This window comes from Callionymus lyra, chromosome 5 (assembly GCF_982586985.1).
Source record: "Callionymus lyra chromosome 5, fCalLyr1.hap1.1, whole genome shotgun sequence".
In the NCBI taxonomy this organism is placed as follows: Eukaryota; Metazoa; Chordata; class Actinopteri; order Syngnathiformes; family Callionymidae; genus Callionymus; species Callionymus lyra.
Window position 1 is genome coordinate 23,505,945 of NC_141822.1, and position 60,948 is coordinate 23,566,892.

At 38.7% G+C, this 60,948-nt stretch overlaps 5 protein-coding genes across 6 annotated transcripts; 3 read left to right on the forward strand and 2 right to left on the reverse strand.

Moving 5' to 3' along the window:
* Window positions 1-7,217: 7,217 nt before the first annotated feature.
* On the reverse strand, window positions 7,218-19,028 carry LOC148079819 (insulin receptor substrate 2-like). Its single transcript, XM_087791501.1, has 3 exons — window positions 16,186-19,028; window positions 15,605-16,098; window positions 7,218-9,595 (listed from the first exon to the last, which is right to left on the reverse strand). Exons 1-3 carry the CDS (start codon window positions 18,834-18,836, stop codon window positions 9,591-9,593), a joined length of 3,150 nt encoding a protein of 1,049 aa, XP_087647627.1. The 5' UTR covers window positions 18,837-19,028; the 3' UTR covers window positions 7,218-9,590.
* A 2,814-nt stretch (window positions 19,029-21,842) lies between these two features.
* Window positions 21,843-31,774, forward strand: acp2 (acid phosphatase 2, lysosomal). Its single transcript, XM_087791502.1, has 13 exons — window positions 21,843-22,014; window positions 23,331-23,426; window positions 23,702-23,788; window positions 23,895-23,955; window positions 24,045-24,136; window positions 25,418-25,516; window positions 26,448-26,537; window positions 28,791-28,874; window positions 28,952-29,000; window positions 30,277-30,365; window positions 30,451-30,557; window positions 30,625-30,800; window positions 30,937-31,774. The coding sequence occupies exons 1-13, from the start codon at window positions 21,934-21,936 to the stop codon at window positions 31,080-31,082; spliced, it is 1,257 nt and encodes a 418-aa protein (XP_087647628.1). The 5' UTR covers window positions 21,843-21,933; the 3' UTR covers window positions 31,083-31,774.
* Window positions 31,775-32,837: 1,063 nt separating this feature from the next.
* Window positions 32,838-42,471, reverse strand: gpr137c (G protein-coupled receptor 137c). Its single transcript, XM_087791503.1, has 8 exons — window positions 41,739-42,471; window positions 38,605-38,654; window positions 38,411-38,518; window positions 38,191-38,329; window positions 37,151-37,300; window positions 35,820-35,945; window positions 35,093-35,217; window positions 32,838-35,026 (listed from the first exon to the last, which is right to left on the reverse strand). Exons 1-8 carry the CDS (start codon window positions 42,111-42,113, stop codon window positions 34,750-34,752), a joined length of 1,350 nt encoding a protein of 449 aa, XP_087647629.1. The 5' UTR covers window positions 42,114-42,471; the 3' UTR covers window positions 32,838-34,749.
* Window positions 42,472-44,014: 1,543 nt separating this feature from the next.
* Window positions 44,015-51,525, forward strand: txndc16 (thioredoxin domain containing 16). Its single transcript, XM_087791504.1, has 20 exons — window positions 44,015-44,305; window positions 44,394-44,572; window positions 44,980-45,062; window positions 45,141-45,214; window positions 45,465-45,539; window positions 46,206-46,327; window positions 46,531-46,621; window positions 46,697-46,856; window positions 47,841-47,995; window positions 48,077-48,137; window positions 48,206-48,323; window positions 48,401-48,547; window positions 48,627-48,686; window positions 48,775-48,967; window positions 49,829-49,965; window positions 50,102-50,186; window positions 50,284-50,425; window positions 50,495-50,682; window positions 50,745-50,935; window positions 51,085-51,525. The coding sequence occupies exons 2-20, from the start codon at window positions 44,419-44,421 to the stop codon at window positions 51,261-51,263; spliced, it is 2,415 nt and encodes an 804-aa protein (XP_087647630.1). The 5' UTR covers window positions 44,015-44,305; window positions 44,394-44,418; the 3' UTR covers window positions 51,264-51,525.
* A 96-nt stretch (window positions 51,526-51,621) lies between these two features.
* On the forward strand, window positions 51,622-55,318 carry bcl2l16 (BCL2 like 16). 2 transcript variants are annotated; one of them, XM_087791506.1, is made up of 3 exons: window positions 51,622-51,780; window positions 51,849-52,358; window positions 53,262-55,318. In XM_087791506.1, the coding sequence occupies exons 2-3, from the start codon at window positions 51,876-51,878 to the stop codon at window positions 53,394-53,396; spliced, it is 618 nt and encodes a 205-aa protein (XP_087647632.1). In that variant the 5' UTR covers window positions 51,622-51,780; window positions 51,849-51,875; the 3' UTR covers window positions 53,397-55,318. The 2 variants fall into 2 exon arrangements, with proteins under 2 accessions (XP_087647632.1, XP_087647631.1); XM_087791505.1 differs by having other exon boundaries at window positions 51,622-52,358.
* Window positions 55,319-60,948: the final 5,630 nt, after the last annotated feature.

The window sequence follows — 60,948 nt, forward strand, 5'->3', positions numbered from 1 at the left end:
AGCTCCACTCATCCTTGAGACGCTGGTCAGAAGCTTTCTTATAGATTCTCTGACACATGTATAACCGACGTCATCATGATGGCCTGGAAAGTCAAGAATGATTCACACAAAATAGGAACATCATGCAGATGAAGAAAAAAAAACAAACATCTGTTTTGAATTGAGAATCATCATTTAAAGATGTGTTGTCCAGATGTAAAAAAAAAGAGAAGATAATGAATACATATTGTTGTGTTGATACATCAATGGAACTTGAATTAAATGTTGGTTAAATTCCCAATCATTGATATTAAGCATGAGCTCATCAGAGCCACGAGTCTTGTCAGGTCTTCAGAGCGTTTACAACATTGTTTTCCTGCAGAATTTCCTTTTTTTGAAAAACATGTTTACGAGCTGCCTGAGAGTGGGCTGATAAGACGGCATGCGGACCAGCAGGCTGGAGTCTTCCACTCCACTGGCAGCGTGGTAAACAGCAGCAGGAGCGAGTGAACGGTGGGCGGAGGCGAGATGACCCACATGCTCCGCAGACACGTGGAGCAGCAGCGAGCCAGCGCTTTCCATTCAAACACACACATGCACGTACACGCTTCCTCGCGCAGGAAAAATGTGTTTACTCGCTGCTGTTTTATTGCCAGAGATTCCTATTTGCTGCTTCTGTTTCGCCTTGTTTACCCAAGAATCCAAACTTAAAGAGAATCAAACTGAAAACATTGTTATCTTTCTGATGTATCATAAGAAAAATACAAAATAATTGCATGTCTAATATATATTTTACAAATATTTATAGTTTTAAGCAGATTCATATTATATAGGCTGTATGTAAGTAAGTAAGTAAGTATTTTTTATTTATATAGCGCTTTTCCAGACCAGGGTCACAAAGCGCTTAAACAATCAAAACAATATTCAATAAAGTATATACTTTAAAGATCAAGATAAAACTGATAACACAACAGGAGTTCCAGAAAATCAAGGAAAAGCCTGAACAAATAAAAACGTCTTAAGATGTTTCTTAAAAGAGTCAGTAGACTCCATCAAGTGCAGAGCGAGAAGAAGATTGTTCCAAAGCTTAGGAGCAACAGTCTGGAAGGATTTCTCTCCTCTGGTCCTGAACCGTGTTCAGGAACCATCAGTAGATTCTGATCCACAGACCTCAGAGCCCGAGCTGGGGTGTAAGGCTGGATCAGATCACTGATGTAAGGAGGAGCCTGACCATGAATAGATCTGAAAGTAAGAACCATAATTTTAAAGTTGATCCTGAAAGAAACTGGAAGCCAGTGAAGAGTTTTAAGGATCGGAGAAATGTGAGTTCTTCTACTTGAGCGGGTCAGAATTCTCGCTGCAGAGTTCTGAATCAACTGCAGGCGAGACAGATCCTTCTTGTTAAGACATGAAAACAAACTGTTGCATATGTATGTAGTTGAATTAGGAATTAAATATAATGTATATATTCAGTATAATATTTTATTATAAATATATATATTTTTAATAACTGGTATTTATTATTTAAATGAGAAATTATCAAAAAAGTATTCTCACTTTTATTATAATTTTTTGGTCATATCTAATACAAATACGTGTATTTCCTACTGATGAATTTTCATTTATTTAAGGTAATATTTAATACAAATGCATGTTCATTTATTAATAACGCTAAAGCTGATTCACTTAATAAGTCCCTTAGGAACATTGTGATGTGACTCAAGCCTATCCCAGCTACTTAGGGTAAGTGACGGAGGACACCAGTTCGCCATTGTGTCACAGGATACACAGAGACACACACCATTCATACAAACACTATCTTTTAGAACACTAAATTAACTTCTGTATGTTTTTTTCATTTTTAAAGTAAGTTTTAAAATACTATAATGGAAATATATATATATTTATAATAAAATATATATCAGGTTTTTTCATTTTTCAACATAATCACAATTTTCTAAAGCCTTATTTAAAGTGTTTTATGCGGTATGATGTAATTTATTATGTTAGCTTAGCATTAGCAAATGTTCTGGCAAGCTATATATTGGAGTTTACTTCATAACATTATATTATAAATTATTATATCAAAAACCTTTATAAAAAGGTACATTGGAAATAGTTTTCTTGGATTTTCTTTTCTTTTTTTCACATGTATGTTTGCCTCGAGACGTTTCTTCAAAAGAACCTTTTGACTGCACTTCCTTCAAAAGAGGATTATCTGATATAAATAATAATGATCATGTTGTTCTCTTTTTTATTTTATCTTCTCTCAGATGTTTGGCGGTGAGACTGATCTGAAGGAGATCCGCTGAATCTCTCCTCACGTGGCGCCACGTCATTTATTCGCCTCGATCCTCGCACCGTCCAGGATCTCACCTGTGAGACGCGAGGAGTCGTGTTGACTCTGCATGAGCAAGTACTGATTCAGCAGCGATCTAATGGCGGTGGCAGCCCAGCGCTCGCAGCCCATTGGCTGCCTGAGCGATGAGCTGTCGTTTACATTTACTCACAGGGCTCTTCAAACACCAGGCGAGCGTTGTTTGCAGAATCCAACTGGAGATTTCATTCAAGAAAGGCATGTTTTATGGGGGTTTGTTTCATGGAGAAATGATGAGTCACATCACAAGTGAAGGTGGGACTTGATGTTTGAAGCTGCAGATGTTTCTCTGTGGTCCAGCCCAGAGCACGTGTCAGCTGGATCGCTCCAGCAGAGGAGAACCTCTCACAACAGCATTCTTCCGACGGCCTCAGAATCAAAGGGCCAGGGTTGGGGATCCGTTCCTAGAAGGAATGTCGTGAGCAGGAATAACAAGCATGTCCAAAGTCTGGCTGCTGAGGCCATCTGAGGCCCTTGAGCGTTCCCTCTGACTGCGTGTTTGTGTTATCAGTCTGAACGTCGCTCTCTCAGCAAAAGAACTCGGAGTTCTGAGCGTTTTCGACATTCCTGTTTCGTTGAGGTCAAACGGAAATACTCACTCAAGTAATGTGTTTTACACTCTGACGTCTTCAAGGTGATGCTCAGCACTTTCATTAACTTCTGTAGGAAATGAATGAGTCCACATTATATTATTATATTATATTATTATATTATATTAAATTATAGGTATCATTCACTCCAATCACAACCCAGCACAGATACACACACACAGCACCCCAACACAAATACATACACACACACACCAACCCAACACAGATACACACACACACCATCCAACACAAATACATACACACACACACCACCCAACACAAATACATACACACACAGACATGTGCACCAACCCAACACAAATACATACACACACAGACATGTGCACCAACCCAACACAAATACATACACACACAGACATGTGCACCAACCCAACACAAATACATACACACACAGACATGTGCACCAACCCAACACAAATACATACACACACAGACATGTGCACCAACCCAACACAAATACATACACAAACACACACAGAGCACCCCAACCCGAATAAATACACACACACCAACACAGATACATACACACACAGACACACGCACCAACCCAATACAAATACATACACAAACACACACACAGCACCCCAACACAGGTACGCACACGCACAAACCCAACACACACACATACACACACACACACAAAAACACCCTAACATACATACACACACATAAATACATACAGACACCACCAAAACACAGATAAACACACATCACCCCAACACAGAATACACAAAGAAAAGCAGAAACATACACCCCAACACAGATAGACACACCGACCACCCCAACAAAGAAAAAAACACACCAACCCAACAAAGATACATTACACACACAAACATACATGCAAATATCAACCAAACAAAGGTACATCCAACAAACAGCACCCCAACACAGATAGACGCGATTTACAAACACACACCACCCCAACACAGATACATACACACACACACCAAAGAAACAGTGTGTATGTGTGTGTCTGCGTGTGCATGAATGTGTGAGGGTTTTTTTTATCTGTGTGTGTGATCTATTTTCTAAGAAGCAAATATGTATTTGGCATAATTAGAAAGAAATATCTGATCTTATCGGCTGGATGTGCTGAGATCCTGGAGCGATTTCTTCGAAACACGACAAGTCACCACGTTCATGGAAACATCTAGTGAAGAACACAGCTGCCAGGCTCTTTGATTCATCTTCACCAGCATGTGATCCGTACTGTGACTCTAATTCTCACTATAATTGGAGACATTCAAAACAAGCTCCAGGAATAAAAACATGAATGGAAAAATCACATCTGCTGTGTGTTTAGCACGGCGGACGTGAGAGACGACAATGTGGCGATGCCACGGAGGGACGGTGCGATGAAAAATGCATTGTTTTTCCAGCCATCACAGAGGAGAGGTGGAACACTGTGTCCCTACTGGTGACTGCTGCTGGGCTCTTATGTAAGGCTGTGCAGATCTCCCCCCCGACAAAGTCACACTGATCATTAATACACAGCAGCCAGAGGTGCAGCCTCCGCTGAGTCCCTGGAACTCTGGTCCGAACGTCTCTTGTCGATGGATAGTTTGTGACATTCATTTGAATTCTTATTTTCTTCCCGGCGAGCAAGGGTCATGTGTAAATAAAAAAAAGTCATGTTGGCATTCAATCATTTGAGTAACCTTTAATTAAAACCTCATATTGTTATTTAGCATCTTTGACATATTCCCAACAAGTTCATCATGTTTTAATGTTTCATTTATTTTATTTATTCTGGCATATCTATAATCTATATATATATATATATATATATATATATATTACTGACATCAGACTATTGAATGGTTGGTTTTATTTTGTATTATTGAAATGTTCTTTTTAAGCATTGCAATTTCTTTTGGACAGCTGAATTCAATATTTTTTATGTTGAAGATTACATTTGGATTTATTTCATTATTAAACTCAATAATATATATGTATAATAAAGGTTGATAAATATACATAAATATATATATATATATATATATATCTATATATATATATATATATAAAAGGTCTTAGTGTTTTTAAAATAATTTATTTAAAAAAAAATTACTAAAAAAATATGTTTTCATTAAAATAATTTAAAAAAACATTTGTGAAACACAATATTCTTAAATTTGTTAATTTAAGATAATTGATAAAGCTTTAAGCCTATCATGCGACACACAGATGGTCATGTGACAAAGTGGTATTTCCTGGTTGAACAATTATACCTTATGTTTATATTGAAATGTTTATATTTAAAAGGCCATCAATGGAAAAATATTGGATTTAGACAATTTATTTTTAAATTATTGGAATAAGAAAATAAAAAAAAATGAGTGAAAAAAAATCTATTTTATTATTCAATAAAATAGAGTTTATTTTTTCAATATAGAAATGATTCAATTTTAATTATTACAATAATAATTCAATGCTTGATAAAACACCAACATATCAACAAAGTTTCAACATAAAACGTTCAACGAAACCATTCAATATTCTGATGGCACTGATCTACTTCCATATATTACAATCCAAGTTTCAAGTACTACTGAACCTACCTCATGAATCCAGATGCTCTGAACTCAATGGCCTGAATGAATGAGGAGCGACACAAAAGCAATTCCCTCTTCCTTCTCTTCCTTGTTCAGACAAACCACCAGAACATTAAATATGAATGTCTCTGCACATGTTGCGTCTTAGAAAACAACATTAAAGTTTAATGAATGTGTAAAAGAATGTCCACATTATACAGCGGGTTAGTTTTATCGATTTACTTTTTAATATTTAAAATGTTTTTCATGTATCCATTTCTGCAAAAATCAAATGTAAATGTTTGGTATTTGTGAATAAAAGCGTTTGTAATGGTGCTTCCATGAGCGGAACGGATAGCATGCAAAGGTCGAAAAACATTTCTCTATCTATATCAAATCTGGCGTAATAAGATATCGGCGACTCAGATAGCGGCCCAGGTGAAGGAAGTTGTTTACTCGGAGTTCTGAACGCGCTGACCTTCAGCCTGCAACTGTGCGTTCCACAGCAACGTGTCTTGGCAGGAAGTCATTGGCTTAGTATGAGTTTCCTGTTCCAACCTCTGTGATATAAAAACACTGGCGGAGGAAGAAAGTGGAGCCGCGACCAGCACGTTTTTCACTCGTACGCTCTAACTTGAGGAGTGAAGCAGAGGAGGTCAGATTATTCCAAAGTCATGTGGGCGACTGAATAAAATCATCCGTGACTCCGGAAAATGTACTTTAATCCCGGGGAAAATCCTTCAAGATAGTGTCACACTAGTGGCAGTAAAATGGAAGTAGAGATCAGAGCCATAAAATGATTCAATAGTCGAATTTCAAATGTATAAACCTTTCATTTTCTTAATAAAATATATATTTTTCCCCGAGCATTAGCTGATTGAATTCAAGTATTTCTATACTGACTGGTCCCTTTTTTTTATAATATAAATATATAAAACAATATAAAAATGTTAGTATAATTAATAATGAATTTAAAAGGCTACGAATGCATTTCTTCTTCGTTTAATATCTTCTTAATTCAATATTTTATAAATGTATAATATATATATATAATATTATTATAAAATAAAATGTAATCCAAAAATGTGGTGACAAACAACTATTTCATTTAGAAAATAATAATAAGTTTTAACATTAGAAATGTTAAATTCAACCATTCAATATTCTGATAGCACTGATATACTTCCTTACAGTAACATATATATATTTTTAAACTATGTAAAATGTAGGTTTTAGCGCAGTAAGAGAACAATATATTAGTGACTCATTCTGCTTTTAACCCCTTTAAAATCTACAAGTTATTGGTACAGTTGAGATTGAGCCGTTTCATGTTGTAGGTGATTTATTTTTTTAAATATTAAGTAAAGAAAGAAAAATGTCTATTTTGGCTCTGCAACAACATGGTACACATACCTGGCTTCTTACCTATTTTTGAAAGATTGCAGATTTATTTTTTGAGTAAACTTGACTCTTCTCGACGTGTTAAGAGTCACAGGCTCTTGCTTCAAAGAAAACTAAGGTTTTTTTCAAAATAAAACACCTTTGCGAAAGTAATAATCTATTTAACAGAAAATATAATCGTATTTTTGTTCTCACTTAGGGTCCAATTAAATTCCCTTCCCTGGACCGGTACCAGGCCCTGGACAGGTGGTTGGGGTCCGCCATCTTAAAAGGGACTAATGAGTCATCGGGTCAATAAAGAGCAGCAAGACATGATTGACATGTTTAAATAAATTCATTTATTTCTGAAGGTTGCTATCCATAATCAATACAGACAAAAGCAATACTTTTACTACAATAAATCATTACAAATCATTAGAATCATTTTCGTGAGCATCACAATGAACAGTATATTGAACTATGTACAATGGAAGACGATGACACATTCGATCCGAGATCAGTCTGCAGAACAAAAAGAAAAACAAGGGGAGCGAGTAAAGAAGCTTTGAGACGTGTGAACAACAGTTGTCAGCGATGATGGACAAGAACACTTGGCAGGAAATGGGATCGAACAGGAGCTAAAAAGAATATTACGATGCAGTGTTACATTTGGTTCCGCAGTTGTAAACTAGATTGTTTCATGTCACTTTTGCATATGCCGTCAGGTAAAGTGTGTCAACAAGGCAAAGAGAGCTTTATAATAAAATAGACTTATATTTTTTTCATCATATTCAATGTGAGAAGGGGGAAGAATACAATACACTATACAACCCCGAAGCAAATAAAAATAAAAAGTTCTGAAAAAAGAACAGTAGCCAAAGTCTTTACACGGGAATATCATCGCAACAAGAATCTAAGAACGCTATACTCTCAATAGATCTATGTTTAGTTAAACTCTTTATGTACAGAATATACACTTTCAAGAAGATAAATAGATACTACAAGGTAGCATGGTGCAGCTCCGGTATCATTCACCGTCAACCGTGGTTCTGCTAGCCCAGTGATACATTCTGACCGGTTGAACGGCGAACAGAACTCTGCAGGAGCCGGTTACAGTGGGAACAGTTGATACACAAAGACACACTCGCACACGCAGTTGAGCCGGCCAAGTACATGCCACTGGTGACAACTTTATTTTTGGATAGTTCGGGCACTAGTAGGCTTTTCATTTAAGAAGTGAACGTGAAAAAACTTTTTTTGTGAATTTATTAAGCAGCATTTGATAACATTTTAATGAAGTGTGTGTCTAACTGTTGTACAGTACAATATAAATTGTAACCATAGTAAAACTGTACTTTTATTCATGTTTAACCCTTGGGTAATCTTAGGGTCAAGTTGACCCAAAAGGCCCAGAAAACAAATGTGTTTGTAATATCCTTTGTGTTTCTTCTGGGTCACCTTGACCCATGGATAACACGAGGGTTAAGATGGTATCTTTCCATGTTTTAATGTTAAACATTTGTACCGATGAACCTTTCAATAAGTATTTCCAACCATCCAAAATACATTTTTCAGATAAAAAGCTTGAGAATCATTTTATTTTATGAATATTAAATATTCAAGTTGATTTTCTCAAGAAAAATACAAAGTATATTGTAGGATTGTCTTATTTTTTAACTCTTATTTCTATCTTATGTTTGAATAAAAAAAATCCCTGGCTTGATGTTTTGCAGCAAAACAATTTTGTTGGTTCTCAGCCTCCATGTTGCCCGATTTTTTAACTTGCCACCAGAAACACTGACCGTCTCAACTTGTCCCTTCAGTGGTACCATCGACGTGGAGCTAAAGAGCAGGACTAAAGGTAGGAGTGTGTGAGGTTCTTCGGCTCAAGTGACTGAGGAACGGTGGGAGGTACAGTGCAATCCGAACGGCCGCCTGGGAGCTGATAAACACATGCTTTTTTTAACTCTTTATAGACATCTACAAATATATCTCTTTAAGTCTTTCGTAATGGACAGAAAACTAGAATAAATAACATCTGAATAATTAAGAAAATACTTTAATATCAATACCATAAATCAGTTTCTGGAGCGACCTACCGTGCTGTACATTTCTGAAATAATAATATCATAGAACGGTAAACTATTTTTTTTTTCACTTTCCACAAAAGAATAACAATATAATATTAGGTCCAAATATACCGAGAAAGAATCTCTCATTTCATAGAAAACTTAACAACAATATATAGACATTAAGGCATTTGGGTTGGATCTGAATCACACATTCATCTTTCAAAAATAAATAACATCTTAACACAGGAAATGACTCGGTGTACCATCTCTGCGCTCTCATTGGTCAGCCGGACGTACCACCTGGTCTCGCAAACATGCACTCACACATACTAAACCTCAAGTAAACAAATAGAATCTTGGTACCGTTAAAAGTTCTGACTATCTTTGCGTCTGTGCTTGCGCTCGAATATTTGGGTCACAGGAATAAATGGCCTCTGAATGTGCTGATACACACACGCGCACACACACATTTCCTGTCATGCATAGATGATGACCTGCTTCCAAAGAGTGTGTTAAAGGTGTAGAGGATGCAGAGAGTCTCTTAAGAGTCCATAGAAAGGGAAAACCTTTTTTCTTTCCTTTCTCTCTTTTCCATAATGCAGCTCAGCGGAGACGCCAAAATCTGACGATGAGCAGATCAGTCTGAAACACACAATGAAAGAACAAATGTTAACAATTGTTTAATTTTAATCACTTCATTCAATAGTTAGACATAAACACACTTGAGTTTCATGAGCAAGAAGACAAGTCAAATAATAAAAATACAAATAAAATAATTCTTATTATCATTATTACTATCGTTATCATTATATATATTTATTATATATATGTATTCAAAAGTTTTGAACAGTGATTAGTGTATCTTTAATCATCACAATTATTTAAAAGAAAAAAAATCTAAATATACTATAATAAGGCTTTTTAAAAGGTCAATCTGCAACAATGTGTTGATAACAGGAGTGTAAGAAAATATCAATACACTTAAATTTTAAAACAATTCTCCTGCATTCACATGATAAAATGAACAGCAATATAACAGAGGACATCAAAGCCTTATGAAGCATCTGCTGGTTGAATAACTATTTGATTTCTGGGCCAAAATGTCTGTTCTAGGAGTAGTTGAGGGGTGAAGAAGTAGGCCTCCAACGTCCCTCTTGAATAACAGCAGACAAAGCCGACCATTCAGACGGGCTCTTTAAACTGTACAGTGTGAACTCATTCACAGACTGCGATTAGACTTTTTATGCCACAACAAAAAAAAAAAAGAAAACCTCGGTCAACATCTTGAATAACTAGTACAGCTTGTGCAAACAAACATGGAAGGCTAGAAGGAGGGCAGGGGTCACCTGGACTCATTGTTTGAACTGCCACACTTTCTCATCTGAGAGGCAGCTTTTGATTGGCTGAGCTGGATTTTTTATTTTTTTTATCATTTGTAACACACCACTTGCAGTTTCCCCCTTGAAGCATATATTAAAAGAGAGTGCTGCGCACGTGAAGCAAGATGGTCGTAATTACATAATCAGAGTAGTGGGGTGCACTTTGATGGGGGATTCTTGTCGCTAGGCTGTGTTGCTATGGGCAGCATCTCTGAGGCGACGTCCGCCGAGAGGAAGCGGCTCTTAACGCGGTGACAGAATGGTGTTTTGAGGCCGAGCTTGACTGTCTGAGCGTGTAATGGCTGCATGCAAGTGTGCGTGATGGTTGAGGGGAGTGGAGTCCAGCTGTGAGGCGGGGAAACTGGATGGGACCGGTGAAATCTGGACGTGGAATCTTGCACCATCATAGGAATGGAAGTATATCAGCGCCATCAGAATATCTGGATATAACATTTTAAACGATGAAACTTTGAATATCGTTTTTGAAAAGGTGGTTGCTTTTTTAAAAAAAAAATGGAATTAATTCGATAATTACTATCACATTTTCATTTAGATTTCATTCAGTTACAATAATACTAAATCCACTATTTCTTTATTCTATAAAATTATAAATAAAATTGTAACATATTCCCCATTGACATCAAAAGAAAATAAATAAATAAATAAATAAAAGTTTTCTAATATACTTAGAATACTAAAAATCATTGATTAGAAAACCACAACATTTAAATAAGAATAGGTTATATTCAATTATCCACTATTCAGATGGCACCGATATACAGAAGGGATTTCTGAATATTGGGGTTGTTTAAAGTAATTTTCTTTAAATTAAAACAAACTAATGACACTCATAACTGGTTGTATCTGGTCTTATCATGTCAGACTTTACCTGTGGAAAAAGGGATGCGACCACTAAAACGGAATTACATTTTGAATCCAATTCGTGACCTTAAGTGAACCCTAAACGAATGAAGTTCTCGTCTCTGTTCTTGTTCTTAAAAAGAGGAAGAATATTAGCGTGAGCCGGGGGCATCCCAGGACCAACAGCATCCGCCGGTCGCTGATCCACCCCTGGACGTCTAATCTCACGTACGGTGACTGTAATCTGATGTGGAGCCGCGACTAAATAAATGTTGGGAACGCTGGCAATGCAGTTATCTAGCAGCTAACGCTGTCTGGAACATCCCGGCCTACTTTGGCCCCCTCCTCCCTGTGCCACACACACACACACACACACACACACACACACACACAGCCTGGAAACTCTGACACTACAGCCGGCGGTCTAACGTGTGCACGTTTGTTCTCCGTATATCAAGTAACGTGGCATTTGTGGAAATCCTGCCTTAGTCGTTTTTACCCTGCATTGTGTTGTTGCAAGATGGCTGCTACAGTGGACCAGTATAAACATGAAGAGAGGCTACACGCCAGTGAGCAAGGCATCGAGCATCAAACAGCTGAGAGACAAGAGAAAAAGGTCTCGAGGTGTCCGTTCGGCGTTTTCAAACCATACACACCTTGTCAAAACGGCCTCATTTGTGGAGCGCATTAAGAGCTGCTCAGCGTGAGTTAGCGATGCATGGCTGTGCAAGGAGACCTCTTTCGCTTGACGTCCCTCAACAACACACACACATGTACGCACTTTTAAAAAATGGTTGCATGTAATAGGCGCTGGCAGTTGCTGGCTGCATCATCGTCCAATGCGATGACATCACCGGGGCGATACTCGGGCGAGTGACGTTATAGATAAAGCGGGGATTTGAAGGCGGATGGAGTCGAACGCCTCTAATCTGTCTGATGAATTACGCGCTTCGACGTCGCCGCCGCCGATGGTCATGTTGCTCTTGTGTGGCGCCCGCGGGTGCAGCAGATGGTGCGGATGTCATTAGCAGGAGAGTAAAGAGTAGGTGCAGATGCAAGGGAAGCACAGAGGGATGACGTGTAGACTTTTACGTGTCACTGATGCATGGAAATCGGCGTCACGGGAGCCGCGTTGAACAGGGTTTTATCCCCCATCAAGTCTGCTCTTAAAATCAACTATCTCACAGGGGTGTAAGGAAATATAAATACACTTAAATATATATTTTTCATAATGGTTATGGTTTATATATCAATAAAATGTTGGTAAAATTGACAACTGCAATTTACATGCAAATATGAGCAGTGTTTGTTCATTTTTGTGTCGCAATTCAGCTCCCGGCCGCTAGATGGCAGCAGTCATTACACCCTCTGCAGCTGAAGTAAGTAAGTAATTTTTATTTATATAGCGCTTAAACAATCGAAACAATATTCAATAAAGTATATACTTTAAAGATCAAGATAAAACTGATAATACAACAGGAGTTCCAAAAAATCAAGGAAAAGACTGAACAAATGAAAACGTCTTAAGATTCTTAAAGGAGTCAGTAGACTCCATCAAGCGCAAAGGAACAATACAATCACCGAACACCTGACTGTGGACAAGAGGATACAGACGACTCAAGCAGCTTTTAAAGCTGATGTTTTGACATATTTTGGTATGGAAAACAAATGAAAGCAGCTTTTCAAGAGTCATCTAGTATCTATATATATATCGTATCTCTGGCCCTGTATCGTGATAGGCGTCGCCAGATTCTTGCAAATACACACCCTTATTTCTCACTGTTGTAAAGACCCTCCACGGCCATCTATACCCGACACGTTTAAATTTTGACCATCTCACATTGCAGTCATCATCCAAGGGGATTTGACTTTTCGAGGAATGTTGGTCACCATCAGATAGTGTTGTTAGACGCCGAGGTGAAAACAGAGACGGCTGACTTGGCTAATCTGGGTCTAGTACAGTACATCCATCTGGCTGAGCTCTGGCTAGCCACATCGCTGGAGGACACACAGAACATCTTGTTCACAAAACAGACACATTCTCATGGCTGTGCTTGGACGTCCATAGGCCTCTCGGTTGGACCCCCCGAAAAAAGATTCAGCTGCCCGTTTTTTCCAACGTCACATGGTTTTAAAGGAGGCTTATTCTTCAGCGGGGCCACCGATATACAAATTCCTTCAAGCAGAAGTGAGCCTGAACCAAGTGTCAAAAAAAATAAATCCTTCACTCCCAGCCAAACTACAAGATTAAACTTATCTTTCAGAGTCAATGAGGTGCTTTGGCAAGACCGAACAACCTCATACTCCGGGGGTCAGGGTGGCAACACGGTCCAAGGCCCTCAGCATGACGCCTTGATAAACACGGACTCAAAAGCCTGCCGCCAACAGAGCCCGGCGCCAAAAACCCCTGTAGCACACTCTGACCTCCTTCACCCCTGCGTTTCCTGCACAGCGGAGAGCGGGTAAACAAGTGATCAGGTCTGCGTGCCCCGGCTTCCCAGAATGCACCTCAGTGGAAAAGGGCCTCATCAATGAGTTTGTTTATCGCTGAAAAAAGCCGAAGCGCCTCCCTTTCGTCTTTGGAGTGTGACGCAGAGCCTCCTCTTTGCTCGTCTTGCTGCTAAACGAACAGCCTAATGAGGCAGAAGAGGCGAGAGCGTGCACGTGCCATCTCGTCCTATTATGCAGTCGTAGTCAGGCGAGCGGCGATGGAAAACAAAATGAGTGAATGTTTTGCTCCGTCCACGTAGCTGCCAAGTGTGGACGCACTACTGGAAAAAACCCCCAAAAAAACAGGGAAGAAAAACACTTGCAGTGCATGTGTACGTGCGCTTCAGTCCTCACATTGTTAGCGGCTTACAATCATTTCTTACTCTGTAGGGGTTTGTACTGGCCAGATTCTGTCGATACAGGGTCAACAATACTATATACTGTGATATATATTGAGATACTGTAGGAACAAGGTTATGTATGTGTAGTAGGATTTAACTGCTTTCATTAGTTTTTAGTTTTCTGAAAAGCTTTAAAAGCAGCTGGAGTCAACTGTATCCTCTGGTCCTCAGTCATCGCTAGGATATCAGGAGTTCCATTAGTTGTGGAGGTCATAATGCCATGAATATTTGCATGTTAATTGTAAATTTAAAAAGACCTTAATATTTTATTTTATACACATTTTAAATAACTATGATTTTTTTTAAATCATGAAATAACACTGGTCCGTACTTAACTAAACATTGGACAGGTTTTTCCATTTGTATTTACTGCCCGTCAAAGGGTAAACATGTGCATACGACGTTCAGTGTGCAAGACTCTAAAACACATCAAGAGACTAATCTGCTTGTTTGTTAAGCGAACTCGAGGACCGTGTTGTGAAATAAAAGCTACTTTCTATTGAAATGGCCCAAAGCCGAGACAAAAACAGGCCCCTCTCACAGCAACTTTTCAAACGCGCTGTGCCAGGAATGCGGAGCGTGACAGCTACCTATGATGGCCGCATAGCAACTCGCCCACTTTGTTGTTTTTTTTTTTTCCTCTGACTAGATGCCGACAAGGACGCGCAAAACACATATCTACTTGTTGTGCCGGGCCTCACATGTCAGCATTTAACCAACCCTCCAGCACACCCACCGCCACCGTCGCCCTCCTCTGTGAGTGAGCTCACAAACACATGTGAGCTCACATTATGGGGTTTGATGTCCCTCTGTGACTTGTTTACGCCGATTTACGAGCCGCGGTGAGGCTTCCCCCTTTTGCTAGCTGGGACCCTATGGTATTGATCATGACGGGATGGTGGATATCGGAGGTCCATAGAGGTCACGTTGATGTGCAACACATCCTGATGCCTACCCGGCTGGAAAAAAACAACGGAAATGCCCGCGGGTCCTTCAGACATTAGACTGATGAGATTGTGACGAATACCTTTAGAATTTAGTCTAAACATATAGATTTTGATTAACATTGAAATTGTGTTTAGACTGTAAACGTCAGAAAAGTCCTCTATGATCACAAACATTTTTATATCTATTTTTGTCCATGCAAAGAGTTTTGTTCAAAAGACATTTAAATGGTTTGAGGTTTTACATGAACTCCACGTTGCTGTATAACCGAGCGGAGAGATCCTGCTCAGTCATGGTGCTTGTTTACTTCAAAGCTTGCAGCACGGTCACGTTTCAGAGCAGCCTCGTGCTGCTTTCACATGCAGTCGGAAACTAGGGAATCCATGAATACAAATGATTTTAAACGAAAAGTAAAAAATACAAAATAAAAATGAAAAATCAGGGTCTGACTTGATTTTATAGGAATCATCTATCTAGTGTATTAAAGAAATGGAAAAAATACTACAAACAATTCACATTTTCTTAACCTCTGATACATTTACAATCCGTCTGGAATAGATATTAATCGAGCTCACCTTTGGCAGTGGTTGCGGCCTCCTTGAATCCCAAACAGACATATGGCGTGCTGTGTAATCCATTGATAACCCCTTTGCAGCTGCTTGCGGGTTTGAAGCCAACCAGGTCCTCGCATTTCTCTACTCCTCGGTTGTCCAGCAGGTTTAAGGCAATGTAGCTGATTCCGTTGGGGTAGCCGGCGGAGCTCTGCTGGGTCACGGGGCTGCCGTACTCTTCGTCGGAGCCCTCGCTGCTCCGGGATGAGATGTTCTCCACCGAGCTGTGCCTCTTCACGGCGTCGTCGCGGGGGTAGGAGGACAGGATGGGGGTCACAGTGGCTGTGGAGGAGAATGTTTCGGAACTGTGGCGCCGGCGTCCCTGCGGATTGGCCCGGATCACCTTAGCCGAGCAATCGGGGTCCACCGGCAGAGAGGTCGCCTCAAGCAGGAACACTCCGATGCCATCTGGGACTCCCTCATCCTCCAAAGAAGATCTTCTCTGGTGGCTGCTCTGGCTGAGGGAAAACCACATCAAATAAGTTAAACATTTAGAAAGCATAAAAAAATGTGTCACTGTATTAAGATGAACACAATGAAAGTACCTTGATGTGCTTTGAGGAAAATGAGGTCTAGTGGATCCAGTCCTTCCAAAGGTCATCTCTGTGTAGTCATTCGTCACCTGATCATCCAAAGTGACTCCCTTCTCGTGGACATCGTAGGCGCCATCTTCTTCCTCGGAGCTAGGGCACATGGCCAGCTCCGGGAGCGTACCGAGGCGCTTCACGGGGGTGTCATCATCTTTGGGGGAGTGCAGGCTCAGCTCTAGGTTGATGTAGTCCGTCAGACAGGATCGCCGGGGGTTACTCCCGGCGGAACCGAGGGATGAACTCTGGCTTCCTGTGGAAGGCGGGGAGAATCTAGAGCCACTGAAATCAATATTGATGTACTCCCCTGGGCTACGGGGCTCTCCGGGCTGAGGATGTTCATTCATGCTTGGCAGGGTTCGGAGGGTATCCAGAGACAGCCTGTTGGGTCGACCGTGTCTCCCCCTATAGGGCAAACTTTCAGACCGGCCATGTCTGACGGGAGAAGGTACAGTGGGGCATGTTGGAAAGTTCTGGGCGGACGCCGGCTGCATCACTGAGTAATAGTCGGACTCGGCTCTCTGTCGTAGAGTCTGAGGACTCATCAACACGTACTGGTTGTTGTCGTCTGTCTTTGAGGCCTGAAGTTTGGCCGGGAGAGTACGTGAGTTCGCTTGGTACGTTGGCCTCACAGAGTCGCCCGACGTGGCGCCCGAGTAATAATCAGGTGGCGTTTGCAGTTGAGGTGGATTTCCGGGCGACATATTCATGTACTCGCCGTGCCGGTCTGGACTCTCCACGGAGGACTTGGAGCCACACCACATCCGCATATAACCGTTGTCCTCCGATGAGTTACTGCAGGGGGAGTTGTTCTTGTAGCTTCTGTTGGCGGGGGTCTGTTGGTGAACCCTTGGGTTGACTATCTGCTTCGGTGCGGACACGCACATGGGGCTCATCGGGACGTAGTTGTCCACCTTTGCGGATTGTGTCGCGATGCCAGGGGTCATGGGCATGTATCCATCGTCCCCGAGGTTACTGATGGAGCTCCTGGAGGAACCGATTTCTATGTCCCCGTAATCTTCGGGGTAGGAGACTTTAGGGGAGGCCGAGTACGAGTTGTGTCCGTCCGCTAGCCTCATGAGCGTGTATTCATCCAGGGAGGCCGAGGAAAGAGGGGTGACCACCTTCTGGTGACGCGGCGTCGTGAGCGAGTGCGTGCGTTTTCTGAACGCCTTCTCGAACGCGTCGCTGCTGGCCCTCGACCTGCAGCCGTTCGCCGCTTCCATCATCATATAGCCGGAGATGTCGCTCGCTTCTCGTAACGGTGGCGTGCTGGATAATGAGTCGGGGGTGTCACTCCGGGTCAGGAGGAGGAACCTGGGCTCCCCTGGACTGGAGCCGTACTCGTCGCACAAGATGAATCCGGTGTCACTCAAAGACCCGGAGATGGAGGCGCTGCAGCTGAAAGGTCGCCTGGCTTTATCTGGAGTTGAAATGCCGACTCTGGGGGACATGCTGATGGGGCTGGAGGCAGCAGGGGGGGAGTTGGACACTGGCATGGAAAGGCTATGTTGCAGGCTCGAAGAGGACTCCAGTATACGACAGGTCCGACCACTGCTCAGCGTGTGGCACCTGCTGATGTTATGAGCAGAATTGGGACTGGTCGGACTCCCAGTTACAGAGAGAGACATGGACAGGGGCCGCGTCACGCTCCCGTCGCCCTCGCTCGCCGTTCTCACCCGACAGGACGTGAACTTCCTCCCCGGGGAAGTGGCCGCCATACTGTCGGTTCTGGATCTCCTCACGAGACCCGTTTGACTCGGGGGCAAGTTGTTGAGATTGCGCCTGGTGGGCACGGAGATGGGGTTGGTGCTGGCCGACTGGCTCTTGCTCCTGGGCCTGAACTCGGACAGCTCCTTCATGGCCTTCATGGCCTCCAGGATGGTCTCGTGGATGTTCTGCGCCACCACGGAGTCCTCGGCCTGCATCCAGAACTCGCCCGGCCCGGTCACCGCCGACCGCCCGACCTCGATGAAGAAGAAGCTGTCGGAGTGGCCACATCTGCGGATGTTCATGAGCTGCAGACTGACAGCGGGGCTGTCACAGTTCAGCTTCACGAAGCTGATGGTGCGGCTGGACAAGCACAGCCTGTAGACCCCGGTCAGGTTCTTGGTCTGACCCAGACCTTTGGATTTCAGGTTGACCTGCCAGATCTCTTTGTAAGCGGCGGTGGCGGGGGCGATGAGTCCGTAGCTGGTCTCCTCGAAGCCCACCAGGGAGGACGTGGACGCCGGGCTGTCGAAGACCTTGCCCTCGGCGATGAGATCCGTGAGGACCTCGAACCAGCTCTCCTGCTCCTGGTCGGTGTCGGCGGCCACCGCGAAGTACTCGTCCTTGGTGTAGAGGGCGATGAGGTGCTTGTGCTTGGCGTCGGCCCGTTTGTTGACGCAGAGACAGGAGTCCAGAGTGATGACCCGTTTCGCCGCGGACTTGTTCCTCCATTTCTTCTCGCTCTCGTAGTACTCCAGGCGGGCCGGGCAGCGCTCGGTGGGCTCCCGGAGCACGAAGAACCGCCGGTGCCCGTGTTTCTGCTTCCTCAGGTACCCGCACTTCTTCACGCCGCTGTTGGATAACAGGTGTCCCCCCGTCGCTGGAGGAGGACTCGCCATTTCTCAACGGTTCTCTTTTCTAGTTTTAAAAAATTACACAATGTTCCTTTTTTTCTGTTTAAAAACGATCCGGTTTAACTTGAATTAATCCATCGCGCACGATATAAAAATAAAAATAAACGGTCGCCGCGTTTGCAAGCGCGGTGCGGATCCTCGGTGCAGCAGATCTGATCTGACCCAGGAGAAAAACAACATGTGACGCGCTAAAAACGGACCGAAACACAGAGTCATGGGGGCGGGAGGACGAAGAAGGGGGCCGTGCCTGTCAGTCACGCAGCTGCGGCGCGTCCTATTGGTGGATTTCTTAATTCAAAGCGACTCAAGCCACGCCCCCTCGCGGCTGCTGCGAGTACAAACAGAATCACAACAAATGGCAGTACGTGGAATTTAAACTTCAAAACGCCCCGAGTTTTAATTAAAATCCTTGTATCTAAGAAAATGACATTTTCAAGTAAATATATATATATATATATAAATATCTGAGATTTTTAAAAATCAAATAATTTGCAAAATAAATATTTTAATGGCCACGTTGTACACTGTTTCTTCCACTCTACAATAGCAGTAATTCAATCGGTGTAAACAAACTTGAAATCGCATTACAAGTGGCTCTCCTCGTTTTAAAATAGAATTTTCATTTCAAAATATTTAACAGTTATGCTTAGATAAATGATGCGTTCACGTAAAAAGTAATATAATGACGGTCCTACTAAAACCCTGCCTCTATATTGCTATAATCGTTGGATAACACCACTGTGACGCAGATACTGTAGTTAGGAGGCTTTCAGGGAAATCACATATAGGGAAATGCTGCCACCACATGGCTACTCCACAACATAGCCTTCAACAATGTAATACGTCTTAGTATACAAAGTGTGTATCTTCAACAGAATTGATAACCAATGCTGCCACTTCAAGTTATGGGAGATATGTCAGATGTCAGGGTCAAGCCAACCAACATCTGTTCCTCGGATCATCTTGTTAATTATGACAGTGATTATCTGTGAAATCTTCCTCATGATCGGCCATGGCAATGCTGGGGCTGAGCAGGAATGGAACCCCTCCCTCCATCACTGTCAAACACTTGTTTTTCTTAATCTTTTCTCAAGCAGATTACATCTTACTTACCGAGGTGACACTGAAATTAGGTTTTGTCGATCACAGCAGACTGTGTTTCTCTTTACCATAAGCATATCTGATCCCACAAACAACAGGATACCCCCAGATTATGGCTAATCCTCCACTAATCACTATTGTTACTATCAGTGTTATTGTTGGTGCCGGTGTGACATTTGGCTGTTTGCTTATTTTGGTGTTTTCACAGGAGCTAAGCTCGGATCCAACATGTGTTCTCAGCAATTAAGTCAGATGAGCAAAAACATCAACACCTTCACTGGGCTTTGGTGAGGTAGTGTCTCTGACAGCTGAAAGCCTGAGGCCAAACAAAGGAAAAAAGAGTTCATTATTGACATTAAACTAGACGGCATAATAACACAGAGGGAATTTTTAAGCTTTTTGTTTTGAAGCTTTCATATATTTTCCCACAGAGTGCACGTGACAACAAGAACCCGTGACTTTTTCCAACCTGTCCTAAGATGTTTTTCCACAAGTCTGTTTCCCCCCGTGTGACATTTACATGTTGACTTGTTCTTCTACTACTTGTCGTCTTCCAGATATCTAGATTTTTGTTGAGCAAATTTGGATCTCAAACGTTTAAACAGTTAAATTTACTGTTGTTTGGATAGGTTGTTTTTTTTGTGATAATCTAAAAAGTAAAGTAAATAAGTTGAAGAGAGTAAATTAATAACAATATTATGAGTGATTGTGTTAAATCTGACTTCATTAAATTAGACTCAGGGACTCATTCATTCCTCGTGCTATTAGTCTAACAAGAAACAAAATCATCACTGACAATTGATTGACACACAAGTTACTTTAATGACTTGATGTGTCTAGTAGGTCAGCAAAGATGGGTACAATATATAGAATTAGACTTGCTTACTTACTTACTTACAATGTTGCACACATGCACTTGTCACACAATAGGACATACATTTTGTTTTGTACTCCTCAAATGTTTACCTTATTTAGCGTATTTACGATTGTGTTTATTGCTGTTAAAATATATATAAATTAACTAAAATCATGGTAATTGTGTCTGCTATTGTTTCTTTTTTCCGAATAATATTTGAAATATCTTACTCTAAGACATTTAAAAAAAAAGGCAATTAGCATGAATTTCTATTTACTTAACTTAAATGACGTTTCAAATTAATTATAGGGATTGAAGTTCATTCCATTTCATAGTAACTGTGTTGCCCAGTGAGAAATATAACACATAAAACACAGGCAAACAACATAAGCAACAGTAATTATAATGATCCTAAAAACGATAACACAAATACTACTACTACCACAACTGCGACTACTACAACTATGACGTAGACTTCGACCAATAATAATCATATGAGAAAAAAGAAGAAAATAGTTACAATAACCATATAATTGAAAAATAATAGAATAAAAATAATTCGCCTTATAGTAGAAATTCCTTTTTATTGATAGTATAAATATTATTTCTATTTCGTTGTTTAAGTTAAAGTAGTTTGTGTTTTTGCTTAAATAATACTGACATCTAGTGGCTAAAAAGAGAAACAGTTACATTCCGACCCAACAAATGTCAGAGGGTTTTGTCGTTATTTTATTTTAAACATTCTTTTTTACGTTTAAACTAACTTATATAGAAAACATAAAAAGTCTATTTTATTGTGAGTTTTGAAAAGTTAAGTAAAATGTAGGGAAATACATGTTGTGTCGTAACTTCCTTATTACCGAGTGGATCCTGTAGAAAACCCTTTCAAAATAAAATGATTAAAGCGGCAGTCACCGAGATAAAATGTAATAAATAGCTACAAAATAGAGACTTTGAATTGCATCACTCCTTTTTTACGTTGTGAGAAGTATAATAAACATCCATCTTATCTAGCATTGGAGTTGGTAATGCTCGTGTGCAGGAGCGATAACGCTGACTTATCTTTCACTTCCGACATCTGCACCGTCTTCGCCTCAGAACATCCGTGATAGGAGAGAGTCGAACATGGTGTCTACACCGGGGTTCCTTCTCCTGGCTCTGCTCACCGTCGCTGCCAAAGCAGACACACTCGAATATGTGACTGTGGTGAGTCTTCGTTTCGTGACATAGTTTGCTTGTGCTAACTTAAGGTCCGAAGTCAGGACAGCATCTAGAATATATGTTGTTTTCTGTATTTACCACCAATTTAAATAGATGTACTCGGTTAACGATAACCTAAATGTGTATATCCCATAATGAATGTTTGTGATATAAATTGGGAATGGGTTGTTTTAGCTCAAGATTCATGGTATTGTTTTTTAGCCGGGTTTTATTTTTCAATACAAACAAAGGGATTCTGGGTAATAAATGCAGCACCAAGTCGAAATTTCTTTCTAGTCTTCTGTGTTTTATGCTAGTTTTAGGCCATAAAGGCTATCTTACATAAGTGACACCCAGAAAACAAACAAGGCCACGTCAATAGTTTTGAATAGGAATATATATCCAAGATGCACCTTGTTCCACTTGAACTGCTTGACCCTCTGAAGCCCAGGATAAAATAAGTTTTTTTGAGTCACATGAATAAATCCTTTTGTTGATGAAGTAACTACAGACAAAAAGAATCCTGTTCTGTTCCGCTGAACCGGTAAGTAAGTAAAGGGGAAGTTACTCTTCCTTCAGGCAGTTTCTAATAGTGGATCCTTTTTTTCTAAAGCAAATCAACAAATCATTGTTCTTAACGTGAAATTGTTCAAACAAGATTATAGGTTCTGAAGTTTGTGTTTTCTTTTTGGCTCACTCGGTCTTAATATAAAATTGTGTGTTTCATTGGCATTCAAAGTCCTGTCTGACTCGTAAAAGAATACAAGAATAACTTGTATAACTCTTTCACATCCTCATACTGTCTGGTTTGGGTAGATTTGATTATTGTATCACCCTTTCTCTAAAGGACTTATTTAAATTCAACCTGAAATCTACTCTCTGATGATGAAATGATTGAAATTAAATTAATTGTTAAATTCTTTAACGGGTTAAAAAATGCATACTTTAATCCCATTTATTGTTTTTCATATTTTTAGTCATATTTTTACAAAATCTAAATAATAAATGCATCAAAGTATTCCTTACTGTACTCTCCAATATCCACACTAAATATATATTTGAAGGGAAGTTGTTAACAGCTGTTTCTAGCCCTGTCCGTGACACAAATAAAACCAAGACCTATTCTTGGCTCAAATCCTATTTGGAGTTGCATGCCAGGTTTAGATATCCAACTTTCTTGTTCATCACAAACTGTCCTCTGCTGCCATTTCTAGTAGCAGGTAAAATATATTGAAATGATTTGCTCATTTTCATAAGTCTTCTGTTGTGTTATTGGATGACATATTTATTAATTTATCTTGTGTCTGGTTCTTCCTATGCAGCTGTATCGCCATGGCGACAGATCAGCAGTTGAAGGCTACCCAACCGACCCACACCAAGAGAGTGACTGGCCACAAGGATTTGGACAACTCTCTCAGGTCTATTTTTATTTTGCAAACACTTTTTACTTGTTATAGTTTGTCATTTAGGTTGCAATATTGTATCATTCTTAATCCTACAGATGATTAATATGGCATTTCTATTCAGAACTTAAATATTTGTAGTTAATTCATTGTGATGTGTGAATCTTAAATTAGAAATAAGTTAAATAGAATCATCCAAAATTATTTGAATTGTCTGAATGTTAAATATGTTTATTAATTAAAATGCATACATTCAAGGTTGTTTGTAGTAAACTATGATCTATTTCTAGGTGGGAATGATGCAACACTATGAACTCGGAAAGTTTCTTCGGAAAAGATACAATGGATTCCTCAATGAAACCTACATCAGACATGAGGTATGTAACCCTGATGATTATATATTTGGGTTTATATACTAATATTTTGATGAATATTCATGTTTGACTTAAAATTGTATTAAATAGAAATCTCTTCCATGTCTAGATTTTAGTTCACAGCACGGACTACGACCGAACCCTTATGAGTGCCGAGTCCAACCTAGCAGGTGAAAGATTTTTTGGCAGTTTCTGGGTTGTTCTGTAGCGCCACCTAACTCTCTGTAGCACCACCTAACTCTCAGTACCATCATGCTAGGTCTTTACCCACCGACCGGGCAGGAGGTTTTTAACCCAGAACTGAAGTGGCAGCCCATCCCTGTACACAGCGTGCCAAAGGATTATGAGAAGGTACGTATGAGAGAAGTGGTCTTTCATCTTTTTATACTACTAGAAGCTACTTTGTTTTCATTGTGTTGACCAAAAAAAAAAGTACTACAATAAATGACATTTAGATGCAGATAATTGTGAGGTTTGTTTGTGATAAGTTGGTCAAAATGGCAGCACAGTTTGTGAGTTAAAGAATGGAACCACGGATGTAAACTAGCTCAGTTGAGTTCAGTGAAGCAGAAGTAGTTGCGATTTGTTTTAGTGAATAGTTGAGCGATATGTGGATATATTTTCAGAATCAGAATCAGAAAACCTTTATTAGTCCCGCGAGGGGAAATTCGGTTTAACAACAGCAAGAGAAATAAAAACACCCAGAAATAAAAACGAGAAAGAAAATCTAAATAGAATAAAAGATTAGGAAAAAAGCAAGATCAAGGGACAAAGAAAAGCAAGTTTAAAGAAAGGCAGCGCTCTTTATATGAACCATAGTGTTCATGGAGTAAAATTGTACTTGTCATTGGATGAAGATTGACACCAGTTAACTTCAAAACACGAAATACAATAAGGTACTGAACCCTCATATACTAGGCCTGAAGACCAAAAGAGTATGTTGTTTTACAGGTCATATAAATAGCAGTAGTAATGACTCAAAATGTAATAAATAATGTGAGCTTGTGAATATACACACTCTTCAATCACATCCCAATAAAACAAATGGAACAATCCATTCCGAGCGTTGATACTGTTTCTTTTCTGTGCTGTTATGACCTCTTCTTGAGCTGTTGGTGTTTTTTATCATAGGTATGGTCGTTTGTTTCAGGACATGTTTGTATTGACCTTTCAAGCCAAAAGATTCCTGTAAAGGTCCTGTAGGGTTGCTGCAGAGTACAGTCAATACTTGCCGTTTGTCCCTTGTTCTGTGAACTTTCAACAGTCTATATAACAGTTTATATTTTCACAGAAAAGCATTGTTACAGCATTTTCTTGCCTAATGTAGCAGCTGAACATCGACAATGCCGTAATCACTTCTTGCCATTGCATCATTAAGACTAACTTAGCGTCTCAGATAGATAGATTGACTTTATTAACCAACCAGAGATAAAAAATAAAATGATAGAAAATTAGAAAATGCACAGAAATTACATTTTATTCACCTCTAAATCATTTTCCACTTATTTATCGTTCAGATTCAACAGAACCAGCGTAGATTGATATAAGATTATTTCATTGTATATGCGTTTGTCCATCTATCTCTTATCTTGTCACTAACCCTTTCAACTATATTCCTTTGTTCCTTTTCAGATCCTGTCATGGCCGATGGCAAACTGCCCACGCTTTCAACAGCTGTTTAATGAAACCAAACAAACAGAAGAGTTTCTAAACATCACCAAGGAATACGAGGTGCAGTTAAATTCCCCCCCTTTTATAAAAGCTTTTTGAAAATGTAATTCTCTAGAGTGAAACAAAGATGTGGTTTGGCTCTTCCCTATTTCCACTTTCCTGTTGTTTACCAGTAAACCCAGATAGCTTTTTGAAACTGCTCACTGTAACGTTTTATAAAGGAACATAGAACCACACACGCCATTTAGTAAATTTCAATGTTCTAGCACATGATTTCAATATTTAAAAAAACTTTAACCTTCTACACATGTTCACGGCCCCGTCTTTTTTAACATGTGTTAGACTAAGACAACACGTGGAGGAGGATGTGTAAATGCCCCTCAGCGTTTTCATATCTAATCCGATATATTTGTATAGGAAGGAGAATTGACTTTAATTTAACTCGTTTTTCAAAAGTTGTTTAAAGTTGTTTATTTCTCTTTCTGATCTAAATGAACCTTATTTCAATTTTGAATCATTAAGCGTCAAGTTATTCAGTTCTGCGGCAGGAAACTTGACTTAACAAATCACAGGCATGCACACACACACGCCGAGTCTCAAATAAGTATAGTATAAGTATAGTATAAGTAAGTCCATATCGATATTGTGGAACACAAAATGTCAAGAATTAAATATCAACCAACTGTGTCACGTCGGGTCCAGCCCAATTTTGTGTCGTGCCCAGATAAGACTCGCACATATTTGACTAAACTCCAGGAACCTGAAAGCCAAGGTTCATGTGTCATCATCAGCCTGTTTCTCTGGACAGATTAGTTTTTCTTGTTTCACCACATACAAAAAATAATGCATGTGTAATTATTTGAATCTATTTTCATCATTCATTCTTTAACCCTATAGTCACTTTTGTTTTTAAATAAAACTATAATAGATGTTGAGTCATCGTCATCAGTCAGTTTCAACACTGTAATGTTTTTTCTTTGTATGTGTGCAGGATGTCATAAATCTAGTGAGGACCAAAACCGGTCTTGTTAACTCCAGTGTTGACTCGGTGTGGGTCGTTTATGACACACTCTTCTGTGAGGTAAGAACAATTAACTTTTACATCTGTCACTAACATCCTTACATTTCAAATGCACAAGTTCTCTCCCAGAAATGTCAGGCAACAGTTCTCGAGCACTCGTGCTGTCAGAAAAAACCCTGCTAAAAACTACTTCAAGACAAATCACTGTCATCGAAAATGATGAAAATAATAAAATGTTAAATGACTTTATATCAAATACAAAGAGGCATCAAACGGATTCAAATATTGTGCCAAAGATTCCCTATTGATCCCATTTTCCTAATTCACTTGTTTTTTATCTTGCTGAGGAAAAGACCAAATGTTCTTTATTTAAGAAATGACAAGAAAGGCTCAAGGATAGGAAACATTTTGTCACACATAACTCCTGAATATGAATAATAATAATAATGTATTCATTGCTTCAAAAACAAACCTAATTGCGATTATTGTTTTCATTTTTTCTAATTTTAATATTGTTATTGTGATTCAGTATTTGATTTTCTTTCACACCATTTAGTTTTACCAACACAACATTTGATAGAAACAACATGTAGAACTCCGTACTTTCAGGCCTGCATTTTATGACGAAATGAGAATCATTGATTCATACATGAATAGATTTGAATTAAATGTCTTTATTTAACCTTTGAACTGTAGAAATAAAAACCTTAAATAGCACAGCACCCCACAACAGACATGGACAATATAACAAATAATTATGAATATTACCAAATTAGAGTGCAAAACCTGTTTAAAATGGACTACACCAATGGAAAATTTAAACGTACTTTTTGTGTTTTTTAATACAATCATAAAACAAAACGCTTTAAAAGGCTCTTCATCTTTGTCCGTTTTATCTTTCCCACCACTTACTGTTAGTAAGTAAGTTAGCTTTATTTGTAAAGCGGCTTTCACAGACGAGGATCACAAAGCGCTTCAATGTATTTAATTAATTTAATTAATTTAATTCAATTTTATTTAGAGCGTTATCTCAAGACACTTTACAGTTGAAGTAAGACTATAGTGGAGAAAGGAAAAACAGATCCCAGCAATTCAATAATGAGTAAAACATTGTGGCGTTGGTGAGGAAAAACTTCCCTTTAGAAGGCAGAAACCTCGAGCAGAACCAAACTCATTGTTGACGGCCTTCTGCTGTGACCGTCTGGGAGGAATGATGGGGGGGTAGATGGATGGACGGAGAGAAGAGTGAGGGAAGATACAGTGAGAGAGAAAAGGAGAGTATAGAAGAGTCCATGGAGGTGCTGGAGAGAACTCTGGATCCGATGACGTGGATGTAACTGTTTATTTTCTTAAAATGTTTTTTTAATATAATATTCTATTAAATCACAATCTCGTCCTAGCTTCAAGTCAGGTATTTCATTTTTAGGACAGTATTGTAATTTCTCGACTATAAGCCTCATTTTTCTTTGTTACACACTTGAGAACCAGCATGCAACACTAAATGATTCAGTGACTCATTCATTCCTCATGCTAGTAGATTGTATAATTCTGAATCTGGGGACATGAGTGGAGGGAAAAGATGATTCCATTCTATGTTAATCTTTGTATCCTTTTCTTTGTTTTTTTTCTTTGATCCATTTTCTTTATCTTAAGACTTAGATTGTGTCATCTTGCACTTTCTTTTAATTGCACTTTGTTCTTGTTATTTTTTATGAGTCTATCGTCTCTGTCGCTGTGTGCTGACTGGAAAAACTATTTCCTGAAGGAAACCTCCACAGGGATCAATAAAGTTTATCTATCTACAGCGAGGCGGCTCATTTATAGATTTCTAGGGCACTTGAATTGCCCTTCCAAAATGTGCTCTAGTTTCTGCCTTAAAAGTGGTGGTAATGCACAAAAAGCTGGAGGCCAGACACCGTCGATTGTGGTTTAAACGGTTAGTTTAAGCATCATGTTCTCAGACCCATGATCGAAATCACACAAAAGGAAATGCACATGATGCAGTTTGTAAATTAAGCTTGATCAATCTGGTTGGTAGAGGAAGAAATGGAGATCCTGCACGAAAGCTTGGCATCAATTAATCTATGGCAAATGTTACAGCCATGTTGTAAAATCATTTATTTAATATAAAATGTGAAATTAACTTTGAGTTTAAATGTATCATATTTAAACATGGACCTACATTTAGTCTAAGCAGCTTACGTTTAAGTGTCAATCCAAAGTCTTGAAATTCCGGTTGTATTTTCTGATTTACACATTATGTTAATATAGCGTTTCCTTTCTTATTCGCTATCTTCTTGTGTGTGAATCCAGGCCATGCACAACATGACCCTTCCTGACTGGGTGACCCCTGAGGTCATGGTACAGCTCAAGTTTCTTAAAGACTATGGCTTTCAGGTGAGCTGAGATGATATCTTCAGTGGGATTTGGGCTCCTTGTTGATATTTAGAAATGTTGGTTTTGTCTACTTGCAGATCATGTTTGGTGGCTACGAGCACCTGGAGAAGAGTCGGCTGCAGGGAGGTGGGTTAAAAATAACATTATATTAATATATACCTCGTAACCAACTACTGTTGGTAATCTTTAGCCTTATAGCTCTCGAAGATACTTGACTGTCAATCATCTATATTTACAAATGTATCAAATGAAATCGATTAGGGTCACATTATGATATTTAATCATTTACCACCTTAAACTTAACATTTTAAAATATCTGTAACTTATTAACTGAATGAAAAATCGAAATTGGTTTTAAAACAATCAATACTTCTGGAACTAAATAATGAATGATAATATAATATAAATAACGACTGTGATGATAAAGAACTGATTCAACGCTCTTATTTTGGTTGCTGTTGCTTCCGATTGGTTAATATTGCGTTGTGACTTCTGTGCTTGGCCAGTTGTATGCAAAAAGGCCCAAAGTTTATTATAATGAGAAAATAAATAAATATAAATATAGTATTGAATGGATGAATCACGAAAATCGTGAAAAAAGGTGAAGTGTGGCATGTGGTTCAAATTGTGTGACACTTATTGATTATTACCTGATATTTTGACGCAACACGCTGAATCATTTTGGTAAATTGAAAGATTACAATTGACTTACAATTCAATTGAACAAAGAGTATCATAGTTTCATATGCTGTTAATTATTATTATTATTAACTACAAAGGTTTGAAGGTCGAGGGTGGCGTTCCTTCAGAGACCGGTTCCTGGCACAAAAGCATCTCTAATCCTCTCATTCCTTTTTCACACAACAGTGAGACAATACAACAATATATTATGTGGTTACATAAGTTTGATAGACATACTTAAGACCTTTTCTATAACAAACCAACAAGTAACATTAGATCATAAATCTTCCCTCTGATAAAAGGCCAATGATAACTCTAATAATACATTTAAATAAATGTAAGCAGGCAACATGAGTAAATAATACATGAATTAAAAATAAATGTAAGATTGTAATGAATATATACATTTTATATAATAGTAAAATGATAAAATGAAGTGGAATCATTAAAAAATATATTATTTTTCATATCCTTTCAACAGCTTTTGGGAAGATAATTTATAATAATGATGATAAATTAAAGTACATACATGAATAGAAACACAAATGTGCCATAAATCATGTAATAATTCATAATGTTGGGAGACATTAAACGTTTCTACCAAGGTTTGCGTTAAGCAGAGGTTATGTATTGACAGGAGGAATGTAAAAACTGAAATAATCCTTTAAAAAAAAAAGAAAGTGAAGTTAAATCATGACAATATTACTGTAATGTCTTCCAGGTACTTTGTTGGGGGTAATCGTCAAGAATCTGACAGATATTTCTAAATCAAAGTCCAAAAACAAGCTGAAAATGATGATGCTGTCAGCGGTGAGACAAATCTGTTTTCAGTTGCTCGTCATGATGAACCATACGCTGCTTTGATGCTAAACAAACATGACTTTTGGTCCCTCAGCACGACACCACAGTTGCTTCTCTTCAGGGCAGCTTGAATGTGTTCAATGGAATACAGCCACCGTACGCCTCCTGTCACATTATCGAGATGTCCAAAGATGACAAAGGGTAACACACAAACACACACAAACGGCTCATCATGATCAAATCAGTGATGAAAAATGTGACTTTGCAGGTCTTTCTTCGTCTCCATGTTCTACTGTAACGACAGCACAAAGGACCCGTATCCAGTGCAACTACCAGGCTGTGCTTTTGCCTGCCCTCTAGAGGAATTCATCAGAATTACAAAGCCCTCCATACCAGAGGACCGGGAGAAAGAATGTCAGTTGGCTCTCCAAGAAACAGACAAAGGTGAATGTTTATCACAAACACAAAAATTCATTCCCACAGAGAGTCCACTGCATGCTTTCTATGTGACTCATCTCTCATACACAAATCTTAAATTCCAACACAACGACAACCCACACTTTCTTCATGTCACCACCAGCTGTCCTCATCATCCTGACGGCGTCCAGCTGTTTCCTGCTGCTCCTCATCGTGGTCCTGCTCAGCGTCCTCTGCTGTCAGAACAAGCCCAAGCGAGGCCACGGCTACAGTCACGTGATCAACCAGGAGGCCGGAGACGAGTCCTGACAGAAGTACCAGCTCCTCTCGAGGGGACGAACGAGCGACTCATCGGGCAGCGACGATGACGAAGCGCTGTGACACACCCGGGTGAACTTTTCATGTCGGCACCAGCTCCGACTCGGGACCAGTAATCGTTTTTTTCTGTTGGGTCGGAGAGGGATTTTGGGGATTTTGAGCGCAGCAGAGAATTTTTGTCTGCACTCATCTGAAGCTCATTTTATATTGTTTCTTTTTGAACTTGGATTTTAAGTTGTTTCATGGTTGTTTGTATTTGTGGATGATTTATTTAAATGGGATGTGTTTTTTCTGAAACCTACTGACCGTCAGTGCCTTAAAATCACAGGTGTGTATCGGTATTGTGTTTATAATAATGCCAACTGTCAGCGTTTGCTTGTGAGGGGAGGAGGTGGTGTATTAAATTAGGTTTACTCGGATGAACGACTACGATCTCCGATGTCTGACCTTAACATTTTCAGAGGATCTTCGTAAAATAATAGTCTTGTCAAAGTGTCTCTTCGCGTTAAGAAACGGATCGAGAATGTTCAATTGTAAAATCATGACTGGAGTGCCAATGAAAGCAAGTGTTACTAGCCTGAAGTATTTTTTTAATCATTAGATATTCTCACTCTGCAGATTGTGTGACTGAAACACATTTGCTCTTTTGGAAATTCTCAAATAAATCTCAACGTCAATCTTAATGGCTGCTGATCTTTCCATGTGTGTCTAATCTTGTCAAGCAAACACCACCGGATCCGTGCAGACCTACAAAGACCTCAATCTAATTTCTCCATTAACTTGTTAACTGGTTGGTTCAACCACATGATACACTTGTGGGAACTTGTATCAGACAATGAAGTAGATGTTTGCTTTTTCTCCTCAGAACTCTAGAAATGCATTTGAACTGCAGATATTTGTCCATTATCTTAGCAAAGCCTCCTTTTAGTGCTTTACTTTTATATTATTTCTTTTAAATAATTGAATTCAACTTTTTCTATTTTTGATTTTTTTTTTTTTAATACTTGAATTAAAAGTATTAAAAAAATTAAATATTTTACTTTTTTTTTTTTTTACACAGTTTGATATTCGAATTCCGATTAGTCAAGAAAACATTATCCAAATTCATGTCTTTTAATTCTTGGCCTTTTAATATCAAAATGGTGCACCAGACAGTACTTAACAAGTACAGCGCTGCTTTATTGTCATGTGACTGTCTGTGTGTCACATGATTGGCTGAAAATAAATAATTAAGTTATTTAGAAAAAAAACATTTTACATGTTAAAATTTAACCATTCAATAATCGTATATAGCCCTGAAATACCAACACATTGCTGCTATTCTGAACTGTAACTCAAACATTTAAACTTTAGACAACTTAATATATCAATGTTATCATTTTTTACATTCCTTTTTATTTTCCTATAATCATCTTCATTTTTGAAGCTCTTTAATTAAAAAACTAAAATAATTTCATCTAGTTTTATAAACTGTTATTGGTTTTTATAGTATGTTCATGTTGGACATGAATAGATGAAGGTATACAGTTGTAAATAATGATAAATAATTGTATTTACTTGCACATAAACAAACAGTATTAATTTTACAATGGGAGTGCTAATGGAATATTGGAAAAGTGAAAAAGTTATTGTTATGGGCCAGCTACCCTGGGCGAGAGGCAGAGTCACTCATTTCCCTCAATTTGTTGGAGTCTATGACATGAAACCAAGTTGTATAATGAACAAAACAACAACTTTCTACACTACAACAGTGCAGTAGGACTTTATTTATTTACATGGTAGTGCTTTTCTTGTTTACATCATTAGTGATCAGGTTACATTCAATTTGGCCACAGATAATTCAACCAGAACATCTTGGAATAAGTTTACAGACAAATAATATAGTTTGGAAATGAAGATAAAATGTCTATTTTCTTCTTCTTCTTCTTCTTCCTGCATGCGCCACTGGACCACGTGATGGGAGCTCGATGACACGTGTGCTCACATAAAGGGAAGTAAGGTTTGCAGACACAAGCCGATGCTCGCGTCACGTGGGCAGGAGGTGGTGGAAAGCGCTTGAGCAGCAATATTCCCTTCATTTCTGACAAACTTGTAAAAGAGGAAAAACTAAAAATAACCAACAAATTTGACTCAGATGAGGTATGAGATTCTGATAATCAAAACAAAACTGTTGGAAAAGTAAAAATCAAATAAAAAGGTGTAAAAAAAAGTTTACAAAATGGTTAAAAACAGAATCACGATGACACACACACACACACACACACACTGACGTACAACAGAATGAGAAATTGATTAGCTTTGAGATAAAAACAAAGACATTTTTGTGCAAATTCTTCCTGAAGGAATGGAACGACTAAGATATGGCATGGTAACGACATGGCACGTTGTTATTCCTTTCACAAAGGACATATTAAAATAGTATGGAAATTCTTTCTTGTGGAAAATATTTAGGAAATCCTACATTCAGGTTAAAAGCTTTTCATTTTCAAGGTGAACTTTAAGTGCATAAACGTTCAGAGTCACAGTTACCGTCATTGCAAAGAATCTTTTTTACTACACGGGGCTTTTTCATATCTAAAAATCGTTGACAATCTCCCAATGTATTATCACAAACCCTTAGCTTATATTGCTGTGGTTTTGGTTAGAAATGAACTGATTGTATTGAAGGGAAGAGACATCCCACGTTTACTACATTTGTACCTTCATATTCGCGCGCTCTGTGCAAGTAGATACAACAGCTACATGTACTTCCATCCACATCCAGCTGAAGACTGAGAGAGAGTACAGTAAGAACATGGTATTCAATGAGAATCATGTTTGCTACATTGATATTTCATATGTTGAAGCTCTCTGCAGTTTGAGAGTGGTCACATTGACTAGCATGAATTAGCCACTGAAGCTAAAGGCTAGCATCAGTAAATGTTCCTATAAAATTAAAATCAAACCCAGTTTTTTTTAGGTAAATGATGAACATAAAAGGGTTTATGCCTCCATTATTATTCACTTCGGCTTGATTCTTAGTTTTAGTTTATAGTTAAAATGACACATTAGCAACATGTGCAAACGGTTAGCATTAAAAGAGCTAATACTCAGTCAACCACTTTTAAGTAAAAAGAATATTGGAATCATGTTAAAGTTTAACAAGTGACCAGACAAATATAAAAATACTTTTGTCAATATTCTGCCTGTTAATGGCCACCAAAACCTGCTGCTCAGATTTTCTTTAATGCTTTTGTCGCGAGATAAAGTAAACATCATATTCAAACATTAAAGTAGTTTGAGCTGGCTTGTTGGCATCGCACAACGCTTGCTCCATGAAGCTAAAATTAGAGATGGAGCACTCTTGTCAAACAAAGAACAAGCATGTTTGGTTCTAGTCTATTACTAAAAGATGGCTCTGTCTATAGTTACAGGAAAAAAGCTGCAGCTGCAGGAGTTTACATCCTGACTTGGTGCACGACTGGACCAGATTTTTTTTTTTTGGAATGTGAGACATAGGAACTGTGATTGGTCCCTGATGGCAGGTGTTACAGAAATGGAGATGACGCATTTTAAAAATCCTGGTCCATTGCCGTTTGTGGTCCATCGTAAACATCCTCTAAAAACAACCTCGAGATCTGCACAGCGGCAGCAGAATCCCAGTTCCGTACTTCAATAGTCAGTTCTGTGGTGTGCAGTAGTACGTTTGCGATCCGCAGTAATAGTTCTGTGGCGTCGAATAGTAGTTACTGTGATGGTGATGGTTGCTCTGGGGAGTGGAGTAGTAGTTGTGGTGATGGTTGTGGTGATTTTGGATGTTTCCGTAGGCAAACAGAAGTGGCGCGGTGGAAGATGGCGGCTGCAGGTTTGACGCCGCACCCGCCGCCTGATTCATATTGCGCTGGATGGACCCGTACCAACTAGAAATACCAGCTTGTGGCGTGGAGGAGAGTAAGCTAAAGGGTGGCGAAGAAACACACATGTCAAGTCAGGAACGTTCTTCGTGGAAGTCAGAGACTCACCTAGCTCGGTCAGCACGACTGGTGATGCTTCTAGAAAGATCGTCGTCACTGTCGTATCGTCGAGGGTTGTCGAAGAAATAGGCTCTAGACGTGAAGCTGTGGCTGTTGATCATTCCTCCAGGCGCCTGAAACGCAAAAAGCATGTGCTTTTACATACTAATGAATACATTAAAAAATAGTAACATGAGTAATCTACAGGAAAAAGGATGACCCATAAAATACAGTTTTTAAAGTATGTAAGCTTAATTTGTAAATGCAACACCAAGGTGTATAGGCAAGAATCTGGCGAGACGATTATTATCTCTATACAGGTGCAATGATATATTTGTAGTATTGCTCAAGTATTTGACTCTGGCATTGCAGAATTTACCAAAACGTGTCCAAAAATCAGCTTTTGAAAGCTGCTGGAGTTTACTGTATCCTCTCATCCTCAGTCATTTTCCTTTTACTGCGGATAATGTAATTACTGCTGCCATCTAGCTGGCGGAATTTGAATTTATTTCACACCCACAAAATGAAATATACACCAGAATAGAACTATGATAAAAAATAAAATACGATTTGAAAAGAAAAGGTAAATAAAGATACAGTGCAGTTGGACATCAATACGGTATCATGAAAGCGAAATATTGCGATATTTAAGTGTATCAATATTTCCCCTACACCCCTCCCTGCAGTAGCTCCTGGTGAATGGTCATTGGTTCAACTGCATTCGTCTACATCTTACCAGGTTCTGGTTGGGTCTCTGGACTCTGAAGAAGACCACCACAAGGCTGGTGGGCAGCAGCTCCCAGAAGAACAGAATGATACCAAACACAATGTAGGTTTCACCGGTGAGCGCCTGCACATCCGCCTGTGACACACAAAGACATTATATTTTTACTCATGGAAATCAACAGCGGCATCATATGAATGCAATTTCCAGAAAAACCTCAATTATTGGCAAAAATGAACAAACCAAATACATCTGGCAGTGACTCAGCTACAAAAACAGCAAGAGATAAGGCAGCAGGTAGACTAATGAGAGACCATGTCAAATATCCAAGAGCAAACAGTAGACTCAGTGTTCAGTGCCGACCTAGAAAATGCAGACAAGCACGTACAATTTGATCATCCTTCCCAGTTCCAAGTCCCAAGAAAGAATCCCAAATATTTACCTTTATTTGTGGGGACGGAAACATAATGAGGCCACTTTTACATAACACAAAAATACACTTAAATATAATAATTTAGGTAATGTATAGCTAAAGCTTGTTCTTGTCCGAATTATGATTAACTTTCTTAATAGCTTATGAGAATCATAGCAAGGGGAAACTTTATTCCACTTCATTCTTTAATAAATAAATGTAATTAAAACATTTTTTTCCTCAGTTTTGAGGAAAGATTCATAAACAAATCAAGTTAAAATGACTAAACCTTATTATGATCATTTAATTAGATACGAATTACACCATAGAGTTATTTAAAAAAAAAAGAGGTCTGTGTTTAATTCCGTTTCTTTTATGTTTATCTGACTCAAATAGTGGTAAAGCATTTGTGTTTAAGCATTAGTGTAGATTTTCTGATCACTGAGTGGAATGGGGGAGGTGTTGCCTTTCAATAATCCTCCTTAAATGATCTAGTTTGTGTTCTTTATAAATGTTAGACATGTATATTAAATGTCATTTATTTTCAATATAGCCCGTATGCTCTCGTGTAGTATATTCATACGTATTGATAAAGAAAGACATCATAGATGGCCACGAGCAAGAGAATAGCAGAATATTTGTTTGTACCGACAGCTGGTACATACACAGATTATTGGTATAATGACAGATTATGAACACACACAAACACAGATGATGATTCTTTTGAAATAGACCATCTCAAGGCCTGAGCCCGGATGTAGGTCAGATAACACACCAGCACCCACACACAAAGGGACAGACAGACTCACACAGATTTGAGCCCCGAGTTATTTATAGCCAGACAAAGCCACCACAGATTTGTTACCCAAATCTCCAGAAAAGGGGAACACCTTCGCCGATCCGGTCGAAAAACAACAAGGGAGCTCATTACCTGGTCAGAGACGCTGTACCAGCCGTAGTTGAATGGACTCGGCTGGTCTTGCGGGGACAGAACCACGACCACCAGGTTGTAACAGGCTCTGGAGGTGTAGAGCAGGATGACCACGGCCCCGATCACTGTGGCCTGACACACCGACGTCCCCTGCAAAGAGAGTTTGTGGATGAACAGACTTTAATCCCCGTTCATGTGGCACGACAAATGAAGCTTTAATTTATTTTGATCTAGGCTTTATGAATCAACTTTGTTGATGTCGAGGATTTTCAACTCGTGAATGGACCAGTCGTCCTTCCATTAATAGTACTGTGTATGTGTGTATTCTTAGGTTTAAAACTGCATCACAGGCTTGGGCCTTTTCTTTTTATATCAGACTCTGGTCAGATGACAAGTCTCATAGGTGAGGCAGGAGATCGTTACAGAAGCACAGTAAAAGTGCTGATACAAACCAGTAAAACAATCAAAATATAAAAGGTCTATATATGCAAATTAGACAGATCTGGAGGTTGTAAAAGTGTGATAAGCATACAGTAAGAGTAGCCAGAGAGCCACATTAGCAGTTTGTTTATCTTATTTAAAAGCTATCGATTGCATCAGTGGGACCCAACCCCCCGGGTCTTGGGACTGGTACCGGTTCGTGAGACATTTGTTCTGCCATTGATTATTACTTCCGGATCCTTAACACGACAAGAGGCTTGTTTCAGCCGGGTTTACATTTAGGAATTAAGCCTGTTCCACGAGTGAACATGAGCGAAACACAAACTATGTGTTGTTAAAGACATTAAACTGGTCTGCAGTGCAGAAAAGGAGCCCCTAGTTGGATCAATAATAATGAAGATTTACTCAAATGCAACGCTGTGTCGCTGCTGTTCTTTGTAAAACGTGTATTATTTGGAATTTATCAAGAGCGCTATTTATCTACAGGTCAGTCAATGATCCAAAAACATTTTAATAAAACCAATACAGAGATTGTTGACACAAATGAGTCATGATATTCTTGTCTCATTAGTAGCTAAAACAATTTGATATTCTCCTACCTTGGATTCCAGGTACACATTAGCAGACGACATCTTGGCAACTTTGTAAATGCAGACAGCCAATGAGACGGCACAAAGGACAAATAGACTGTCATTGATCAAGACCCGGGCCAGGACCGCATTTCTTATATTTCCATCACTGCAATCAGACGCATGTAAAAACGAGTTTTACTCCAATTATATTTAATAAGCAATAAATAACCATGAAAATTGAGTTTACCTTGGTGATTCAGAGCGCTCCAGTGCTCCTTGTACTAACAACGCACAAGTTAAATTCACTACCAGGAAACATAGACTTAAAAATAGGAAAAACAAACGCAATGGAATCCTGAAGAGAAAGAAATGGAGACAGTCAGAAGTGAACCTAAATTATTATTTTTTAATTCAACTTGAGCTGGGAATATTTAAACTTACCTATATTTGGTGAGTTCTGGGGAATATTTGGCTTTGGCCTTGAACATCACCTGAAATGAAACAGTAGAGGTTTACTTTAATTTTGAAACAACCTTTTTGTTGTAAAACCAAGATAATGGATACAATCCTGAACAAACATACAAGATTAAATATTCATTTAATAATTTAATATGATTGGTAAATAAAACACATTTAACTTTCAAAGAAATAAGTGTTCTTCAAATGCCTATTATTATTATCAAGGATCTAAAAATGTAGTTTAAAACCATTCATGAATGACCAAAAAGTCAGTTGTGATAAACACAAGACAAAGTTGACATTAACATTATTATGACAACAAGTTTATTAACACAAATGTGTCTAAAAGTGTATAAATAAAGCATACATCATGACAATGAAGGGTTATGTTTGTTATTTGGAATTAAGCAGTGGTTGAGGAATTCCTCAATTGAGCAAGTAAAGGAAGGGGAAGTTATATAATATTGAATTCTTATCTCATTTTGCAACAAAACATTCCACATGAACATGCAAGTAATGTGTTTTCCTGACAGGACTGCATCTGTTTAAAGCCATCAAAGCACATGTCAACCAGATTTTTTACATAACTCCGAGAGACCAAGATTCAACAGTTGAGTTTGCAATTTGTGGGGAAAAAAATATATCTGAGAAGTGACAGGGAACCCTGGATCCTTTCATGCATAGGGGTTTGTGGTTTTCTATTCTAACCTCGGTCAACTCAGCCTGAAATGGCATAGAGGTCATAAAAAGGACTAACTAAAATGAATGCTTTATATGCAGAACAGAGCCTGAAAACAGAAGCAGAGGAATTGGCCTCATAGATCTCTGTCAGTGTTTCCTCAAGTAACCTTTGGCTGGCCAGCTCTAAAGAGTTGTGAACAGATGCCAAGGCCATCCTTCTTTGAGGAAAATAAAGCAAGTTCAAAGGTCACCAAACTAATTTCGAAATGTAAGTTGAACAAGCAAACTTACATAAACGTAAAAGTAGGTGAAAGGTTTATAACCCACTTGAACCAGTTTGTTTCTGTGATTCTCTTCTGGGCAGAGATTGCCGTTTTTCAGACTGTTGTTATCAAGTGTGTGTTTGGAAAGTTGACCGAAGAACTTAGGAAGTAAATCATGTGCTTCTACTCATCGGTAGGCGCTTGTGTGTCAAAGAATCCGAGCACAACCTTTCCTGTGGTGAAGGAAAACAAGCACAAGTATGAAAAGGATATGCTCGAACTATTTCAATTTTGCTTTGCACAGCGTCAGCAACCTCGTCGGAGAGTAATAGCTGATGAAGACTGTTACCAACATTTGAAGTAATGAGATTAGGGGCCAGAATAATGTACTTCTGCTACGTTTGCAATCATATTTATTGACTTGGAGGACTTGGATATAGTCAGCATTTTTATTTATGTACTAGATTCATATCTACGGTACTTTGTACTGATGATGAGGTGAAGTTATAAAAGAAAACAACATTTCACAGTTTCCTCATAAGGTGACCAAACTTCTGCTCAATTATAGGTTCTGACAAAGTGGTGTTAAGTTAATGCCATTACTTTTAAAGCCTTATCAGACTTTAGTCACGGAAGTGTACACACAAGAGGTAGTTTATTTACATTATCACTGAGCTCTGCCCTGTCAGCACTGTTGGCAGCGTGGATCTGCTGAATCTAACTTGTTGCTCTCTTCAGTTGAACAAAGCTGCAGCGTCACACTTTTTTTTTTTCCTAGATGATATATTTTTACACCAGTTGCTCATGGTCTTATGGTGAAACTCGGCGACATTCGTATGCTTCATCTGATCAGCTGACTGGCTGGGATGGTCGTCATATGACTTTTATGGCTTTGTTCCCTAATCCTACAGTCGGTCCGAAAAAAAAAGTGTGTGTTCCTTTAAGGTGACGGTTGGTCACATGTTCAGGTGTTTCTCAGGCGCACATAAACATGTCTCCACTATTCAGAAGAGAAGGGCAGGTGTTGATCAACTGTGACTCCTAACATGTCATACAGGGACAAGTTTGCTCTATTGTGACACAGTATGATTATTTTTAAATAGTATTTAACCAATCACAGCTCTGGATCCACTAGATTTGTAACATTAGATAGTAGATTTCACATTTGTAAATAGCATTTCCGTTGTTGATGTTTTTTCCAGACCATTTGAACTTTCCATTTTTCAATTGATTTATGTTAAACTCTCTGTATATATTGATTGATCATATAACCAAATGAAAACATAACATTTGGTTTAAACTTATCTTTGATTGTATTAAAAACAAAAAAAGTTGAATTATTTCAGACAAACATTTAGTTGTTTCTACTCATTTCCTCATAAACATTGTATCTACTCTTCTAATAAAGTAGACAGAAGACAAGACTCTAAATCTAATCTAAATATAAACTGATCAAGTCTCAAAAAGGGGTAAAAGTATTGACTACATTTTGTTTAAAGAGGATCTTTGTTTGACATTCAGCAAGGTTCTCACTAAATCAATCAACTATCAACTCAATGACTAGAAAGGTCACTCAAAAACTCTTTCACTTTTTTTCTTCCCTTGTTCAGCAACCTCTTCGGAGATTAATAGCTGATGAAGACTGTTACGAACATTTGAAGTAATGAGATTAAGGTCCAGAATAATGTACTTCTGCTACGTTTGCAATCATATTTATTGACTTTGAGGACTTGGATATTCAAAGTCAGCATTTTTATTTATGTACTAGATTCATATCTACGGTACTTTGTACTGATGATGTGGTGAAGTTATTCTTTACTTTGGTTATATTATTTTTATTTATGATTTTTACTGAGTTGTTCTTTTGACAAAACACAACCAGAATGAGTTACATTTTTGCCAGATTGTTCTTTGTATACATTGTGGTAGAAGACCATTATAAAAATGTATATTTAAGTGAGCTTATAGCATCGATTTCAGATTTTTAAAATCATGTTCTACTGAAAACTGATGCAAAAATGATCAAAAGGAGCCCAATATTGCGTAGTCAGCATTTTCATCAAATCAGGTCACATTCAGCAACACCTCCCCCAGCCTCTGTCTCTCACGCACTGCATGCACGCACACACACACACACACACACACACAGACAACACACACACTCTTTCTTACCTGTGTGAAGTAGAGGTTGAGCAGACAGAGGGTGAAGAACTGCAGGCAGACGGGGCAGCAGTACAGCAGCCAGTAGGCCAGCGGCTGCAGCTGATTGGCCTGCAGCACGTTTTTAAAGTAAAACGAGAAGAGGGTCGTCCTGAGCGCAGCCCACACCAGGCACAGGAACAGAAAAACACTCTGAAAGCTGAAACGCTTGTGTCCATAGTGCAAAATGAGCCAGAGCTGCAGGTAAACAAACACAAAGAGGAAGGAGTAGAGGACGGTGTAGACGGTGGTGAGACTGAGCTCCAGGATGGGGGAGACTGCAGCTCCTCCTGGGGTGTCCTCCACCGAGGTAAACAAACGGGACCTCACCTCTCCTGCTGAATACATCTCCCCGCAGTGGATGCACTTAAAAAGGCCAAAAAACAAAACAAAAAACACTAAAAGTGGGTCAGACTCGGGTAAGAATCCACAAAGAGCCAAGCGTAGTCGAGTGAAAATTTGTCATAAAAGCAATGTATCCTGAAACGAACTGACATTTTGGGTTTTTGAATCCGGTCAGTAAGTATAAAAAACAAGTGTGTTATTAAAACAAACGCTTTAAAAAAAACAAGTTCGGGAGCAGGAACAACAGTGAGGTCCCCTTGTGAATCTCTGCAAAGCTGCTCACTGCAAAAAACAACTTGAGGGGAGGAAAACCTCCAGATCAGCTGTGATGTAAATGTAGACCCGCCCCTCTTTGCTCAGCGGAAGTGGAAACTGTAGTCCGTCGTCGCCATCTTGGCTCAAGATTCGTGTTGTTTTGTGAAGGACAGCGGATTGAAGGAGCCACGATCCGCAACCAGTTTCCGGGCTGCTTCGCTCATGTAGACGAGATAGCCACACCCCCTTTTAGTTTTAAGCGCAGCGCTCATTGGTTAACGCTATCACACAGCCTTCACCAGCGGAGCTCTCGGTTGGCCTCTGGTGATGTCAGCTGTCTCAGCTCCAGCCTTATATCTCCTCCGATTGGTCCTGCTTACAAGTCAAAGCTGCTCTGCGAACTCATTGGCTCGAAGAAGCACGTGGGCAACTCCAGGAAATACACCCACCAGGAACGTCAAGTTTGCGTGAGCCAAAAAAAAATCTTTAACCAAATAAAGATGTTCAGAAAGAGAGAGAGGTCTTATAATATTTCTTCTTACACATTGGGTATTTTGTGTCCTTTAGATAAGCTCTATTATATAAAAAAATAACGTTTATTTGTAAATAGACATGATAAGGGTTGTCTCTTTTATTTCAAGTAAATACATCTAAATGATAAAGTAATTAACTAAATGATGTCTTAGTTTAAATTAAGTCTTTCATGTTTCTTATCTTTTTTTTACAAAAACAAACTTGAATTTTGGGCATACATATTCAGTTTAATACATTTTCTATTGTATTCGAGGTATAATATGATATATTTAACTGTTTGGAGGATGGGTGGAGTATTCAGAGAAGGACCCACGAACCTAGAACTTCAGATTTTAGATTATTATCCCGATATATTGTATTATCAGATTGTATTGTATTATCAATATTGTATTATTGATACTCCTGAGGGATCAATAACGTTCTATCTATCTATCTATCTATCTATCTATCTATCTATCTATCTATCTATCTATCTATCTATCTATCTATCTATCTATCTATCTATCTATCTATCTATCTATCTATCTATCTATCTATCTATCTATCTATCGTATTATCAGCTCCTCTAAGTAGGTGAATTTTCATTCTATTGAATAGTCTTATTAAATAGAACAACAATAGAGTAACCATTGAGTCCTTATTGAATCTATATATTTTGAAACCTTTTCTTTAAAAAAAAAAAGTTCCTTATGTTCTGCACTCATCTGCATCTAAACACACAAATAGGACTTGGCAAATAATCAGAATCAGAAACTTGTATGGCTAGTGTTGTAAACAAAACACTTTTCTTTTTTTTTTTACAGAATTTAATAATTAATACGAATGACATAAAAAAGACCAATAAAATACGATATATTAAAATAAGAGACTTTACCATAAATTGGCATGTGAATCATTTATAATTAACAATAACAAAATAAAATGTAATTAAATAATATTCATGATCCAGACAGCAGACGGGTACAAGAAAGAAGAACGGGAATCCAAAATATGCCAGCAAAAATACATTTAAGAGCTTGACTATATTTATCCTTATAATAATAATAAATATAATAAAATATAAGACCCGCCCAGCTCACTCTGACGTCACAGCCAGCTGCAACATCCACCGTGTTGCTGCTTCTTGCATCGATGCTTGAGTATCCTCAATAAAAGCTTGATAAACTGGTTGTCAACTTATAACATAATAACTTTAAACCTATAGTATCATTCGACCATACACGGTAACGTGCCTACTCTACTTTAGTTTGGCCATGTTGCCTAGTATGGATACTAGCGTTCAGCTAGCAAGTGTCTGTTAGCCTCTTAGCATCACACACTTCTTAATGTTATGAATATATATATATTTTTTATGACGTTTGATCTGTTATTCCATCACCTGGAAAGTGAACTAACGAGTGCCTCAGGTAACACAGCAGTTGTTCCAGATACTTAAGTTTCTCTATAAAGTGCATAAAAAAGAGTTTGTAGTGATCTTCGTGTTATTTATTGCAGAACTCCAGCCCAGCTGACTGTCGTCATGTGTATTTCTGTTGCTGTTCTGTTGCTGTGGATCAGACCAGGATGGTGCACAGAGAAAGCAAACGCATCAAACCCGATCCAGTGGACGGCAGTGGACTTTTATGACACACTACACGCAGGGAAACTGATGTTCTTGTACTTTGAGCATGAACGTAGGTTTCTCCCCGGTCCAAATGTCTTTATCATATCAGGTTTTTCAGTGAAGAGACAAATCTAGATTGTAAACAGGATTATAAATTCACTTTACAGTGAAGGTTAGATATAGAAGTAAGGTTTAAATCCTAAAAAGTAAATAAAAAATAGATGTTATCTATCTCCATTTAGTGCATTTGCTGATATATTCTCCTAAACTTAATGATTAACTTGGTTGTCAACAAGGTGTTAATATGTAATTAACTGTCGTATAATTTTCTTTACGGCACAATTTAAAGGTTTATATTCAGATTGAATTTGTGAGTTTAAACACATTATTGTAGCTTTAAAAATTCTAGAGCTCAAGAGATGGATCAATATATTAAATGTGTAACTTGTATTTTTCTCTTTGCTCTTATTTCGTCAGTATCCCCGACTATATCTCTATTTCTGCTTGAACTGGAAAAGTCTGCTGAGGTGCTAAAGGATTATGGGGTTCTGGTGGGAAAGGTGAAGTTTAAATACAGCCACTACTACTATCTTATAAATCTGAATGACAGCAGGAGATCATTTTTTTGTTAAATCCAGATCAACTGTAATGAAGAGACGGTTTCTTCATACTGCACGAAAGAACATTCATCGAACACTGCCTTTCTCTTCAGGTTTGTTCTGCCAAAGTTGACACATTTTGATGATCAATCCTTGAACAAAGACTAGCAATAGCTGCACAGATGCATTATTAACTTGGTCATTTATCAGAGTCAGTCGTTGATATCTAGTCAGCAATATTTTGCCAATATAGCTTAAATGATCAATAATAAACTCTAATAAACAACAAGATTAAAGCTAATTATTGTGTTATGATCGCTGAATCTTGTGAATTCCATGTCTGACCTTTTACCTTTATTACAGGAACGGCAAAGAGTTCCTCAGCTTTAATTTGGACACAGTTTTCGATGTCAACTCCATCGTATCTGAAGTCTTGTTGTAAGTAACCACTGACGTTCTGCATCACTGTTCTTAAGAAGCTTCTTCAACTTCTGACATTGCATTACGATATTTAATGAACATGTATAACACAATTAAAAAGTAAAATCAGAACATGTTATAAAATTGTCCTCTAAACTCAACACGATATACATTTACTCCTCACTTTAAAAGGAGGAATAGAATCGTAATTCTAAAGTTTTAAATGCCTTTTAAGATAGATTAAAAATGTAATTCAATCATTAACTTCAAAGTCACTATTAAATAGTAAGTAAGTAAGTAAGTAATATTTATTTATGTCTAATTTTGACAGTTCTACTGTGTTTCACAACAAATCTGACAGTTTTCACAAATATGTCTTCCTCACACATCTTTCTTTTACAACAAATCAATTTGAGTACTCACTTTGTTACATTCAGTGACACACTGCTGTTGAATAAAATTTCCATGTTGTAAAGATAGTTTGGTGAAAATTGCAGAATTGGCGTGTGCTAGTGAGTGGAATAAGTACCTTGTTTACATATCTGGCTAATTTAGTTTTGATGGCTGTAATCTCCAGCAACTCTAGATTTCAAAACAACATAGTTCTTGAGATTAGAAAAAGTATAAACTGTGTAACTTCTATTTTTAGTCCAGATAAACTGAGTTTTCTCTTCTTTTCTCCAGTGCAATTCTACGTGATGAGGTCCAGTATGTTCACACAGATGCTGACCTTCTGACCCTGGAGAAAAGAGCCAGAGGCAAGATAGATATTGTTCTTGCACACGTCAGAAGTCTGGGCACAAAAGGTAACAACCAGAGCCAGATTCAGAGGAGAGAAAAAAAAGATTAGGATGCATAGTACGGTTGTAGTTATCACCCTGTTTTTATATTTGTTTTAACTGTTTTAATAAATGAACAGAAATCTCTCATGATAGACTGAGACTGAGAGGAAAAGGAACACTATTCATTCATTCATTCATCCTTCTGTGTTGTTTCTTTTTAACTCTAGAGCACAGATCTTTGATGGAGACTGCTTATGTTTATGGATCCACGTACAAGTTCATCCTGATAACTGGAGGGCCAGTCCTGAGACACCTCGGGTGAGTTTTTGGGGGACATTTTTTTAGCCTGATTTTCAAGACTGAAAGATTAACATTTACTCATGTCTCTGATAGTGTTGATGAGTCCTCGCCCTCTTCCAGTGTCTGGTTCCTTCACTGTAGACTTCAGCTAAAGTCAAAGACCAATGAGCGCTGCCCTTTGACCCTCATGAGGAAACACCTGACTACCCTCAATCTCCACTCCTTCCTGCAGCTAATGGAAGCACCACTTGTGGTAAAACTTCATACTACTCTAGCTATAATCTCGTAACTACACCTAGATGTCAGCCATCAAGTATTTCATCCATTTAATATTCTCATTATTATGATATATTAATATTGAGTTTTGCTATATGTGTAAAATATAGATGCTAAACTACAAAATATGAAATAGGTTTTTTAGCATGAGCAAGATCAATCCACCTCAATTGCGTTAACGCTTAAAGACAATTAAAGATTTATAGACTTATATTGTTTGAAGACTAGAAGTCCTGCGTAGAAATGTTTTTTATGTTTCAGGAATGTTGATATGCTAATATAATATTATAATACCAGAACCAGTTATTGTTATTTCTGGCCCTTTTCCCCACTAGTCTATTTCACTGAAAATTATCTTTATTTCAAGCTTGATTAATATAGTTATGTTCATTTTATATGATCAACATTATAACAATATACATTCTTTAAATTATAAATATTATTTTGTCTGTTTCCCCGCTCAGTTGCAAGTTGAAATGAAAAATGAATGTTATTTGACCCTATGGTTTGCAAAAGTCGAATTAACCGCAGCAGTAGAGAAATGTCAAAGAGGAAAGTTAGCCACGTACCTTAACATTTACTAGATAAAGTACAACACTGTGTATAATTATTTTAATACACAAAAAACATTGAAGTGAATTTATTTTAAATCCTTTTTTTTACACTCCACTAACCACATGTAATTAGATCAAATTCGATTGAACTTAATGTTAGATTTTCTTTTAGTGTCACAAAATCCCTCACAACATTAAAATGACTAAAGTGAATTAAATGTATGTTATTCCACAGCTTCAGTTGTACTGCAAATTTAGATATACCATTTTTTTAAAGCACTTTAAACCTAAAAATTCTGATCAAGAACAACTTGATGTGCATTTAAAACCCAGAAAGTGATGCAGAGTGTGATTCAGACTATATTGAAGTTCAAGATTGTTAACGTCCGCATTTCCATCTCTATCAGTCCGAAGCTGATGTGGATCCTTCCTCAGTCCCTCATCAGCAAACACATCAAGTCTTCCTGTTCTCTCATCCTGCCACTGAACAACTGGACATGGCCACAGCAAACACACTGGCCTGGAAGCTGCGTGGACTCGCTCAGACGATCCTTGTGCACAGGTTTGATAACCGCACCTGAATGTCTTCAATGAATCATAAATCTCATTGTGTGTGTGTGTGTGTGTGTGTGTGTGTGACCAGGAGAAGTGCTGCTGTTAAAACACCTGCAGAATACAACGTTGCTTACAGACTGGCTGAGATGGTAAGACATTAACAGTAGAATCACCTTTAATTATCTCACTTTTCTGATCATATTTGTTTCTTCTGAAGCCAGAGGTGAAGTATTTGACGTTACAAAACCTTGATGAGGTCGTGAATATCTTCGTGCATCAAGAGAAAGACGATGAAGAAGAGCCGGATGAATTCATCGAGGATGACGTATATGAAGGTATTTTACTTTTCTTGTGAGTTATAGTCAATATTTAATAGCCGGGGCTGATTTTTGTGCATTTGGATCTCTTCCAGGTGATTTAGACGATGAAATTGCAGAAGCTGTTTACAAAAACCGAGCAGATCTTATGGACATGGAGGCGTTGACCTCACTGACCTCTGACAATTACGTCGAAACAATTGAGCAGAGTGACTTGACTGTGGCGCTTTTTTATGTTAAATGTAAGTCGTTTCAGGTCGAGATGCTTAATCTTTCTTACTACTTAATTTAACTTTAATGTAATGATTTCTCCTCCACTAGGGGACGCTGTTTCAATGTTTTTCCTCAGTTCCTTTATTGAAGTTGCAGAAAGACTAACAGGTGATGCAATGTTTTTTTTAAATACAATGTTAAGTATTTTGTCATCAAGTCAATCATTAGGGATTTTAATCATTCTTTAACTCTTCAGACTCTGAGATCGACGACGTCCAGATGAGTGCTGTGGATTGTGGAGAATGGACGGACCTTTGTAGTGGTCTGACGGATGGCAACTTCCAGCCAATCACAGCCTTCCCTACTGTTTTGCTGCTCCGCCCTCATAAAGCTGCACAGGAGTACAGAGGGATGCTGGGTAGTGAGGCGCTGCTTCATTTCATTATGCTGTGAGAAGTTTCACTTTTTCCATCCATGTTCATTTTAAGGATGCTTCACCGTCTTATGTGCTTTTTACTTTCTTTGGTAATATTTCTTCAAGACTTCCAACTTAAGCAACTAACTTAATGTAGTAAATTTAAGTTTAAAGTGGTAAAGATTTGAGTAGGATCTGGCCACTTAAACAAGTGATTCTGTGAGATTTTGTGATGATATACCAACATAGTAAGGAGACGGGACAAAGTAGAAGCGTTGGTGAATAAATCTGTAATATCCTCATGAATACAGCAGAACCTTCGATGGAAACAATAATATAACCAGCTCTACATCTATTGGATAAAAAGTAAACAGGGAGTTGTTTGCTTTCGACACTCACTAGATAATATTACGCACAAAAACAGCAGTAAAACTTTTGAGAGTTTAGATAAGAGATTAGATAAAACACTTTCTTTTGCCTCAGATTAGATCCTAATTCAACATTCATTCACTGATTTTAATGTATAACAAAGTCATGGTTCTTTTTTTCACGTTTACATTCACATGAACTACTACATGCTAATTATTTTAACTCTTGCGTTATCGCAAGGTGACCCAAAGGCCCCAAAACAAATGTGTTTGTGGTATCCCTTGAGTTGCTTCTGGGTCAAGGTGAATGATCTCCACCACTGCATATGTATTTGTAGAAGCCAGGGAGGTGGTTCATCTTGACCCAGAGACAACACAAGGGATACTACAAACACATTTGTTTTCAGACCTTTTGGTCACCTGGAAACACAAGGGTTTAGGAAACAGAAGATAATAGTTGGAAACTGGCTTCTCCAATCATGACGTTATTGCTTAATTACACATGAGTGTGTCTCTTCTATGTCCAGAAGCCGCCTCGTTACACCGAGAAATATGTCCACTGCAGAGGAAGTGACATCATTCCTAGAGGAAGTACCTCATCCCGAGTTATCAGGCTACGAGGTGGACAGAGTGTTGGGGCTGTTCCCTACTAACACACACGCAAGTGAGAATTGATTTGACCTTTATTATTATTTCAATATTTTGAAGCAGACAGGGTCAATTTGTATTTAAGATCCAGATATTTATTTATTGGTTTATTTAACATTCAAACATTTTTTCTTTTCATTCATTCATTTTAGGCCTTAAGGAATTTTCTGCTGCCATGGAGTCTCTACAAGGGAAGGTGTTGTCTGGAACACTGACGGACAAACCAGCCATGAAATGGTATGAAATGTAATTTTAAGATTTTTTTTGTTTTAAATCAAAAACACACTTCAGTTTAAGTTGAGCAGAAATGTAATTATATCTTTTTAATGTCCAGGGCTGCGGATCGTTCAACAGAGCTTCCTGCTGTTGTAGTGTTCCCATCATGGCGGTCTCACAAACACCCATCAGTGATCACCCTCTGGTCATCTGCCGAAGAGCTGATCTCTCGTGTCAACGCGGCGCTTCTGCATCCACTGGTACGACCCTTTATTTCTGTCATGTGGACGACAACTCGTGTCATTCACTGGATTTCCTTGCTCCTCCAGCCTGAACTAACTGTGGAAAACCTGCCGTCCTTCCTGGCAGAGGAAAAAGCCCTCCTGCTCCTGTTCGTGGGCGATGAAGAGGACGAGGTCGGGCGGAGGCAGAACACGGCGCTTGTGGGAGAGATGAGACGTGTGGTTGAGTCCGGAGGGGAGAGGATGCAGCAATACGTCACCGGCTGGATCCACCTGTATGTTTAATGTAACTGTTGATGAAATGTATTCATCAATATAACGCACTCTTGTGTTTCAGTGGTCGTACTCCAGCTGCCATGTCTGTCCTGGGCTCGCTTTTCGGATCGATGCCTCTGCTGCCAGCTCTGGTCCTCACTCATCTACCCTCGGGGTCAGAAGTCTACCACTACCCTCCACAAACACCCATTTTGGCAGATTCAGTCCTACAGTGGCTGAGGAGGGTTGAGGAAGGAAGAGAGCCCCCTGCTGGTGAGAGAAGAAAAATTTACCAACTTGGTTTAATTATGTTTATGTTTTGTTTGGAAGAGGTATGGTTGTCACGATACCACATTTCAAAACAATCATAATAGTCTCCATCAATCCTCATAGATTCATTATCCGTTTCTGTGGCTCCGCAGGGAGTCTGAAGGAGGACAGTTGGCCGCCTGCCTCTGACTTCCACGATTTTCTCAAGATCATGGACGAGGAGGATCCGAACTTTGCCCGGCAGCAGGTGCAGAAAAAAGAAGACGGAGGTTTGGTGTCGGAAAAAGCCTCTAGAGCTGAAACAAGAACTCACAGTCACTCGGAGCTTTGACTAAGAAAACAAAAGTGGATTCTCGACACATAATACATTTGACTGGGGTTTCCTGAGTCTTGCCAAATCTCATTTGAGATGAAACACAAAACTCTGTTTCATGTTCCATCCATCACATCTTTGAAAACAAACTATTTTTATACTCAATATTTGATTCTGAACAGCCCATGTGGACATTTGTATTTGTTCTTAATACAAGTTATGCTTATTTGTTTAATGATTTTGTAAGAAAAGAGTTGTGTATAAATGTCTCTCAACTATTGACCGTTTACCTGGCTGACCCCTCATTGTTCACGTGGTCCTCGGAGGTCTTTATTTAGCCCTTCTGCTGCTGCTGCTGCTGCAGGAGCTGCGCCGTCAACAGCCCGTGACACTGGAGAGTGTGGGTTTCGTCCCACGCTCTATATTTAACTGTCGGATCCATTCCGGTGCAGCTCGTGCGGTCACTTCGCTGGACCCTGCCGGTCATGACTGATTGTGTTTTGCTGCTGTGCATGTTTGGACGGTGAAGAAGAAGGTGAGTCGTGAACGCTCTCTTAACCTCAACCGACTGAAGTGTGTCCCTCTGACCTGTGTCCGGATCAGCCTTTGGCGCTCTCATGAGTGTCCGCCATGTGTCAGCCTGAAGTGCCGGAGGTCAGACTCGGGGTGAACAGCGAGGACCCGCTGGTGCGAGAGGCTCACCTGATGGCTCACGACTACATAGACTATGTGGCAGCAGGGGGCGCCGATGGCTCCATGGGTCCGGCTCCTAGCGTCTGCGCCACGGCTTTGCGCCACGCCGGCAACGAGCTGCTGAACCGCTTCCCCATTTTCTTCAGACGATGGCCCAGGATCTTCCAGGATGTGACAGAGGAGACGGCGTGCTCGACGCTGGTCAGCATCCTGGACGAGCACTTCTTCCCTCCTGAGTCTAGGAGGCGCCAGAGAGAGCTGGCCTGGAGTGCGGTGCTCTCTGTGTACGTGCTGGCTGGACAGATGGCGCTGCACTGTCATGAGCGTGGACTGGAGAAGGTGCTGCCTCACCTCAAGCAGTGTGTGGGCGAGTATGTGGAGCGAGTCATCTGTCCAGACATACGGGAGCGAGGAGGCTGGGTGAGTCCAGGGGTCTGGAGGCACCATGTGATTCAGTGTTTGATCCAAAAGAAACTTTCTGAACCGTCTTGGTTTGTATGACAGTAGTTTCTTTATTGTTCAATCAAAATAAAAACAAGTTGCTTCAATATGTTTACATTTACAATAAAAAAACAAGTTAATCATAAGAATATTTCTAATCAAAAATGTGTTTAAATAGGTTTAAATGTTCTTCTTTGATTGAAGTAAACTGTGTTGTGTCTCAGCTAGGCATGGCTGGATAAGATTAGATTGATTAGATTAGACATTTTAAAAACAAAAATTAAATAAGAATACAATACTAATAGAATTCTAAATTTAGAAGACTAGTTAATTCACAAATATATAGTATATAAAATATTTACAAAAGTCCCTGTTGGTTATTGGAAGGACATTTGTGTAGTTGTTCAATTGTTGAATAATACTTTGAATAACAAAAAACACTATTTCAATTAAAAAAAAGTGCTTCGATAGAAAAAATGACTTACATTTTTTTTTTAAAAAAGGTTCATTAAAAAACACTTAACAAAACGGGAATTGTTTTCCTTGAATGGACAAAAGTTGCTTAAATTCCACCAAAATATTTTCAATAAAGTTGCTTTACCTTAAAAAACTAATTCAGATCACTTTGAACTAAGTAAGGTTAAAAGGATGCAATACAATCGCATTATTGTCTCTAATTGTTGCATCAAAAAGCCAAAAGAATCTGATCTAATTTAGCAATTTGTTGTTAAGAAAAAAAAGTTTTCACTGAACATTTGGCTGATTTGTATTATTATTATTATTATTATTATTATTATTATTATTAACTGTATCTATATGTTTTGAAAATATAATCATCAGAGCTTCCCTCTTGTTCTAGTTGTTTTACTTCTCTTCTGACAGAGCGGGTTTGTGTCACGCTTCGGCCGGAAGCAGAGCCTGGAGGGTCAGGTTCAGAAGGTGTGCGGCTGGACTCTCGTGATGTTGAGCGTCAGCATCGTCGCCTACTGCCTGTGGAGGAGAATCAGAACCACCTAACTCGTCCAGGAGGAGAATCAGAACCACCTAACTCGTCCAGGAGGAGAATCAGAACCACCTAACTCGTCCAGGAGGAGAATCAGAACCACTTAACTCGTCCAGGAGGAGAATCAGAACCACTTAACTCGTCCAGGAGGAGAATCAGAACCACCTAACTCGTCCAGGAGGAGAATCAGAACCACATCACTTGTCCAGGAGGAGAATCAGAACCACTTAACTTGACCAGGAGGAGAATCAGAACCACATCACCTGTCCAGGAGGAGAATCAGAACCACTTAACTCGTCCAGGAGGAGAATCAGAACCACATCACTTGTCCAGGAGGAGAATCAGAACCACTTAACTTGACCAGGAGGAGAATCAGAACCACATCACCTGTCCAGGAGGAGAATCAGAACCACCTAACTTGTCCAGGAGGAGAATCAGAACCACATCACTTGTCTAGGAGGAGAATCAGAACTACTTAACTCGTCCAGGAGGAGAATCAGAACCACTTAACTTGTCCAGGAGGAGAATCAGAACCACATCACTTGTCCAGGAGGAGAATCAGAACCACTTAACTCGTCCAGGAGTAGAATCAGAACCACATCACTTGTCCAGGAGGAGAATCAGAACCACCTAACTCGTCCAGGAGGAGAATCAGAACCACTTAACTTGACCAGGAGGAGAATCAGAACCACATCACCTGTCCAGGAGGAGAATCAGAACCACTTAACTCGTCCAGGAGGAGAATCAGAACCACATCACTTGTCCAGGAGGAGAATCAGAACCACTTAACTTGACCAGGAGGAGAATCAGAACCACATCACCTGTCCAGGAGGAGAATCAGAACCACCTAACTTGTCCAGGAGGAGAATCAGAACCACATCACTTGTCTAGGAGGAGAATCAGAACTACTTAACTCGTCCAGGAGGAGAATCAGAACCACTTAACTTGTCCAGGAGGAGAATCAGAACCACATCACTTGTCCAGGAGGAGAATCAGAACCACTAAACTTGTCCAGGAGGAGAATCAGAACCACATCACTTGTCCAGGAGGAGAATCAGAACCACTTAACTCGTCCAGGAGTAGAATCAGAACCACATCACTTGTCCAGGAGGAGAATCAGAACCACATCATATGTCCAGGAGGAGAATCAGAACCACATAACTTGTCCAGGAGGAGAATCGGAACCACTTAACTCGTCCAGGAGGAGAAATAGAACCACCTAACTTGTCCAGGAGAAGAATCAGAACCACATCACTTGTCCAGGAGGAGAATCAGAACCACCTAACTCGTCCAGGAGGAGAATCAGAACCACATCACTTGTCCAGAAGGAGAATCAGAACCATTTAACTTGTCCAGGAGGAGAATCAGAACCACATCACTTGTCCAGGAGGAGAATCAGAACCACATCACTTGTCCAGGAGGAGAATCAGAACCACTTAACTTAACTCATCAAAATACATTTTAAGGCTAACAATTTATAATATCAATAAATCATCCTAGATAAGTTACCTATATTTTTATTTTTATAATTTAATTTAGAGCGCAAACTCCACACTGCGTCACAGCTTCATGCTGACACCAGGGGGCGTATTGAGAGATTAAATCATTTATTTATTGAACCTCTTAGTAGTAGAATGATGTTTTTTTCCTTTAAAAAAAAAGTCTGCGTCTGGTAGTGATTCATGACTTCAAGATGAGTCTTTTGCACTTTATTTCAGTGCCCGAGACACGTTCAGTTATTACACAAAGTGTAATGTTTGCCAGCAGGTGGCAGTAAAGCTCTATGTTATTGAACCGCAATGCTACACTCCGGATGATAGTAACGTCGCTCAACTTTGAATTAATGAAAGTTATTAATTTCAATTTTCAACAACTTAATTTTTTGTCAACATTTTGTTTTTGCGTCTTAATTGTGTCATGTGTTGTTTTGAGAAGAATAAACATGATGATCGAGTAGCTCGTGTGACTGACTGTTGCATGTGTGTATTAACTGAGATCTAGAATCAGAACCAGGTCTGGTTCGTCTCATGCATCTCTGGAATACGATTAACACCAAAACTCAGTTAAAATTAAACTAAGAGAATGTGTGTAGAAGGTTATTGTGCTGTAGACTTAAACGTCAACACATCTGGTCTTAAACCTCAACTTTAATTCAACAGTTTTTGAGGTTTAAATAGCAGACAAGGCCAGAGTGGATCAGTCGTCTGCTGGATAATGTGGAAGGACTGTTCCAACATGACGTGTGTATCTGATGTGGCTGCGTTTAAAACAGGAAACCATGACTTTATTTGAAGAACAGAAACAATATCATTTCAGAGACTCAACAATTGCAGGGACATGTCGTTTCGATTTCCACACGTAACTTTATATTTTTGTTTTCAATCATTTCTCTCCATGTACACGCAGAGTCTCTGAAAAGAATAAACAAAAGTAGAAATAGTAGTAATTGAACCATCTTTATTCTCATTTATTTATTTTATTTACACTGTCAACTACTCCAGTGTTGAAGAAAAGACAGCATAGTCCTCACAGGTCACAATTGAAGATTTTAAAATGTCACAGCAAGTCATTGTTGTTATTATCCCTTTCATTTCCATCAGTTTAAAGGTTTATTTGTGATTATCAAATAATCATTCGATCAAATCGTACATCATTTTTGTTTATAAACATCTTGCTTCCGTCCACCAGGAAGCAGCTGAAAGTGCAGAACCAGAATAAGAACATCAGCTCAGTTTCTGTCCCACACCAGCAGTGACTGCCTTGCTCAGCATTTACATTTCTCTCATGGCAGCAATAATTCCAACCAATCAGCTCGTTGTATGAAATGAGCTCATTTCTCTCACAGTCGTGTTGACTGACACTTGGACACAAATTTGGGCGTCACTTTAAAAGGAAGTGGTTCTCGAAGATAGAAGATTGTTGTGGAATGTTTCCATTCTGGGGGATAATGACTTTGTTGATGTAAGTAAGTAAGTAAGTAAGTAATTGATGTGTTGGCAACAAGCTGGATATTAGAGCTGTCGACATGAAGGAAGGATGATATATTGAATAATTATTGGTTTAAATTCACATCATTTACGGAAAAAATGCTGAATCTGCAAAAAGCGAGATGTCAAGACGGAATTAAAATGAGGAATAGTAGAAAAAGAAAAAAAAAAGGATGTGCTGAGAGGAGGAGAAGAGCTAGAGAGGTGAATGAAATACTGGACTACAAAGAAAGACTTGATACTCAAGTGATGATTTAGTCGACACATGCCAACAGTTTGACAATTATTGCACCATCAAAGACGCACATGAAGGCAACAAAATGTAAACTGACATAATGGATGAGTCTCGGATGGACGGAGGAGACGTTATAAATCCACACATGGTGCCTGTTATCTGTGACGCCTCACATTTGCTTCCCAGAATTAATATCCTTGTGATGAATTGCAGCCATGAGATGTCGAGGCAATTACACCAGAAAGAAAACATTTTCGTGTCCAGCTTGAGTGGAGTTTGCATGTTAAGCGAGGACAGATTTGATTCAGATTTATTTTCAAATACAAATCCATAAAAGTTAAAAAATATCAAAGCAGCCATAAGTAAGTTTGAAAACAGAAATTGTTTCTGAGTGACAGGATATCATCTGTCAACTGTAATCAAACCATTTTCAACTTGAATCAAAAGGTTTTCAACTGTAATCAAACTATTTTCAGCTTAAATCAAACAATTTTCAACTGTTATCAAATCATTTTCAACTATAATCAATCAGTTTTCAAAGATAATCAATTTTTTTTTTAACTGTAACCAAACAATTTTAAACTATAATCAAACAATTTTAGAATTAAATTAAACAATTTTCAACTTAAATCAAACAATTTTCATTGATAATCAAACAATTTTCAACTATAATCAAACAATTTTCAACTGTAATCAAACATTTTTCAACTTAAATAAAACAATTTTAACTGTATCAAACAATGTTTGTGGCTCCCCCGAGTGACCGGATAATGTAACCACGGTGCCTCAACCCTCTATTATTTTTACATTTTCTTTTCTTTTTACTACTATTCTATCTTCTGTGTGTATAAAATGTAAATTAACATATGTGTCACTAACAGCCAAAGAAGAAATATATTCTGATTCTCTGATGTCATTTATAACATGATTAATGACATCATCACATTACTCATCATTTAAATTTTTTAAAAGTTGTGTTATTTGATGGTTTTTTTTTTCCTTCCAATAAAGTCTTTTTTCCACCGTTTTGTGGACCTACTGGCTCAGATCTCAAACCTGGTTGTGGTGACCAAGAACTTATGATCCACACTGTGTGCTGAAGCTTCAAGACGACAACATGAATGTTCCTCGTCCCTCTGACTCCGCCCACCTCACTACATGCCTGATTAAATTAAAAAATATATAATCCCCTCCTTAGGTAAACGTTGAAGCAAGAGGCAACATCCTGTTTAAAGAATTGAAGCCAATGTGCGAGTACAATAAGGAGCAGTTCAAAGTGCAACGTCCACTTGAGGCTGGCTGGAGAAAGACCTCAAGTTACAAGCTCATATACAAAAAACATATTTAGACCTGCTTCAAAAAACGACTGTAGTCTTAAGACTTAACTATCAGCAAACCCACATGGTTGAGTTAAGTTCAATATTCTCTTTGGAATAATAAAGGTTGACTCAACTGACAAGTGAGGATTTATTGTGTGCAAATAGATAAATATAGTTCATTCAACTTGTAACAAACGGTTGAAATAACAGATCCAAGACAATTTATACACAGTCTACATTTAAAACTGAAACTTATATTATTTTTAATTTTTTTTGTTTTGATTCTAATGAAAAGTCTCTTCCATTGATCTCTATGATTGATTTATTACAGGACAGTTATTGAATCAGGCTTTGAGCAGATGATAGCTTCTTTAAAACACATGTTTTTGAACGTTGTTGAGGCTGTTTTTAGCAACTACGGTTCAGATGATTATCACGATCACGTCCATCATCATCATCATCATCTATGACAGAGAAGAAAGAAGCAATCTGTGGTCAAGAATAACTTCTCTTATCTCTTCACTGGAATGAAGAGTCAACAGGGGCCTCAAATGTTTCCCTTTCCTGGACCCTCCTAGTCAACTTCCAAAGAAAGTTCACGCCTGGACTGTCGAGGTTCTGACCTGTGAAAGAGCTCCGGTATGAGTCTCTGGTTGATGACCAAGCTCTTCATATTAAAGTATTCTCTTCTTGTATTTGTATTTCAAGCATTAAAGTCTGACCAAAGATGTGGACAAGAAGTTAATTTGTTCAACTTCTTATCATATCCACACCACAACACATTCTGTCGTCATCCATAAATAAAAAATATAACTTCAAGTAGAAATGTGTAACTATAGAAGAAACTTTCTACTATACCATGGTAGGACTGTAACATTCAGAATTAAAGGAGAGAATAAAAAAATAAACTGTAACAGACATGAAAATACAAATGAAAACAAGTTTTGATGCTATATAAAAAATAGTTTTACCATTAATAAGTAGATTATTCCTTCAGAATGATAAATAATTTATCTTTAAGTATCATTGCGTTACTTTGGTTCATTTGTATGTATCTTTATATTAAAAATGTGTCTACCCCCATTTCCTTTACTGAGCGACGGTCATCTAACTTAACCGTGGCTAGGAAAAGATAACTTGAGAAAATATTGATCTTGTGAAAGGCGTGCAGTGGCAAAAAGAAGCCTAGAATTTCCCATCTTTACAAAGTACTTCATGTAGAGCCATGTCAAATGTTCTGTACCAGGTAAATGCTTATAATAATGCTTGTAATAATAGGGCAAACGGTTATTAACTGATCGAGAGAGGATTTTATTTAGTTTTACAGTAGTTATGCCTTTTTTACAGTTTGCTTTTCGTAAAAACCATTAAGTGTCCCTCCCTCTCTTTAGCTTGGATTCTGCTTTGCTTGGTGTTTAAGTGCTCAGTGGTTTTCCATTGGGAGCCTTTCTAAGTAATGGAAAGCAGGCTGACAACGCTTCCTGAAAAAACACCTTTTCATTCCTAAAAACTGCATCGGATGTAAAAGACGTATATCGCTATGGTGTATCACTGTGCAAGTGTATATTTATATTATTATCAATACACATGTTTCACAAAAAAAATATGAAATCAATGGCATCAACAGAACAGAATTGAAGCTTTAAGACTTGTAGCTCTACACACATGTGACTTACGCCCTTTATATCTTTCGCAATCTCCCACTTTCTAAAGTAAAATTTGTGCCACTGAGCAGAAATTCCAAATGACTAAAGACTCCTTCACTTCCCCCTGTGTTATGAAACACTTAACCGATCTCAACCCAACACAAACATTCATAACTAGTAAATGAAAAACATTTGACAAATCGGAAATAAAATGTTTTTACGAAGTAGGGAGTTCAGTCATGTGACCTGACTCAGGCAAAACAGGGTAAACAACCCAACTTCAAAGACGTTTTCTCTTCAATCAGTGTCATTGATTTATGTAACAAAGGAAAAGTATATTTTTTCGATGAAATAAACTCAAAATAGCAGAAATATTAATCAAAGTATTCTTGAGTTATGATACGAAATGTGCAGGTACCTGGCCGGGCGCCGCTCATGGCCATGGTCTTTTGGCTCCGGCAATCTTTTAGCGGTTCTTTTCGGCTGATTTCGGAGGGGTTCATCACCCATATAAGGTGTCATTCTGGGTATTATCGGCTAGTAAACCCTTTCAGAGGCATTCACAAGAAAGGGCGAAGTTTTTGGAGCACATCCTGGCGTCACGAGAAGGTAAGAAAGTTTTCTTGCGTACATTTTTTGTAGAAGTTGAAAAGATATCCATCTACATATTGGACATATTAAAAAAGATATTGTTAGGAACAATTATATAAATAGTTTGTGTGGTTCGATAGAAAATTACGGCTCTCACATCGCATAAACATGACGGGGATGTGTCCATGCTTTGGCGGGCCACGCGGGTGGGAGGGCATAAACATAACTGGTAAACATAACGTAAACGATTCCATTCCCCCCTATTTCCTCATGTAGTTACGTCTTCCTATCAATTTTTACCAACATATATATAAAATAGACACATTAAGAAGCAGAATGGTGGTTTTATTTTTGCATTTAGCAAGTGCGATGTCTCAGAACGCTATGTAATCTGTTCTATCATTTAACACAGCTGTAAATGCAAATAATACACATTAAGAAACAGTTTTTGGTTTAGTTTCTGTGGCTTTGGAGGAAATTACGACATTGAAGTTTCATAAAATTTGAAAACAACACTCATCCACAATCATAACTAAAAAATCGGGAATATTTCATTTTTCTACTGTTATTTTTCACTTGTAACATGTATGAAATATAATATTTTATGAGTTGAAATGAAATTATCCAAATCATCTCATTAATTATGCAAATTATACATACATTATGTAGAAGTTTGAAGATCATATGTCCCACCAGGACTCAGATATGTCACTCCAATGTATGCTTTCAATTTCTTGAATTTCTTGTAATCCCTCCCATTGAAAACAATAGGTCGTGGTGCCATCATT

Excerpts from the sequence above, each read along its gene's own strand:
- bcl2l16 (XM_087791505.1), top strand. The coding sequence starts at position 51,876 with ATGTGTCAGCCTGAAGTGCCGGAGGTCAGACTCGGGGTGAACAGCGAG. Across the intron at positions 52,359-53,261 it reads TACGGGAGCGAGGAGGCTGG|AGCGGGTTTGTGTCACGCTT; the intron begins GTGAGTCCAGGG and ends CTCTTCTGACAG.
- LOC148079819 (XM_087791501.1), bottom strand. The coding sequence starts at position 18,836 with ATGGCGAGTCCTCCTCCAGCGACGGGGGGACACCTGTTATCCAACAGC. Across the intron at positions 16,099-16,185 it reads TTTCCTCAAAGCACATCAAG|CCAGAGCAGCCACCAGAGAA; the intron begins GTACTTTCATTG and ends GTTTTCCCTCAG.
- txndc16 (XM_087791504.1), top strand. The coding sequence starts at position 44,419 with ATGTGTATTTCTGTTGCTGTTCTGTTGCTGTGGATCAGACCAGGATGG. Across the intron at positions 48,548-48,626 it reads GGCGCTTTTTTATGTTAAAT|GGGACGCTGTTTCAATGTTT; the intron begins GTAAGTCGTTTC and ends CTCCTCCACTAG. Across the intron at positions 48,687-48,774 it reads AGTTGCAGAAAGACTAACAG|ACTCTGAGATCGACGACGTC; the intron begins GTGATGCAATGT and ends TTAACTCTTCAG.
- gpr137c (XM_087791503.1), bottom strand. The coding sequence starts at position 42,113 with ATGTATTCAGCAGGAGAGGTGAGGTCCCGTTTGTTTACCTCGGTGGAG. Across the intron at positions 37,301-38,190 it reads ATGTGTACCTGGAATCCAAG|GGGACGTCGGTGTGTCAGGC; the intron begins GTAGGAGAATAT and ends CTCTCTTTGCAG. Across the intron at positions 35,946-37,150 it reads GGTACAGCGTCTCTGACCAG|GCGGATGTGCAGGCGCTCAC; the intron begins GTAATGAGCTCC and ends TGTGTGTCACAG.
- acp2 (XM_087791502.1), top strand. The coding sequence starts at position 21,934 with ATGGTGTCTACACCGGGGTTCCTTCTCCTGGCTCTGCTCACCGTCGCT. Across the intron at positions 22,015-23,330 it reads CACTCGAATATGTGACTGTG|CTGTATCGCCATGGCGACAG; the intron begins GTGAGTCTTCGT and ends CTTCCTATGCAG. Across the intron at positions 23,427-23,701 it reads GATTTGGACAACTCTCTCAG|GTGGGAATGATGCAACACTA; the intron begins GTCTATTTTTAT and ends ATCTATTTCTAG.